Consider the following 72,089-nt stretch of genomic DNA (forward strand, 5'->3'; position numbering starts at 1 on the left):
TAAAGAAATTTATTTAACCATTTATTAAGAGGCTATTTGAAAACCTAGTTCACAAGGCCAGTCCCTGACGAGTTGGCTGTTTGTGAGAACATTTGAGTTCTGACATTTATAACTGAACAATTTTACCTTGGGAGACATTTAAAAATAGCTATGGTTGGTTTGCTTGAATGGTAAAGTATCACCTTCTTTTGCAAGGCTCATCAGAGTCTTGGGCTGTTTAGTGTCTAATAGCATCTTTAAGGTGAGAACGTAGAGCAAGATAATAGGAACACCTCTAATCTCACTTTGGCAATAAAAATGGTGACTGCAAAATGTTGTTTTGTACAGTGCCTGCTGATACTCATAAGAATATAAGTAGTTAGAAAATACTGTTAAATACTGCATGGTTATAAATTTACAACAAAGTTGAGCATGATACAAAACAATACTTTGAAAGGTTCATTGGAGGATTCCTAGGAAATAAAAGTAAAAGACTTTGTTTACTCGCAGGGATAACAAAAGGGTAAATGGAAAAGTATGTATGTTTTATGAATTTTAAAGTTTTATGAAATTTAAAGACAGGTGCTTTATAATTACAAGGCTAAGGACAAGTATTTACCTATAGGCATTTTGATATGGATTAGGATTATAACATTGACGGTAACTTTTTTAAATTTTAGGTGAAATAGTTAAAAAAGACCCTAAAGTTTCTGCTGTAACAAGCAGTCTATTGAAATGATTGTATGTCCAGTTACATTTCAAGTTTCTATTTGAAGTTAATAAAAAAAGAATGTTGTGCTATAATTTACATTTTAATTGAGTCACAATATTAACCTTATAATATAAATTTCAGAGTAAAATGATAATTGTGTGATTTAAATATTAAACTACTTTATATGGCAATCAATTTAGATAGTAGTCACATGCTTAACAGATAAAAGTGCATTTGGCAAAATTTTTAGTAGAATATGAATATCGTATTTTGGAAAACAAAAGATATATAACCTTGTAATAAATGTTGCAATAGAGAATTAAAGCTAAAATTTTAAGATAAACTATCTTGGTGTTCATTGTTTCTTGTATTTGAAAATAATGTCTGAATACAACATATACTATAAAGTAATATTGTATTTTCTGATATTATTTTTAACAATATATTTTTCTGAATTATATAAAATAAAAAGATTTACTATATAATAATTATATCCTTAAGGTTGAAATAAGACATTACATTTTTTTTTTAAATAAAAATTTTCTGAGTCCTGTTCAATACTGCACCCATTTTGTAGGGTCTCTGTTCTCATGGAACTTAAATCATAATCAAGAGAGAGGCAACTAACACATAAAATAACTAATAAATAAGATAACTTCAGTACTGGGAAGTAGTATTGTGAAAATAAAGCATTGTAACAAGGTAGACAGTAGATGGCAAGAGTAGACAGAGAAGGCCTATATGGCGGTTACCATTAATCTAAGACAAAGTGGTCAATAAAAATCATAACCGAAGTGGTCAATAAAATCAGAAAGGCATATAAAATCTCTGAATGGCATCCAACATACAGGAAACTGAGATATAAAGGTTCTGAGAGCAAGGAGTTGAGCATGGAAGAGAAGCAGAAGGAAGAGATCATGAAAAAGAAGAGATAAGACTCATGCAAGTATAGAAGTGATGATAATAATGATAATTCTTTTATCAAACATTAAATATGTGCCAGCTATTGTTTTAGTGTTTAACATGCAGATTCTGTTGCACCTTATTTGTAAGGAAAGACATCTAGTTTTTATTCAAAAAGAGAAGTCTTTAAGGAATACCCCTTAATGTTATCTCTCATGAAATAAAATTTGCTATAAAAAGAGGAAATAGAAAAAAATAACATGGTTTAGGGGAGTGATTCCTTTTAAAAAGATGGTTTATCTTAAGGTGTGTTTGCAAGACAATGGGGGAAAATCTAGTGAAGAAAAGTAGTGACTCAGTTTCTTCATCATTAGACTGGGGAAACTAAAACCATTTGTTGTAATAATTGAATACAATTTGTGTGCTACTAAGATGATGAGGAGGAGGATGATGATAAAGGAGGGGGAGGTATAGCAGAGGATGAAAAGGAAGAAATTACCATCACAAATCCTTGGGTAAGAATGAGAATACAATTTATTGTCAACATACATCTTTAGTCTGAATAGAAAGGAAGGCAAATATGGATAAAATATCATGAATTTGATTAATTTGATAATGTAAAGTTAAGTTAGTGCTCACCTACATATATTTTTCTAATGAAAGTGCAATTACTATAGCAACAAGAAAAATAAAGTATACAGAAATAAATTTAACCAAGGAGGTTAAAGACCTGTACTTGGAAAACTATAGAACACTGAGGAAGAAAATTGAGGAAGATATAAATAAATGGAAGGATATACTGTGTTCATATATTGGAAAAATTAACAAAATTAAAATATCCATACTATCCAAAGCAATCTATAGATTCAATGGAATTCCCATTAAAATAACAATGCCATATCTCACAGATCTAGAGCAAATATTTCCAAATTTTATATGGAACCAAAAAGACCTGAATATCCTCAGCAATCTTGAGAAAAAAGAACAAAGTTGGAGAGATCACAAACCTGATATAAACTATGCTATAAGGGCACTATAATCAGAATTTCTGGTACTGGCATAAGAACATACATATAGATCAATGGAGCTATAAAGAAAGCACAGAAATAAACCCATGTCTCTATGGTCAGTTAATTTTTCACAAAGGAGGTAAGAGCATACAGCAGAGTAATGATAGCCTCTTTAATAAATGGTATTGGGAGAACTGGAATGGTCCACACAAAAAAATGAAATTAGACCACCAACTCATACCATACATTAGAATAAACTCAAAATGAATAAAAGGCTTAAATATATAAGTCATGCTACCATAAAACCCCTAGCTGAAAACATAGGCAGTAAAATTTCAGATATCCCACTTAACAATATTTTTGCCAATGTGTCTCCTAGAGGGAGGGGAATAAAAGAAAAAAATAAACAAATGGGACTACATCAAATTGAAAAGCTTCTGCACAGCTAAAAAAAAAAAATCATCAAAATGAAAAGGGAACCAACTATATGGGAGAACATACTTGCCAATGATACATTGGACTAGGGTTTAATGTCCAAAATATGTAAAGAACACATATGACTCAACACCAGAGGAAAGCAAACAATCCAATTAAAAAATGGGCAAAGGACCTGAACAGACACTTCTCCAAGGAGGACATACACAATGGCCCATAGACATACGAAAAAATGCTCAACATCACTAGCCATCAGAGAAATGCAAATTAAGATCACAATGAGATATCACCTCACACCTGTCAGAATAGCTCTTGTTAATGAATTAACAAACAACAATTTCTGGCAAAGACATGGAGGAAAGGGAACCCTAGTGCACTGTTGGCAGGGATACAGACTGGTGCAGACATTGTGGAAAACAGTATGGAGTTTACTAAAAAATTTAAAATGGAACTGTCTTGACCCAGCAATTCCATTGCTGGGTTATACTCTGAGAATCCTGAAACACCAATTCAAAAGAACTTATGCACCCCAATGTTCATAGCAGTGCTATTTGTAATAGCCAAGAGTTGGAAACAGCCTAAGTGTCCATCAGTAGATGAATGGATTAAAAAAAAATGGTATATTTATGCAATGGAACACTATACAACAGAAAGAAAGAAGGGATTCCTACCTTTTGTGATAGCATGGATGGAACCAGAGATTTCTGCTCAGTGAAATAAGCCAGTCAGTGAGAGACCACATGATCTCACTTATAATAGGAATCTAATGAAGAAAATAAACTAATGAGCAAAACAGAACCAGAGACATGGAAACTTGGAACAGATGGACAACTGCCAGACAGAAGGGGTATGGGGAGAAATGGTGATAAGAAGGGGAAGGGATTAGTCAAAGAACATGTATAAATGACCCATGGACATGGGCAAGAGTGTGAGGATTGACTGTGGGAGTTGGGGGGAGGGGTGGGCTGGAGGGAGGAGGACAAAAGGGGAAAAATTGGGAAAACTGTAACAATAAACAATAATAAAAATTTTTTAAATGGGCAAAAGAAAATGTAATTTTTAGATTCAAAGACCCTATTGAATGATAGAATGGGATGTCTGAAATAGAAAAAGACAGGAGAATGTTGAACTAAGCATGTAACACTGTGGAAAATTGATGTACTAGGAAACTAAGGCAAGATTGCCTAGCTATAGTGAACTCTTTTATGACATTATTATTAAAATATTTAAGTCTTATGCCTCTCTTTGGGAAAACTAAATGGTTAGATATAATGACTTACATTTTCTAAAGGGGCCACAGATATTTAAAAGAATCCTTTGTTAGGGTTTCAAAAAGAATAAACAATCAGTGAAAAGAAAAGATAATTAAAAGGACAAATTGTCAAAATTAGTCAGATAACATTAAAAATTTTTCCGGTTAATTTTTCTCAGTGTTTACTTTATATTAACATAACACTCTCTGTTACACACCTATAGTATAAAAGCACAAGCATCTCTTTTGTAGTCTTAATAAAACACATTTTCCCAGACCAAAAATATCTCCATTGACTCTATACCTGTCAGCTGTCACAAACAGCATATAGATAGAATGTACTCCTGACTACTTCAATAACATGAAACTGTAAAAATAAAAATAGAAAAACTCAATCATTATTATGTAGTAATATCATTTCTAAATTAAATTGCAAGTACAAAATATTTGGTATTGTGAGTTCCCAATATTCCTGACCTAAAAATATAATCACACATTGTGAAATGAATATCATCAGAGCTGCAAGCAAAAGAGGTCCTAGGGTTTAAACTATATGAAGAACTTGGCCCTACTAAGAGAACTGCCTTAAAAAAAAATCACATAAGACAGACAGTAATTACTTCCAACTGATCTAAGAAACAGATTAATTTAATGAACAAGTAAAGCAGTTTTGAAATAGTCATGGCTCACTCAAATTTGATTTGTGGTTTTGCAATATATGAATTATTATAAGTAATATGCAGAGGTGTAAGCCATTAAAATTCAGCTCTCAATAATTTTTAGAAAATTTGAATAATACATTTATCAAATAACTTATAAAAGATTTTTGCTGAAGTAAATATGCAAACATATAGTGGGAGCTTGGGGAACTGACAATTAGAAATAAGAAATAAGAGACTATTGCCAATACCCTTCTTCTAAGAGTAAGTTGGACAAACCACAGAAGAACCTTAAAAATAATAGGTTCCTCTTGTCTACTATCTATCTTTTTGGTCATTACTATTTCTCTAATGTGACCTCTTTTTCAGGTGTTCTGCTGTGTATAGGTTTTTCTAAACCAGAATACTGCAGCTAGATTTGGAGACAGAGGTAAACCTAAGGCTATCTTCTTGCAGCTATTTCTTCTAGAAAACGAGATTATGGAGAAGTGGAGGTGGGGTGGCCAGACTCTGTGTTCCCATTATGGGTAACAGACTCATCGTGTCAAGAGGCAGTTGTGGCAAGAACAGGATGAGTGACCGTTGCAGTATCAGTGCTAGTGGTATGTGGAGCCTGGTCCCTCCAGCACCAATGAATTTCTTCCCTAGCGCTTCCAAAAAATGTGGAAGCATTTCAATATCCTGTGTTAAATTTCTTTCTGCTCAAAATAGTGTGCAATGACTGCAATGCACTCTAATATAACTGCTTTCCATTTTTACCATGCTTTTTTTAAATCAGTCACCTTGTTTTGTCGTAATGCCATGAAGTGTATGACACAGATGAAGAAAATGAGGCTCAATTTAAAAACTAGTTTGTATTCAACAGAACTTGTTAAACACAAACCATTCAGAGAAAATTCAGCTAAGTGATATATCTTTATTATCCTTAATACACATGACAATCCACGTTGTTTGTTATTACTGCTGCCCTTTCACTGATATGGAAAAAGGCTACAAAATAGTTAAGTCATTTCTCCTAAAGTCACATAGCTCGTAAGCGACATACATGAAATTTGACCTCGGGTTTGCCTGGTACTAAAAGCCATGCTTTTATCAACTTGCTGTGCAGACTTCAGGGGAGGCACGATGATGGAGGTGGGCAAAGAAGGGCATCGGGGGCAAGGGTAGAAGGGATATGACATAGCATAAAAGCCTCTTTCAAACGTCCCCACCCAGACTCTAGTTCCAATATTTTCTACCTCTGTTATTTAGGTAAGTTTCATATTAACGCAGTTTCCACATCTAAAAAGAAGGGCAAAATATTCCTATAGAATTACTACATCTTAAAAAGAAGGAAATAAATATTTCTTTTTTCTTTTTTTTTGTAAAACTGGACCATTTTAATGTTCTGTACAATAAAATAGTTCTCCTGATGGCTGCAGGCATGTAAGCTGTTGTCATTGTAGTATGCAGAAACATCACAGTCACATTTTCCTGATTGGTGCATAGTCTTCAATAATTATGAGCTACTTGTATAAAACTGCTGTCACATCAGTAAGACTGCATTTATACATCCATCATTTTCAGGATTATTGGTAACCTGGGCATACTTTCCCCAAATAACCTTGCCTCGTGTCACAAGGCCCAACTGGCTTACATTCACTTCAATGACAGTACCTTTCATAATAACACCCAAAGTTGTGTAAAGTGGGGATGAGGGATTTTTTTTGACCCAAGTATTGGCAGGCAAAAGGTGGCTTTCAGTTCAGGATGTGCTACATGGACTTTCTTGAAATGTAAGCCCATTGGCCTAATGAATCTTTCATATTTAGGTGGTTTTCGAGTAAACCCATCTCCAACAAAGCAGACTTTAGTAACCATTCTCTTCCATGCTTTTTTCTTTCTCTTTCCTGTTCAAATAACTTAATACCTCTGTTTCTCCCTGGGCACGAACTTTGTGCAGAGGGACTTCCCATTTTCCCACTTTCACTTTTCATTTTTGTTTAATCATATTGGAAAGTACTTTAGCTTGGGACTGTCCCTCCCTGTCCAGTAGATATGCAGGTACTGCCCCTTGTGGAGTCTTTTCATCATTCTTTTGTTTGGTGTTTCTCTTTTCATACATCTTGATGGTCTTTTTCATTTGTATTTTCTCAGCACGGCGCTGTTTGTTGTAGAGCTTAGCCTTCAGACCAATCATCTTTTTTGCCTTCTTTGAACGTTCAGGAGCCTTTCGACCTTCCTCCTTTCTCTTTTTCTCATGGTAATCCAAACGGTATTCGTAACTCACAATAGGTGGAGCGGCCGGGTGCAGTCCCAGGAGCGGGAAGAAGCTTCCAACTCTCGGGTCTCAAAGAACTCCATGCAACCTGCGACAGGAAAGGAACACTTCTCGGAAATAAATATTTCTATAGCCTATTTCCACATCTAAAAAGAAGGGAATAAATATTTCTACAGGAATTAGCAAACATGTATTTCCTAGGTCAGAGAAGGGACACATTTTGGTTCCTTTTCCATCTTTCCATTGCTCAAGATCACGCATTAGTAAATCACTGTCATTTTTAGCAATATAGTGTGTGTGTGTACACACGCATATATGGCACATCATTGTGTAACTTGTTAAACATGTTTTTATTAAACTTTCATTTGATGTTTCTTTTTTATCTTTCTTTCAGTCACCTTAATGCTTATTAACTTAACAAAGTAATGCTCCAAATTTGATTAAGTCATCAGATTGCAAAATATATTTATTGCCAAAATAAATATAGTGGTGGTGGAGGGGATATAAATAAAGGCATTTTTAATTTATCAAAACAAATGTAGTTATAAAAAAAGCAAAGTCTAAATAGCAATCCCTTATGACCCAGTGATTCCACTTCAGGGAATTTATCCAGAGAAATCTGAAACAATAATTCAAGCTAATGTGTGACCACTTTATTCACTGTAGCATTATTTACAATAACCAAGATGTGTAAGTAGCACAAACACTATCAGTAGATGAGTGGGTAAAAAAACTGTGGTACATTTATACAATGGAATATTACTTTGCTATAAAAAAAGAAGGAAATCTTGCCCTCTGGGACTGCATGGATGGACCCAGAGAACATTATGCTAACTGAAATAAGCCAGTCAGAGAAAGACAAGTTTCACATGACTTCACTCATATGTGGAATCTAATGAACAAAATGAACTAACGAGCAAAATAGTGACAGACTCAGAGAAAGCAGGCTGACAGGTCTTGTGAGCAATGGAGGGGGGGTGTGGCTGGGTGAGGACGGGCGCAAGGATTGAGCGAAAAAGAGAAAAAACAGACAGAGACAACAGTGTGGTGATTGCCGGGGAGAGAAGGGGAGGGAGGAAAGTAGAATAGGGTATAGGGGGGTAAATGGTGATAGAAGCTTGACTTGGGGCGGTAAACACAGAATACAGTGTACAGATGTGATGCTGTATAACTGCACACTTGAAACTATAATTTTGTTAACCAGTGTCACCCAAATAAATTCAATAAAAAGGAAAAATAAACTCTAATCATATTAATTTCACTGCACATGCATTAGCATGACTGATATATAGCATTAGATATATTATAAATTAAGACATGATGTTATGCTTTAATAATGAATAATCATAGACACTGAAATTAAAAAATGAAAAACAAATGTATTCTCACTCTAATTTCTAATAAAATGTATAGATTATAAATTATATAATCTATAGAGTATAATGACAATGGTAATAATTTTATGTCCATCAATCCATTTTCTGTGTCCATCTGTCAGGTGACTCTGAAATTTGGCTGGAAAGCTCAATAATACATTTGTAGAGCAGGGTTATTTTATATATGATTAATATACTTCCATTAAAAATAGACCTAATGACATAAAAAGAATGTAAGTTGAGATATAGGAAACTGTAGTCCCTTCTAATGTAACTCTGTGATCCTAAATGAGGTACCTAATCTCTCTAGATCTCACTTCTTTCACCTATACATTAAACCTACTAGACTGCATATTATGCAATGGACCTAGCAACATCATATTTATTTTAAATACTATACAACTACCCAACTGGTATATTTCAAATAAATATAATCCCACTGTACTATTCAAGAATGCAAGAATACATAAATGCTATAACCAATTTTTTCTATGATTGAAACTGCATATATGTGATGAATCCTCTATAATATTTTAATAGGATATATTTAACCATTCCTTCAAGATACTTTCTGCTTTTCAAAATCCACATAATATAAGTCAGCTGGTGAGCTTTGGGAATAAGAGAAAAACAAAGAGATGGAATGGCACTGATCTGAAAAGAACAAGTGGATGTCTTGACTTCATGAATTACTGTCCCCAGCACACGCCACTTTGTGACAGTGACAAATAAGTTGTAATTAAGAAATGATCTCTAAGAGAAAAATGTATTGAATCCAGAATGCATTTTGTTTAGTCAGTCTAAATGAAAGGGCATTTGGATATCATTTCTAAAGCAGGCAAGTAGGCACACCACTTCTGATTACCAAACTAGTGGAACCTTAATTTAAAAAATCTGTCTAGATAGAGTGAACATGGTAAATATTTAGTAAGATAACCCTTTTTCCAAATAATTTCAATAGAAAGTAAAACAGTGTAAAATTAAGATATATGTTGCTGATGTAAGAGTTAATAAAGACATAGAATCCACTAGCAGAATTAATATTCAAGTGGCTACATTGTCTCCAGGCACTTGAATATCAAAAAGGAAGAGAAGATTTTATTGATCTGGGAAATGGTAGCAGGTTATGCTTATTGTATATAATAAAGACTATTGATTTTGTTAAGCAGAAAAATGGCACTTTAAAAAGCCCATTTCATATCAACTGCAACTGAATGGTACTTTCCACCAGTCTAGAAGTTTTCAGAATCATTTTTAATGGAGCAAAAAGTATAATTTGTCAGGAACATCCTTTATACCAACAGAATAAGAGTTCATTGCTATAATGAAGGTTTTTCTCTAATATCTAAATTGAAATTGCAATCTATTCAACTAAGTTAAAATTATAGGCAATGTTCTCCCTGCAATAAAATTACTTCATATTAAGAATAATTTCTTCAGCTTACACCACCTAAGGAGTTTGGGAGGGAAAAGATTTCTTCCTGAAAAGACAATGAATATGTTCAAAATTTGACAATGACACTTGAACAGAGACAATACACATTATTTCAGTAAGTTGTAATTATTTGCATGAGTAATAAGACCTAAACTTGCTCTAGGCTCACTAGAAGTTCCTGCAATCTACCACTGAATCTCTTATTATTGATATATTATAATATGCTAATGGATGTAACAGGGTTTGCTATGACTTTTATAAAATAACTTGAAATAAGACTAATAATTTTCTAGTATTTCTATGAACTTAGTAAAAGGGTACTCAATATTATCACAATATCACTAGGAGGTAAATATTTTGCTTTTGTGTTTTATAATTGACAGATTTATTATGAAACAAGTTGTTGGTAGACAGGTTAGAATCCTAGTTTCACTTGATTGGCCAGTTATGTGAGTATGTCTGCAAATGATCTCAAATTCTTTCAGGGGACACAGCTAGACAATTTTTCTGACTCCTTGGTGAAGTATGGCCACGTAGCTAAAATCTAGCTAATAAAATATAAGAAGCGATATGTGCCGTTCCCATTACTGGGCCACCAAACACTTCCCCATGTGCTTACCCATGCTCTTTTCTTAGCTGGCTGCAATGGTGATGGCAAAAGTGAAAGACAAATGCAGAAGATGGTATAACATTTACCTTTCTGAATCCCTGACTGATATCATGCAGGAGAGCTTCCCTTCCCTGCTGTCTACTTTTGCTCACTCAGAACTATTATATCAGCAAGAAGTAAACTCAGCATATTTGAGTTATTTATATTTGACCCATTATTTGTAAGAATAGCTAGCATTGTCTTGACTAATATAGAATTTTGTAGCTTAAATAGGATAATGCTCTAAAGACAGTCCTAAATTATGAATGTTGGCTTGTGTTACACTCTGGAAGGCAGGCAGTAGACAGCACAGAAACATACAGTAGTCTTGAGAGCTTCGGGGGTTTACTATAGCCTTGCATAATATTTTGGTAAAACTGCTGCTAGCAACAATTTTAAAAGAAAAATGCTTACCAGGCCTGGGGGTTGAGAGGAACGTGTTGGAAATTTAGTAGCATATTACAAGAAAGAGAAGACTCAAAAAAGGAGTTGGCCAGGTTGCAAACAAAAATAGAAAGGGATGGGTAACATTCACAAAACTGGCAACTCCCAGGGTTGGAAAAGGGAGTAGCTTCTATATCCTAAATAGTAGGATAGAGGCCCAGAAAAGTTTTAGATCAAAAAATCACTTTAAGCCTAAAAACAAAAACAAACAGAAGATCCAGGCTTGAGCAAAGATCAGGTGCTTAGTGAAAAGGTGGTACCTTCCCCCACAAAGCCTATTGTTACCAAAGCTTCAAGAGGATCAGATGAAGCAAAGAAACTACGAAAAAAACTAAGTAGGACAAATAAAAAGCACTGGGTCTGTTTATGGGCCCTAGAATTGACTTGAAGCAAATAGATCAGAAGCATTCCAACTCTTAGAGAAATTTTTTTTCCTTGATCTGTCTTGAAAAAGCCTATATGAATAAAACAATCTGGAGAGTCCCAAAGTCTCTTCAGAAGAAAGTAGATCATGTAAATACTTCAGCCCTCAGGGAGAACACAGTTCCAGTGCCTACCTGAGGTGTGGCCACCAGAAGGAATGGATGAGATAGGACTGTCTAGTGAGTGGAACTAGGGGGCAAAAGAGGAAAAATTGGTTTGAGAATTTATTCTAGAGGCAGAGTCTGGGTATAATAAAGGAGTTTTCTTTGGGCAGGAATGAGGGACTTCATAGTACCTCTCCAGGAGGACTCTATTATGGCTATGGACCAGTAATGGTTTTGTCTCTTATTCTTCCCTATTTTTTTTTTCAATTGAACACATCTAGTTTAGTGTGTGTGCATGTGCAGTTCTGTACCTGTTCCTCTATTGCATATTGGCAGGGAAGTAGTGGCAGTTACTTATCTATTGGGTTGGCCAAAAAATCCATATAGGTTTTTTCATAAAATAAAAGACAGATTTTTCATTTTTACCAATAACTTTATTGATGTGGATATTTTGAGTATGTCGGCTATTTCCCGTTTGGTACATCATTGATTATTCTCAGTTAATGTCTTGATTTGACTGCTATCAACTTCAACTAGTCTACCCAACCATGGAGCATTGTCCAGTGAGAAATCTCCAGCATGAAACTTCACAAACCACTTTTGACATGTTTGATCAGTCACAGCACCTTCTCCATACACTGCACTAATCATTTTTTGCATTTCAATTGTGTTTTTGTCTTTTGAAATAATAAAGCATAATTTGCTGAAAATGTTGCACATTTTCTTCCATCTTCAATATTAAAATAGCTACACAAAAATTCACCAATTTTGATTTTTTGAATACATGCTGATATGACAGCTGTCACAATCAATCTGAAAAAAATTGTTTTGCATGAAATTAAAGACAACTAAGCACTATGAGAGCCATCTTATGGAAAAATAAATGAAATTTTTTGCCAACCCCATACTAGTTTATACTAGAAGGTTAAATAGTTCCATATAAACAAGAAGTTTTGGCTGTGGACAGGCAGTTCAGTTGGTTAGAGCATCATTCTGATATGTCAAGGTTGTGGGTTCAATTCTCAGTCAGGGCACATAAAAGAATCAACCAATAAATGTATAAACAAGTGGAACAAATTAAAGCTTCTCTCATCTTTTTCTTTCCCTTTCTCTTATTCTTCCTTTCCCTCTCTAAAAACCAGTTTTAAAAAGTTTATATAGTTTATATATTCCTTCAAACCATGAAAAGTTATGGAAATCCTGGACTTTGAGCTGTATGCAATTACTGGGTAAGTCACTTTTGATTAATTGTCTCAGAGAATAGGTGACTGCCTTTCTTTGTTCAACTGGGCACACATTATGTTTTTCAGGCACACATGGGCTCAGGTATGGACATATGACTGATTTTTACCTTAAATAACATGAACACAAGTAATTGTACCATAAACACTCTAACATACCCTCTTATAGACTTTCTTCTGTCTGGTAGCTTGAGCACTGATAGGTGACTATTATGATTTGGAAGTCATCATTAGAGATGGCAGAGCATCTCTTATCCTAGGACTCTGCATCATGTTGTGGAAAAGAGACTCTCTTTTGACCTCTACATCTGACCAGGATGTTACATGAACAAGATAAACTTCTAATATTTCTTTTTTTCCTATACTATTCTTAACCCCTCTCTGCCAATTTTGTACCTACTATTTATGCTGCTATTCCCTGTACCTTTTCCCCCATTCTTCCCCCTCCTCCTCCCCTCTGATCTCCATTTCTGTGATTCTGTTCCTGTTCTAGTTGTTTGCTTAGTTTGTTTTTGTTTTTTAGGTGTTCATAGTTGTAGGTTTGTTGTCATTTTACTGTTCATAGTTTTTGATCTTCTTTTTCTTAGATAAGTCCCTTTAACATTTTATGTAATAGGGGTTTAGTAATGATGATCTACTTTAACTTGACCTTATCTGGGAAGCACTTTATCTGCCCTCCCATTCTAAATGATAGCTTTGCTGGATAGAGTAACTTTGGATGTAGGTTCTTGCCTTTCATGACTTTGAATACTTTCTACCAACCCCTTCTTGCCTGCAATGTTTCTTTTGAGAAATCAGCTAATAGTCTTATGAGAACTCCTTTGTAGGTTACTATCTCTTTTTCTCTTGCTGCTTTTAAGAGTCTCTTCTTATCTTTAATCTTGGATAATATAACTATGATGTGCCTTGGTGTGTGCTTCCTTGGGTCCAACTTCTTTGGGACCCTGAGCTTCCTGGATCTCTTGGAAGTCTATTTCCTTGGCCAGATGAGGGAAGTTCTCCTTCATTACTTTTTCAAATAACTTTTCAATTTCTTGCTTTTCCTCTTCTCCTTCTGGCACCCCTATGATTCGGATATTGAAATATTTAAAGTTGTCTCAGTGGTTCCTAAGCCTCTCCTCATTTTTTGGAACTCCTGTTTCTTCATTCTGCTCTGGTTGAATGTTCATCTCTTCCTTCTGCTCCCAATCTTTCATTTGAGTCCTGGTTTCCTTCCCTTTACTGTTGATTTCCTGTATATTTTTTTTTATTTCACTTTGTGTAACCTTCACTTTTTCCTCCATTTTGTGACCACACTCAAAACAATTCAGTTAGCATCCAAATTACCAGTGTTTTGAACTGTGTATCTCATAGGTTGGCTGTCTGTTCATCACTTAGTTCTATTTTTTGAACTTTGATCTGTTCTTTCATTTGGGCAATATTTCTTTGTCTCAGTGTGCCTGTTAAGTTGAGAGGGGTGGTGCCTTAGGTCAAACTTCTAATATTTTTAAACATTAAAGATTCATGGATCAACATTTTTTGGCACTTAACATTAATGTTTTCCTCATGTTCTTTAGCTCTCCCTCTATTAAAAATACTATAACATAAAGATAGAAACAAAATTTTAAAGAAAGATAACAGGAATCTATGTATAAAGCATTTTCTGAGGATTAAATTTCCACTTCAACTAAGAAAAACAATAATAGGAAAAAAACTGATAAAAGTACTGAAATATACTGTAAAAATGCCAAAATTTTTATTTGTAGACATACCTATGATTTAAAATTTGTGTGAAATACTGAATAAAATATAATGGATAAAAATATTTACATTTTGGCTTCCTTTAAGTTCTAATATTTATGTTTGCTTCTATAATACATGAGCAGATTTTCTCCCCCAAATTTTAAATTAAATTTTTGCTGTTAGTCTGTTACTCCTAATTGAAGCTGTAGTATGGTATCTTTGCAATTTTATGGAAACTTCACCTCAGAATCAGCTTTATTGCATTCATAGAAAGTTACAAATATCATTACTTGCTAAAATACATTTCTTCCTATAGCCCAGTTTAAATAGATGAGCTCCATGACCATGCCAGTGAGCTGATTTATGTTATTCTGACCTTCCATGGCAATTTGTAACTTAATAGTACTTTGTACTTTCTGCCGTATATTATAGTTACTTTTAGAGAGCTCTTTATTAATATTATAAAAAACTTTTTGAATGTTATCAGTCTTTGTTCATCCCTTGTCTTGTATCTTCAAACCTCTACAATATATTAAAATTTGAAATTTTGTTTTCCCCAATAAAATAATATGCTAAAGAACACTTTTATATCTGTAGATGTCTTTCAGTTTCAGCACTGTACCAGAATTAGACTGAAGCTGAAATCTTTAAGAATATATTACAGAACAAATCTCAAAAGAGAACTTCCGTGTCATGGTGGCCGCACGACAGTCATCAGCATGGCTTGCTTTCCGAGTTTCCCATCTAACGAAAGTTTGCATCTCTTTTGGAACCCACGGTTCCCATTTCATAGGTGTGGCAACCACCAGCTGCTTGTGGCTCTGTTCAGTCTGGATGTGCGCTTCACTAAATGTAATATGTAGAAGGAAAGTGCCCTTCTATTTCCTAAAGGTCAGAACCAGTTACCTTTAGTAAAGTAATACAAACAACTTAAAATAATATTCATGTGCATAGATCATGAGCAGAAAATAATGTAATACATTTGTTTTCCCTATTTCTAACAAATTTGATATTAGGTTGATCTTAGAGGTAACAAGTGCAGTTCTCAAGGAATTACATAGCTTGAACATGAAAACAAACAAACAAACAAACAAACAAAACCCCTAAGTCTTTCCAGAAAAGAAGCATTGAAAATAAACCAAGGAGACAAAAATAGCTCTTTTTTTTTTCTTAGAAGATGCACTTGGAGTTAAATAAAGTGGGATATAATAAAAAAGAAAATTAAATTCTCTGAGGAAAGAGAGAATATGAAAATCTGTCCCAGATGATCTTATGATATTTTGGGCTATGAAAAACATAATTTATGTCTATAATATAGTATATAAACTTTATATAATATAGATACAATTTATGAGTTAAATGTATATCTATATATAGTTTTTTCAGACAAATATCAGTAGAATCTATGAGCATATATTTGTTAGGTTCAGAGAAATAAAAAAATATATTTTCTTTTTTTTAATACCTCAACATTTGACAAGTATAAATTTAAAAGGCAATAGCTATTTTTCTCCTAAAATCCTTTCTAAAATTAAGAAATAGCTATGAATGGTTCTCTTCTTAAAAAGAAAACTGATGAGGGAAGGAGATAAAATAACAGAAATAAAGAAGAAACTGGGGGTTATGAAGCTGCATTCCTCACTCTGGCGTCAATATTATGGGACGGAAGCAGCTGATCCCTTTCTAGGTTGCCGGAGAAAGAACATACTGTGCAATTAGGTCCCATGCTGAATATATTGTTGGCATTCAACCAATTAATAATAACAAGAAAACAACTCTGTCTGTGATAAGAATAAGACTTCCAATATTAGTCACAGTCTGCTTAGCTTTGGGTTGGCTTAGATAAATGTAGTAAAGACAAGAAAACCCTCCACTCCATAGTTTTTGGCTAATTTAATATCTTTGCTAAGTGCTTAGGTAGTAGGGTGACAGACACAAAGAAAAATGCATGGATTGATTGCACTGATAGATAAATAGAGTCCATTTTAGCACAAAGAAAAAACCTTATAATTAGATGTGAATACCTGGTTTCTTGCCATCCATCACATATGCAAGTTGAAGAAAGTATTTTTGTAATAAATTAGAAATGAGTAATATTTCATAATACGATGCATTATACACATCCTGCCTTAAGTGGCTCAGTCCGTACTGACAATCATAAGATTCAGAAATGGTTCAACTCTTTTTCCAAAACCTTTCCACGTGCTTCTCTGCCAAAAATTTTTGAACTTAGCATTTTTAAAACACTTGAGTCATCTACATTTATAAATGTTTTGTAAAACTTTCCTGAAGCAACTATTAAAGTCCTACATAAGTTTTTAGCAAATTGAAATCCAATAATAGGTCCATAAATTGAGAAGGTACATACCACAGATTAATGTTTAGTGGCTCTGTTGTAACCAAATAATACCACTAAGAATGTAAACTAATATAGAAACGTGCATTTTAAATATTTAGTGAATAAAGCAATGTAGTTTAGTTTATACCTAGAACCTGACATTGAACCAAGGGAAGAATCAAAATAGTTATACACTGTAATCTGTAACTTTACAAGACAAGGAAAACAAACATAAGGATCCAGAGGAGATGAAGGGAATGAGGAGAATGGGGAGGCGGGAATGGGCGTGAAGGAGAGACTAAGAATGTATTGAGATAGTTAGTTCTAGCTGGATTTAGTTAGCATGAGAACACTGATGAGATACACCAGGCATTCCAAAGAGTAAGATGATGACTGGAATAAATAAGAAACAGCCTATAGCCTAAAAAGAAAGCTTGAAATTTTATATTATTCTGGAGTAGGAAGTAATTAGCTTTAAAATTGTGACATAAACATAATAATCTCTGAGTTTATATAGAATATAGGATTGGCTGTCTTTTCTAGGTCAGTGGTAGCCTCTCCCTACAAAATAAGGGAAAGCAGAGAGTAATTTTACCAAAAAGATTTGTGTTTACCATTTAAAATTCTTACCCAAAGTTCCAAAGTAAATGAAGCTAAATCTCAACAACTATGATGATGAAAAGTAAAAAACAAATACAGCAGAGTATTTCTAAGAAAGTATACCTAATATAAATAAGAAAATTTACTTAATATAAATGTGTTCATTTACTGTATTTTCCCATAAGCTTCTGGCTACCATAAGGGCAGTAAGGCAGATTTCTTAAAGTCCTATTTTTAAATGTTCATTTATATTTTTCCAATAAATGTTCATTGCTTATAAAGAACAAATAGGGGAATTTGCTTATTTTAATTCAATTTCACAAGGCCTTGGAGAAACTTTAAAAAGGTAGTTTAAAAAGATTTTTATGTATAAATTTCTCTTCATTTTTAGAAACTACTAAAATGACAAGAAAAATAATTAATGATCTGGTGCATATAATTATTAATGATTCTGAATTGCCCCAGATCCTTAACTCCTTGCCTCAGGTAAAATTTTGACAATAAAAATGAATAAAATACATTTGAACAATTAGAAAATAATGAAAAACATTCAAGAATGACATTTGACAAAGGCAGATAAGGGGACATTGTACTTGAAAAAATGAAAATATATAGATCAGCTGCCGCTGATGTGATATATCATAGATTATTAAGAAAATTGTACACCAGTATATTGAGTCACTTTCAATTAATTTGGGGGCAAAAGGAAAATGGACTATACCTAATTAATAATGACAATGAAAGATGTTGATTCAATGTAAGATGTTTACAAATTATAGAACATAAAACTAAGGAAATGGGTCTACATTTGTGATACACATAAAAACCTAACAAAAAAAAGCCATTACAGGAAAAAAACTATAGAAAAAATATACATTGAACAACAAAGAGAAACAAAAAAAAAATCATATAGCATAAAATGAGCTATGAAGAAGACATGAAAACCGTGTGTCACTGAGTTGTAAAAAGGATAGTCTCAATAACTGTAGCCATGGCCTTTGGAAAAATATAGAGCTGAGTTTAGAATCCCAACTTGTTAGATAATAGCAGCAGTACTTTGGGCAAGCTGCTTAATTTTTAAGCTTTAGTTTCTTTACCTGATACCAAGATCTGCATGTGTTGATATAATAATGTATTTAAAAGACTTAGCTCATTAATGTATTAGCAAGTAGAAACTGCTGTATGCATTCAATGTGAACCTAAAGTGAGTTAGACTAACTTCTACTTTACACATGATTCTTGGAATGGTTTTACCCTTGTTACAATGATTTTTTTCTCTGAGTTTCTCAAATGCCATGCTTCTGAAACATATCCGCTTAGATTAAACAGTGCATGCACATTAAAAGGTGGGGGTGGGGGGCGGGTTAAACAAAGCCCAATAATTATCTTAATTATTATAGTGAATTATAACTACTATAACAATTTTAAGTGTTATCTAAAATTGTAAAACTTAAATGAGGAAGCCTAGAGAAGGTAATTTACATAACATTACAAATAACCTTCAAAATATTTTTATAAAATTTGTCTTTTTTATACCTACATCTTAAAGGCTATTTCTTACAATGAAAATATGATTTATTTTTCATTAATTTTTCTTGATATTAAAAAAACACTTTGAATTTAATGGACAATACACTTTTAATCCTTTTCTAAGCACAAAAATTAGCCTTTATCAAATGATTATTTTCTTCCTTTTCAATGCATATTATCTGGTTTCAAAAATAATTTGGTAATTTGCTTTAGGTTATAATTTTTAGGAATAATATATCTAAAAAGTTCTTTGTGAAAAATTTATAGGGAATAAAAAAAAGCATCACATTATTTTTGTTTTGCTTATAATAACATTGCATTAATCAAAGCTTCGTTTGGATAAATTGAAACTGGTTCAATTTCCTCTTGTCAAGGAGAAGAATATAAATGTGGCACAATTGTATAATTGATTTTGTGATTCAGAAGGGGCTGTTTGGTAGAGATAATTTATCAAGGTTGATGAAAGTGGTAAATGAGTATTTCCTTGGAATTTGGAGAATTTTCTTATTGAAATGTTGAATTTAGAAATGTACAATATTACCATAATCAGATTTTTCTCACAAAAGGTGTTCCTTAAAGCTTTCCTCATATTTATAATTTTTAATTCAATTTAATTATTCAACTTTATCTCATTTTGTTTATTTTGTTAAAAAAATCTATGAAGGAAAAACATTGGTATGTATATATTAGAGAGAACATTATTAATAAATTAATCTTTACTATTAACCTTCCCAAACATATACACCTTGTACATTTTGGTTGTAACTTAAACATTTTTTATCAAAAGAATAATTGATGTCAAAAAATTGAAATAATAACATTCCAGAATTTTATTTATGGGTCAAATACCTTATTAGAATAATATATTAATCAAAATTATATATATATATGTGCTTTCTTTTAGTTTATCATGCTCATTTTGTTTGTAGCTACATATAGTTTCACTGTATTTATAATAATAATATTGGGGAAATAATAACCTTCAAGGCATCAGATCAAGTCTCTGGTGATGTCACATTCACTCTGACATTTATACTGACTTCATTTATGACAGACTGAAGGTGATGAACAGGTCCAAGCAAGAGGTCACCTTGTGTCAAGACTGGTATACAATCTGTCAAATGCAGTGACTGTGAGTCTACTAATGAGGAATTAACTAGACAAAATGTTGCTATCTGACTGTTTTCATGCACTCCAAACCTGTTAAACAATGCTAATCAGCTGTTTATTAAGTGAAACCATTATGCCTAACGTGCTGCAAACCTCACCATATGTCAGAAAGGTTGCAACACATTATTCATCCATTTTTAAAGCTAGATTAATAAGAGCCATTCACTGAACTTTTCTTTTCTTAGCCTTTGGCTGTGCCTTGGAATCAAGGTTATACTTTTATTTTAATTTTTATTTAAATGGACACACTTAATTCTACAAAACTATTTTAATTTAGACCATGCCTCTTGGTGAAAAGCTCTTTTCATTAATTTTATATTGAAAATCAACTATATTAATAAGGATAGTAAAAAGAAAATTTCAATTTAAGCAAAACTGATCAAACCAGGAATGTTTTTAATAACAGAATAAAATAACTTAAAATTATTATTTTACAGAGTTATACATTTTAGGCTAGAATTGGGCACATTAGTTTTTAGGGACTTCACTTTACAAATTAATCAGGAATAAGCAGATAGTTGCAAATATATCCTGAACTGGGTAAAATTGTTCTTGAGATGTCTAAGGACTTTTTATGTTATAATATATTATGAGGTAACATTTCCTTTGAATAAAAGGGCATTATTTATGAGCTCCCCTGTAATGATAAAAATATAAAATTTCCCACTCTAACTAGATAGTATCTTCCTTTTTTCTAAGAACAGAATCAGTATTTACTTATTCCATTTGAACTTTCTAGATGTTACAACAGTTATTTGTGTACTCTCTATTTTAATATTATATTTTCATTTGATGAGAAAGAATGTAGCTTTAAAGTTACAATATCTCAGTTTGTATCTAGAAGCATCAACCTTCAAACCATATGATCTTGAACAATTACATAATCTATCATTTTTTAAATTTGGAGTGAAATATTTTCCCTGCATGATTTTTCAGAGAACCAAATTAGAGTGGTATACAGGGTCTGGCACAAATAATGCCCCTGTTTAATTACAAAGTCATAAGCATGTGATTCTGTAACATAACAATATCCCACTCAAGCACACCATATGACATTTTTAGGTGAAATGTTCAAATTAAAACTATACATTATTATACCATATTATTACCCTACCAACCACACTCAAGCGTGCCTTACTTCTGCTAGACTCTGTATAATACATATTTTAATTTTAAAGTACTTTAAAATGAGATGCAAAAGTCTACATTAGTATCTAACAAATATTTAAAAATCTATGAAAGCATTTTATAACCCCATGTGTCCACACGGTTTCTGACACCACCCCTCTCCTCTGTCACGATCCTCATCATCTCACACATTCCACGTGTTTAGATATTTCTATCTCTAGATCTCAACCTGTAGAAACTAAATCTTTAACATCTTTAAAAGGTAGTCTTTCTATTAACCATCATCTAAAATAATAATGTCTTATTTACAAAAGTCAGTAAATGACAATTTATTGGTTGCCTGCACATAGAGCAAATTTAGTGTCTAGTTTAGCAGCCTCGGCTTCATTTTTCTCAGGCTGTTGAAATTCCCGGAAGAAAATTCACAATTTCTTGTAAATTTGCAAAGACTCTTTCAGTTTCAAAATTGGAATTAAATTCCTTTCTGCGGATTCTTATAACGGTGTACTCCTTTAATCAGAATATTATCTATATTGCATAAAATATAAGTTCTATGAGGGTAGAGAATATGATATGTATATGTATATATGGAGTGGACAATGTAGACCTACAGTTGTGAGTATGCGGAACAGAGTTTAATCTTGCATTATTATTTATTAGTTGTGTTTATTATTTGTATTATTTTCCTTATTATCATTATTAGTATTGTTATGTTGTATTCTTATGATTTGTCTTTTAGGTATTGATAGCTGGTAATTTAACCTATTATTGCCCATCCCTGAATACGTATGTGTGTATATGTGAGTGTGTATGTATGTGTGTGTATGTATGTATGTATATCTCACACACATACAGTGTGTATATGTATATATATACACATATATGATATGTGATACACACATATATATACACACATTTAGAAATATAATAACTATATATTTTACTAATAAATATAAAATAAATAATATATAATAATTAGCCTAGAACAAGAGCTGGCTCATAGTATGTGTTTAATACAAATATTTTTTAATCGTAGCTGATATAGTGGAGGAATGCCCTGTTTTTACAGCTGTTGGAAGAAAAGCGGTATTTAGATTGAAAACATCAAGGCAAGAATGTGGCAAGGGCTTCCTTTTGGGTGAGCATATGAGACTTTCTCTGCCTGATTGGTTAGCCAGAGGCACTCCTGCCAGATGTCTTCACTTTCTCCAAAAATGTGGACATTGAAGCAAACTGCAGATAATGTAAATGATCAGATAAGAAAGAAAAAACATCGAAATCATTTCTTTCAGAATGTATATTTTTAGAGAGACATGGGGTTTTAAAGGCAAATAAAAATGAGTGTTTATCTAGTCCAGCCTTTACACTGCACAAGGGGGGACCCTAAAACACCCAGAATTATCTTCTGAGGGCAGCCCCTTGGAGCACGAAGCACCCCTGCTGGGTGAGTGTTCTAGAGACCCACCTGTATCAGTGCACCAGCTGGCGTTGTTGTGAGAGGTGATGTCCAGCTTCAGTGAGTTTTTCTCAAGACACTTTTAATTGCCCATTTCATGACGGATGGTTTATGAGCACACCTGCCCACACCATGCTGAGTGTTCAGCAGTTTTTGACCACAGTCTCAGCGTGACCCCTGTGCCCCGCTCTCCCTATTCACCAGATCCCATCCTGAGTGATTTTTTTGTGTGTTTGTTTGTTTCCCCAGATGAAAAATAGTCCTCAAAGGGAAACATTTTACCAATATGGAAGAGGTGAAACAAAAAACAGCAGAAGCACTAAAAGGCACCAAAATCAATGAGTTCAAAAACTATTGTGAGCAGTGGAAAAAACATCTCAGTAGGTGTATTGCACCAAATGGAGAGTACTTTGAAGGTGACTAAAGTTTAAAAATGTAGAATAAATACACAGTTTTTTAATAAATAAATTATGGTGTTTTTTTGGGTCCCCCTCATATTACAGTTATTAATTCTATGAAAAAAAACGCTACAAGTAGATGCCCATTTTCTGTGTGAATATTTCTAGTACTAACACACTCATTCTTTGGAAAATCATGCATTTCTAATTTTTAATATTTAGAAAATAGTTTTGTTTTAACCTTAATTATATTCCAAATAATTTTAAGCATAAGTTCTTCTTGCTATCTGCAGCAGTAAGAATTGTAATTGCTCACAAAAGTGCTTCCCTGCTCGATCAGAGCCAGCCTTGTCAACCTGCTCTCTCAAAACTGTGACTTTATCATTGCACTGTACACACTTTTAAATCCTTCCTGCATCACTATACCACATATCCTAAGCAATAGTCCTATTTCTTCCTATTGTTAATCTTGATATACTTTATGAATATAAATACTGTTGACTTAGAATCACAATATTCCTGCTACTATGAGCCTAAGGTTATTTTATAAAGTGTATGTTATTCTTTTGAATTCATGTAAATTCTATGCTCCCCCTTCCATCTTTAGAATTATTTCCAAAATATGATTTTATTAAATGTGAGAGCACTCCAATATTTAATATGCAATAAGCCTTTACTATGGGCTAGCTCTTTTGCTTTAAAAATCTCATTTATTTCTCAGTACAAGCCTTCAAAGAAGGTAGTGTTTCCTCAAATTAGCACAATTCAGGGTAGTCAATTTACACGAGGAGCCATGTTACACCCAAACGAAAAAACAAACCAACCACCGAAACACAAAACCTAAACCTGCAAACCCAACGTTTTGGTCCTCAGCATGACTATCCTCAGGGAGTCACAGAGAATATTAGACTCTGAGAGGGGAGAGGAAAGATCCTCCCATATTTTATCTTCATTATGAGACATGTACTCATGAAAACTGTTTTATTTGTTGCTGGATGTTCTCTTTTGCTTGGTTTATGTGACTTTTGCTAAAAAGATGTTGCATAGTCGAATCCCTTGGGTCAAATGCACCTATAAGGAAAAGGCTATTGCACCTATGTCTCTCCCCACCATTTTATAAATAAGTTGAAATGCAAAAAAGAAGAAAAAAACAACTAAGTCACATGACTAGATTTACATTAGTCAATAAACTCCAACTAATATGTGGACTTCTTGAGAGAGAAAACTGACTTATGCACCTTAGAGAATGAACATATACCTACAAAAAGACAATTTTAATCAATGAAGAAACAAATGAACCCAGGGAAACTGAATAAATTTGTGAAGGTAGAGCATAGATTTGAAAATTAAGTGAACGCCTGGAGGAACCAATAATATCTTCAATTTGTTATTGGCCTTCAAATTCCTAGGCTCTTTTCATACACATATTTTACATTATTCATAACAAAAGAAAACTAAGCAAGTTATGACATCATCTCAACTTTTCAGATGAGGAAACTTTGGTTTAGGATATTCACACAATCATGAGGTGATTCAGCCAGATTTGAAACCAATACTCTTTGACTCTAAAGCCTTAGCCCTTTCTCTATATTCCAGTATCTTGCTCCTTTGAAAAACTGATAAACAGTGTATTTTAGAATTTGTTCCACAGTAGGTACAGCAATTGAATGTTTTAGACCCAACAGGGTTTTGGCCTCTCTGGGCCACACTGGAAGAAGAGCTGTCTTGGGCCACACATTACACACACTGTGACACATAATCACACACACAAAAAAATTATAATTTTTTAAGTAAATTTATGATTTTGTGTTGGACTGCATTCATAGCCTTTCTGGGACATATGTGGCCTGCAGGCCATGGGTTGGACACCCCTTTTAGAATAAGCTAATTGACTGGGCTATTACAACATTTATAAATTTCATATTTTAGTACATGAAAATCCCTTATAGATAGTATCTGTATGGTCAAAGCCTGTTATTATTAATACACGTGACCACAGAGATAGTAGTTATTTTATATTTCTAAGTGTTTTCCATGAATTTACATTAATGCACATGCTCTATTCATATATGATATATATCTTTAATAAATATAAATATTAAATCTGTCATAACAAAATAAACTCTTCCATTGCTATATTTTAGTGCTGAACCATTCTATCAGTTTCTAGCCATAATTTAATAAAAAATATATCTAATTTATTTGGGTTAATATCTATGTTTTTATTTTGGATTCAGGCCATGGTAAACCCCGAACATTTTTATGAACCTCCTTCTTATTACATCATTTAAAAATAAAATTTGTGGCCTTCATTATATTCAGCTTGTTTTGCCTGAATTTTGTTTTTCTATTTGAATCAAGTCTCACTGTAAAGACTTCATGGCCTCGTGAGCATGCCTCACGTTTTCTTTGTTTCACCTCTCTACGTCCTTTGTGAGTGCATTGCACATGTACATATGTGTGTGTGCACAACAAAAAGATAAGTCTCTTAATATTCTTTAAGTTTTCATATATGTTATTTATTCTTCTATGGATAATACCTTTAACATGAATCAGTTGTTAAAACATGATATATGAAAAGAAAAATTTTAATTGCTACTCAAAATCTCAGTTGGTGATAAAGCCTATGTGTTATTGTGTATGAGGGAATCAAGCAACTACATGCATACGCACTCACTTTCTAGCACTGCTATAAGATTTTGTACTAAAAATGCAGGGGTTGAGGTACGTTTTATTTTATGGGATTCTAACTCCCCAAAAATTGAAATGAAAATGAATTACATCAACATATTTTCACAAATTTTATAAAATACATAATTATGTGAATATAGAAGCTGTAACAGTCTTAAGAGCCCAGGCAATTGAAAGTTACTGATGATTAAGCTTCATAAATTAATAGCAAATAAGTCTTAGGACATGTTAAAGCTTTCTCCTTCTGTTAACATTATGGTATTATAACGTATTGAAAAATATATGGGATTTGGAATCAGATATACTTAAGTTCAAATTGCAGTCCTTATATTTGCAAAGTGTATGAAGTTATATTTTTCAAATCCTGTTCCCCCATTATAAAATGTGTCCAGTAATACTCATCTAATATAATCTTGTTGAAAACTAATTGAAATAATATAGATAAATCTCATAGTTCATAGTAATTATCAAATTTATATCATTTTCTTTCACCTTCAAATCTTGTCAGTTCCACAGAGTTTTCCCATTATAAATAAAAGGTTAAACTATCTCTAACAAAATGTCTGTAACAATGTGGAGACTTGTACATTATGGAAGATTATAGTTAAATATTAGAGTCATTCTATTATTTTCTCTTCCCACTTATCTCTTAAGTCAGGTGAAGTTAAATCACTGCTGTCTAATTAACCTAATTTTTTTCACATATTTGAGGGTTATTCTTTTATTTCCCTGAATATTTCACAAGTGTAAATATGTTGCTTACACTATAGGCCTCTTTATTATTTATCGTGCATCTGTTACAAAGTGATGTATAAACAAGGCACCCTCTTGAAAGTTAGCAGAAACTTAGTGACCATATGGACATTCTGGGTATAGAACAAGAAGAAAAAGAGGCATTTGATTGTTAGAAGAGAAAAAATTATAAAAATTTAGATGACCCAAACTTAAAATATATTGGAGTTTTATATCTAAAAACAAAAATATTTAAAATATTTCCCTTTACACATATTAATCATCTCAGTAAAATGGTAAAGCACATTAACTATACAGACAGTCTTTATTTTGACTTACAGCTTTATTTCCTTAGCTGCTATTTTAGTTTAATGTTGAGTTTTTCTTTTTTCTTTTCAATTGTATAAACAAATGCTGAGAACTTTTGTGGGAGTAAAAATGTAGCCAGCTGCTTATCATCTAACTTATAGCTTTTTAGAGGAATTAAAATTGATATTGACACATTATGACCTTAATGCTTCCAAAATTGAATATTTTTATAGCAGAATTGGAGATACAATTTTTTTTTAAATTTTGATACATGACATTGAGTATTTTACAACTTAGATAGTCGAGTTTCACACTAAGTTATCAGTTTTTTCTATCTGCATTTGAAAATTTTATCAGTGACACAAACTTATTAACTAACATTTAAACGGAAAAAGGTGCACAGTATAATTTGTTTTAGCTATCAATATGAAAAAATTACTATTTAAATTATTAATGTACATTCATTATGCAGAATGAGATCTTGACACAAAAATATTAACATTAGCTGTAAGCTACATGTAAAATCAAAAATAATTTTAAAATATTTTAATAGTTTACATTCATTAAATTTTATATTTATACCAATATGATTAAGAAATTACTGAGGGACATATTAACTCAGAGGGGGAAAAAAAGCACCAATTTATAAAATTACACTTTCTGCTGCAAACATATCTGCTTGAATAGTTTCCATTTGCAATTTTCTGAAAAAGCTCTAGTAATGTAGTTATCAATGCAAATAATAAATGTTAAAAAATTGGACGAAAGCCAAATCCATCAAATACTCCTCTAAAAGATAACTTCCCACAGTCCATCCCAGATGACAGTGCCTTGAACATCTTTAACTTTTCCATCAGAACCATTTAGCATTACTGTGCTTCTGCGCAGCTGGAACATCACTACCATTGTCAGAACCAGGCAAACAAATTTATGATGATGTTCCTGGGAATATGGAAGTAATGCAAAGGGGATTTCTCTGTAGTTCTTCATTAACATTTTATTCATTACAACAAGGGAGTTTTAAGAGTTTCCTTTTAAGCAAATTAGGTCACTGTATAAAAAACACACAGCATGGAAACACAGTGTATTGCTACATAGAACAAAAGATGTGGTTAATAAATTATGATAATGGGATTAGTCATTTGCTAAAGTTGAAAGGCACATTTAAATACTTTGGAATTAACTTATAGAGAGAATAATTTTTTTATGTATTTATATGTTCCTTGTGTTATATTTTCATGTATTTCTTTTTTATGACTTTTTTTTTGTCATTTTGTCCTCTGAGTATGTGTAGAGCTCTTTAGATACTTTGAATCATTTAGGTAGACAGAGGTTACCAATTTTAATACTTAACTAAGAATAATCAAAAGGCTGGGGGAAAACAATAAAAGCAGATCAAGAAACAGAACCTGGGAGACTGCCTTTCTCGTGAGAAGTATTTTTCTTTTCCACATGCATATTAAAAGATCAATTAAAGATTTTTTTTTCCAAAATACAACCATGCCAGTTCTCTCTCTCTTCTAATCCAGATGTAGTTTTTAGTTTTTCATCATTTATAAATATGCTTTGAAATGTTGAACATTCTCGGCGAGAGCACTGACACATTTTTTCAAATTGCTTTCATGTATTCAAAAATGTTCTGCCCTCTCCAAAGTTGTTTCAGTATCCACTTAACAAGTAGGGTATAAGGCTTAGGAGAAAATAGGGGGGAATGAGGGATGCTACGTCACATAAGTCACTGTCTTAGGCTGAAGACCTTGGCATCAGACCCTGAGATAAGGGGTAAGGAGCATGTGATTTTTCAGAGCATGCTGTCCGGAGAGCAGAAGTGAAGGAAGCAGGATGTCGCAGGTTGAGCTGAGCAAGGGTACGATCACCACATGTGAACTGCATCTGAGCTCTCCCTAGAAGCAAGGACACCTTGCATTTCACACCACTTTGTCCATCAGTTACTGCATGCAGAATGGGGCAAGGCATGGCGCCTCTGTTTCCATGAGGAACTGTTCCTGTTCAGCCTGAGGGAAAATTTGCAGAGACAGGAACAAGGCAAAGCTGCCATTAACAGCCAGCATTCACAGCAGCTGGGGCATGGAACACTGGCCATCTGACACCGTGTGGATTTGAACAGGACACCAGCAATGCTGCCACTGCAACGACCACTGAAATCTGAAAGCAAAATATCTGGTCGTGTTAAATATCTCAAATGCTTTATAATTTATAAGGTACTTTTATGTTCATTACATTATTATACACTGATAAGAACCCTACATGTATGGTATATACTATTACTATACTTATAGATGAATATGCTATAGTTCAGAGAGATGAATTCACTTGCCTCAGTTACATGACACTGAATTTGTAACAAGACTCAACCATGTCATTATTTTATTGTCTGTTAGGTTTGGCACGGCAATGTCTTTCATTGACTTTTAAGGGTGATGAGGTTGAGACATTATGAATTCAAAGAACTTGTCCAATATAGGAGAGGTAACAAAACTAAGGCTTCCTACCAATTACTGTTGAAACATAATGCCATTCCAATAATTAACAGTTGTTCATTATTGTAGGTTTTATACTTTAGATATAGTATTAGAAATCACATATTTCAGAAAGAAAATGTTAAGCACACTGTGTTTCAATAGGTTTTCTTTTTAGTAAAATATTCAATAATGTATAACAAAATGCCAGTTACACAAAGAAATTGATGTCTCTGGTACAAAGGGAGCATAGACAATGGCTATACTACCCAGCCCAGGAGAGGGAAGGCAAACACTTAGGAGAGCCTCCCTTGGTCAAATGTTGCAAGAAAAACAAGCACTTGCTAAGAAAAATTTTGGAGGGGAAGAGAAGAGTAGGCATTCCTAGTCACTTATATTGTGCCCAACACATAGAAGGCCTTCAAGGTGTTTTTGAACCACTAATTTTAGACAAGCATACAGCACAACCAAAACTCAGATGCCAAATACTGTGCAATATGTAGGGTGAAGGAGTAAGAGTGAGAGGTAGGATGCTGAGATGAGAATGAAGAGATAGGTAGGAGTCAGACCATGACAGATTTGTGAGTTTTAAGGAGTTTCTCTGTATTTTGAGATGATGGAGAGGCAGCAGATTTCTCTCTGGGAGGGAGTACCATTTTAGGGCTTTGCTATATATTGACCAACCTGTCTGATTTCTGGAAATTAACATAGAGGGACAATGGGACTGGAGTCAAGGATATCAATGAAGATGCTACCACAATTCTGGTACAGATGACCTAATGAAGGCAATGGGAATTGAGTTAGAAGTATAGAGATATAATTGATAAATATTTGGAATCCAAATGACAAATTTTAATTTAAATGCAAACTGTCATTGAGAGGGCCAGGATGTTGATTGATTAGTGACCTGAGTCTTTGGCAGCATGGCATCTATACCTCTGTGGGTCTTGATTTAGAGGTTACATAAATGTGCTTCAGCAATTACTGTAATGGGAGAGTCATGGAATTTGAGGAGTCAAGCATGATGATCTAGGTTTATGAGTTATACTCAGATGCATGCCTACAGTTTGAATTAAAACATACATTTTTACTTATGCTTATATATATTTATTTATGTTTGTGTGTGTATATATATGATGAAAAGATGTAAGGATGATGATTCCAGATTTGAAAGTCAAAAACATGAAATACCTCTGAGAACACTTATGAAATCACAAGTACTGCGGAAAGAATTGAATATGCATGTGAACATAGGCTAAGTGCTGAGTAAAATTAAAATAATTTTAAAATATGAAGAAATAAACAATTTATAATGCCTGTTTGTCCAGACAGGGGATAGAAAGCATTTGGCCCAGGGCTATACATCTCTCAAATACTACGAAGTTAATCACAGCTCTATCCCACTTTACCCTAACAAAGCCTCACACTCTCTCAATTCAAGGTTTTAGAAAACTGCTAACAGTCATTTCTTCCTGGTCTGTTACTGATTTTAAACTAGTCGGCATCCCTGGTCTTTGCTACCTCAAATTATGTAACAACTAAGGAAAACAATCATTTAATACTATTTTTGATCAAATCTAACAATGCACAGTTTTTATTACCATAGGTATGGATGTATGTGTGTGTATACATACTGTCTATACAAAAAAAATTCCGTTTTTAAGTGTGTGTATGCATACACATAAATATATACACATATAATATGCACGTACATAGACATAAATACATATATATGTATATACCTACACACAGAAAAATGAAAATTTTTTGCTGCACTAATATATATACACATATATATGTATATTCATATACATGAAAACACTCTTTAAAAATAAATAATATCCATGCTTAGAATACCCCAATGCAGAATCACTTCATAATGAAACCAGAGACCTTGTACAACGAATAAGACAGAAATTAGTTTGGCAACAATCCAGGACTAATAATTCCATTGGGATTACATATTTCTTCAACAAACTCCTCCTTTTCTCCCATCTCCCCTGCTGTTTTCCTGACCCCAATCATTTCAAACACAGGGAAAAACAGCCACTCAGAGGGGAGAAATCCTACAAAATCATGCAAGCATACAAAACAGAGAGCGTGCCCACAGGCCCCATCAATTACACTCTTCCTGTCTCTTAAATAAATCCACCTCACTTTTAGGTGAGCCGACTTTTGTGAAAAAAGTCCCTTGAACGCAGTCTCTTTTTGACAAGTAGAGCAAATAAAATTTAGAATATTACTAAGATAACAAAAGCTAACACCGCTTTCAGTATCTCAATTTTCTACTTTCATGTAAATGTGCTTTTCATTCTAATTGTCTGGACTGACACACTTGAAGACAAAGAACCAACCCTACAGACCGAGCTCCTATCAGCTTTATTAGAAAATGGACTTCATTGTACAACACACAAAAAAAGATTTGTTGGAGAAAAAGGGGGGAACAAAAGTACCCAACAGAGTAAGATAAAGTCACATCCCTAAAAAGTTACACAGCTTTATCATCAAGAGAATGAGCCACCTAAGAAACAGAAATACAGACACACCCTATTTGGAAGATTTGATCATCAGAAACTAAACACTTTCCCTTTTCATATGGTGCCTTTTTCCTTGTTTCACACAGTAAATTTAATTGTTTGCCTGGTTCTTTCTTCAACCTTTATGTTGTTTAAAAGATAAGTGGCCTGTACTAAGTTTAAATAACTAAATCCTCAGCTAAATTATAGTCATACTTATGAAAACAGTTTCTATTGATAATACACAAAAATTCAAAAATACAGGATAATAAAATAAAAATTATAAATGTGTTTATTTTAAACAAATGATTATACTTGGTATCAAGAGGAAAAAATAATCCTCAAATTCATATCTAAATACAGATCTTTAACCTTTTAAATATTTACAAAAATTTCTTTCAACTCATAAATTGGTTATTAGGTATTTTAATATTCATTGGATGTTAGAATTTCCCTCTTTATTACATTTTTATGTACAGTTAAACAAGTTTCAAGCAACTTATCATCTCAAGTAAGGGAAGTGTTTATATACTTTAAAAAATGAAGAGCTATGGATTTGGAGCCTTAACTGATAATATGCATTCTTTTTTTCCTCCACTCCCCTTCTCCTCCTCTCTTCCCTTCCACCTCTTTTCCCCACTCTCCGTTGCTTGGTTCTCCTTTCTCCATGCTGACTTAACTCTGAGAGAGGCTTATCAATATGTTGACCCACAGAAGATATACCAGCAATGTAAGAGCTTCCCTCTTCCCTTCAGAAAGTATACAGGCTTAGCTAAGATTGAGACATGTGTCCATACCTAAACCAATCACTTTGGCAAAATGAATATAATTGATGAATTAATCAGGCCCAGAGTCTGTGCCAGCTCCTAGAACCAAGCATAGAATGAGCTCCATTCAACTTTCATGGCCAGAAACTGGGAAATTAGAGGTTTCCCATGGCATATCTGAGAGAAACCAGAATACTGGACAGCTAGGCAAATAGCATATCTCCTACAAGGGTCAGGAAAGTTGGAATATAGTGGAAAGTATTTTGCACACCATAAAAAACATATTCAAAGTCATGATAATAAGAAAGCGTGAAAAATTAGGAAAAATAAAGTGATAAGTCAAACACGATGGATAAATAATTGACTATGATGCACAGAAACTCTGAGAAAGCGATTTAACTACAAAGACTGAAAAAAGTGTAAGTTAGGCCATGTTGTAGAGGTCCATGAATTCCAGGTTAAATATTTGGGAGAGTGTGAAAACATTCAAGCTTTGTAGGAAGGGAGAGTTCACCCAAACTTTCCTTTAGGGAAGTTAATTTTCAGCAGTAACCCAGATGGACTACACTTGGAACTACTAGGAACAAGGATGTTAATGAAGTGATATTAGGCTAAAGTAATTGGAGAGCAGGGATGGTAGCTGTAAATGGTCATGAAAAATGCAGTAAATATAAATATTTCTAGTAACAGAATGATTATGGAGATTAAAACACAACAGAAATAGGGAACTCAAATGTGATCAAAGATTTAAAACTTGGTCATTGGGATTACAGTGAAAATTACTCTAAAATAGATAAATACAAGGAGAACTGATATGAGGATATAAAATGATGGTATTGAGTTTTCATAACCAAATGGAAATTCCTAGCAGGTAAAGTTTCTATGACCGAATTTTGGCATCTGATTCATAATTGGACTTTAAATTTCACTAAGTCATTAAGTCTTAAGTTTATAAACCTATAAAATTATCTTGTCATTTGATGAAGTTAACTGTAAAAATAAAAGATAAATTTGTATAGAAGGCAAGAGCCCCAAAGGGGAGGGAATATGTTCAGAAATAATAATATTAATAATAAGAAGAATTTATAAGAACACCAGACATTGTACTAGCCAATATATGTAAAATAATATATGTATTATAATAATAGACACATGACAATGAGGTAATTAGTAATTTACTGTCATTTTTAAAGATTTGGAAACTGGCTATCCTTTAGAAAACACATTAGGAAACAGAGTGGTCAACATAATTGCCCCAGTGCATAGTGCTGAGAAGTGTTGGGATCCAGATTGAAATGCAGAGTCTGGCTCCAGAGCTTGAACTCTGAAACAATACCAAAAAAATATTGAAAGTGATTATATTTATGGCTGGAACATCAAAGGGTCATAACAGACAAGAGACAAGGAGTGGTCAGAGAGAGACAGAAGAGTGCTCCTTCACACAAGTTAGGATGTTCTAGAAGACATTGCTGATCACCTAAAACAGAGGTAAAAAATCATTCAAAGCCAGGGGGCGAAAGACAAATACCATATGATCTCACCTATAAGCGGAACCTAACCAATAATACAAAGATGCAAGGAAAATATGACCAGCAACACTGAAAGGAAAAGAAATCAACAGAGACAAGAGGGAAGGAGGCGGGGGCAGGGAATGGGAAGGGAAGGGGAAAGTCAAGGAACATATAGCAAGGACTCATGGACAAAACCAAAGGGGAAGAGCTGAGGGAGGGAGGGAGGGAGGGAGGGGGCAAGGGAAAGTGGTGGGGGGGAGGCAGAGACAAATGTATTTAAAAAATAAATAAATAAATAAATAAATGCTTGAAAAGGAAAAAAAATCATTCAGTGAATCCCTGTTATCAGTTAGCACCCCATTATGTGCACGATAGCCTGTAGATTACTTTTCTTTCAAATTTACTTAAGATAAATCAAAGAATTAATAGTTAACTTTGTTAACTACCCAACTATAACTGGTGAAACTAGCTCTAAGAAAATATTGAGGGTTTTAAGTCCATAAAGGTTATCTATGATGAGTCATAGGCACTCCTGTTACAATTTTTTAGTAATCAATTTTTTTGAAAAAAGTTAATCCCCTGCTAACAAAGTGTGGGTACATCTGTGAATACTCATCAATGGGCCTACCAAGTTTTATATAATCATCAATAATAATGGATTTAAATAGCAAAGGAGATAAAAATCCTATTCAAAATCAACAGAATAAGTAATGATGTATGCAACAGAATATAGAGCATGTTGGCCTTCAAAGCTACTTACAAGGAACTTATTCTTCTTAGTCAATTCAGTAAAACATCATAATGTAGAAAATATATAGACATCTGTAACCCTAATATTACTATTCCTACTACATGAACTTCATTCCATCAAGGCAGTCTTCTGAAGTCATAAACCACCTTTAATATTGAATTATAGTCTCTCTAGCTTATTGAAGCAGTGTGAATTTTAAATTTTACATGTGTGCAATTATGTTGCTCAATAAAAATTTGATGTTTTTAAAATTCACATTTAAATAAAAATGAAAGAATTGACTAGCAAAATAAAGACATTTTTCTTTCTCCTCCTCCCTTGAAATCTATTAAAAACAGCAAAAGAACCACATAACAAATATGTGATTGCACAAACATATCCCATGCATGATGTTAATAAGATCAATAAAGTATCTAGGAATAAATCAAATAAGAAAGATCTAAGACTTCTATGGCAAAAACTATGCATCTTTAATGACAGACATGCAAAGAGGTTTCAACAAATCATAAGCTATTCCCTGACTATGGATGAGAAAATACAAAATTATATAAAATAGAAATGCTTGGCTAATTAACCTACTAAGGTAGTGTCACCCCAGTTCACATCTAGTACCGTTACATATATAAATCTACAGCATAACTTTCAAAATTTTATTTGAAAGTACATTTGAAAAATTTAAATAAAATAAAAACAAATTTTTACCATATTTCAAACAAATTAAATGTGTGGTATTTAAAATATGATAATTTTGTAACAAGAGACAATGCTAAAATAAGAAACATAAGGGTATAGACACTGATGTATGAGAATTTGGAATATGATAAAGGCCTTGTTTCAAACCGGATATAAAACACAACACAATGAATGAGATTGATTGGATATTTATTTAAGAAAATAAATAATAATCTTAACCTTTACCTAATATTTCCCTAATAAATTCTAAATGCGTTAAAAATAAAAGGTTTAAAAACCAAAATTGTAGATGTTTTAGAAAAGCAGGATATGGCAAAAGTAGGTTTATAGTTGTTTGTGTGGAAAATAATAAAGTAATTAATAAATAATAATACAAGAATAAACTCTGTGTTTCACAAACTCACAATTATAAACCTGCTTTGACCCCACCCTTCATAGACTAAAATATATGCGTACCTTCAAGGTTGTTGGATGCCTTTTTAAGTGTACTTGACCGTCCTACCACCCAAACAAAGCAAAACACTTAAAGGAAAATAGATACATACATACATACATTCAAAATAACTAATAGAATAAAAAAAAGGTAGGAGTAACATGTTATTTTTGGCCTTGTTGCTGTCTCTCCTACCAAGTGTGCTGTAGCCAGGACATCTGTACTTCCTGTACTCCAATTCTAGAGCTCTGTTCCCTTAGACTTTTGTAAAGCTAACTTTCTTCTTTTAATTTTTTCTCTGCTCTAAGTTCACCTCCATAGGAAAATCTTCTCTGATTACCCTTTCTAAAATATCCTTGTCTTTTTTTAAATTCATCACTCAATTTTCTCTTTTCTGAATAGAACTGAACTATATTTGAATTATTATATACTATTTTCTTGATACCTTCCATATTAGAATGCAAAGTTCACTAAAGCATGAGTATTTTGTTTTCCACAACTGTATCTTTAGATGCTAGAATTCCTGCATAGGGTAGTCATTTTGAATATTTACTGAATGAATAAAAAAGGAAACGTCTCAAATATAACATCTGAAAATACCTGACAAAATTGCGTGTATAATTCTGTGCTTACTAAATAATATTTCCTTCCCTTTTAAATCTCAGTTTAATGGTTAAGCTGAGAAAAAGTTAAAACTAAACCTTTTCTAACTTCATAATTTACATAAGTTTTAATATTTTTGTTAACTTTGAGTTTATATGCATCTCAATAAAAATATGGAAACCTTGGGAATGAGAAGTAAACTCTCTTCTTAAATTCAATGTGCCATTAGCAGGTATCATACAATCACACATGTTCTAGACAAGAAACTTAAAAGGATAACTGTTCACAAATGAATCTTTATTTTATTAATTAATAAACACCATGCTGGGAGTAACTGGTGATGATGCACTAATAAGAAAAATCAATAAATTTACACTGTGGGTCAAAGTAATTGGTGGTGTAGAACAGAAAATGATGTATTGTTCATTGATCCTTTAGCAATTTTCTAACTATAAAGAAGAAAAGAGAAAGCTAATTACTTTAGCAGGTATCTGAAAATGATAAGATTAAAACAAGCTAATTACATGTTCTTGAATAATGACTTACTTTGATGAAAGTAAGTTGAGGAAAGTCATGCTGTGATTCAGGCAAAGAAATATTAGATTTTACTAATTAGAACATAATCCGGATCCATTTAACTGTCCTTAACCCATTCTAAAGAAGCTTACATGGAAACAGCAAACATTTTTAAACAGGAATATATAGCACATTTCCCCATACTATACAAGATAATCTGAAATCCAAAGGTGTTTACATATGTGAGATTGAAATTTCAAATTTACCAAGTACAAAAGGAAAAAAAGTTGACCTTTTTCTAATAGAAATAACTTAAAAGTAGTTATGCATTATAATGTTTACTTCAAACAACACTAGAGAAATAAAACATCACAAGCTAGTAAAATCTTGAAGACGCATATATGTAAATATTATTTCAGCTTTAGTTTTACAGACATATCACATAATCTGGAAATATTTAGTTTTTTATCATAACACATTTAACTTGCATTTTCTCTCATATGAATATTTTAGAATGAATAATAAAAGCTATACAACTATAGAATTTGACCTGGCTTTGTTGGTTTGAAAGCCTTTGTTCTTTCCATTAATACTTGACTGTCTATATTTTTTTTCTTCCATCACAATTCAATACATGGATACAAAAAGCAAACCAAAGCAAGCAAAATTTGATTTTACTGTGATATACTATACATTTTTTGGCATTATAAAAGTAAAAAGCAATTCAAGTCTGTGTTCATTCCTCTCATCTGTAACATTCAATAATAATACTAACACTACTACTAATAGAAATACCTTATATTCAGGTTCATTAAATGGATTTGTGTGTGTGTGTGTGTGTGTGTGTGTGTGTGTGTGTGTGTGAGTGTGTGTGTGTGTGTGAGTGTGTGTGTGTGTATGACCTCTGGCACACAAAAGGGGCTTATAAACTCTGTTTGGTGTGAAACTGTTAGAATTACTAACTTTTAAAGTTACATACCTTCTTTGCTTCTTATGAACACTTGGTCTTTTTCTCCCAGGAACAGAATGTGCAGTGAAGGTGGAAGACTTAATTCACGAAGGATCTCACTTGAAACTTTTCACAGGCTCCCAACTTCTTTATAGCTGAGTAAATACCTGAATGGATCACAAGAACAGGAAATGGGCTAAGTAAGGGCAACATACAAATCCTCTCTTCCTGTATAGTTGGGCAGAAAGTTCATTACCAAATCAAGTAAAATGAAAGGAAAAAACACAGAGTCCTATAAGAAGTTTCCATAGCACAAGAAAGGAATGTTGCTGAAAAAAATCAGACTCAATGTATGCCCTGAAAAAATTATTCACTAATCACAGTAGATTAGAACTCATAACTCCCCTTAAAGAAGAGGAAGGATGAAAAAAATAGAGGAAATGGTGAGATGAAAAAAAAAATTGAATGAAAACAAAATTAACCACCACCACCTCAGAGGGAAATGATCAATTCAGATAAAAAAATGAAGAAAAAAGTAAAACAAACAAACAACAAAAAATAACAAACTCCTGTATAAAGAAACATATTTGCAAAATTGATAATGCAAAAAACATGACTGTGCAGCTCTTACTTGAGATATGCTAATAGAATTAAAATAATCCAGATAAAAGACATGGATATAGAAACTGGGACTCATAGAGAACAGGCCGGTAGCTGAAGGTTGGGGCTGGGGAGTGGAGGGATGGAGCAATGAAAGAGCTCATGGACACAGACAACGGTGCGGTGATTTCCGGGGGGAGGAGGAAGGCAGAGGCAGGAGACAGTATAAGGGGGATAACTGGTAATGGAAAAAATACCAAAAAAAAACTATTAAAAATAAAATTTTTAAGAAACTATGAGGAAAAATTCAATCTAGATAAAAATAAAGAGCCTGTCCAGGTAAAATAATATTTGTGATGAAAAAATAGAACATATAGATGAAAAGCAGTATCTGTACCATAAAATATTCCAGAGCTGAAAAGAGTCCCAAGTATTCAGAAAAAATAGTCCCCCATCAACTTTCTCAGGGAATGAAAGGAATTCACATCTAGAAACTACTAAGAAACTATGGGATTCTAACAACAAGAAATAAAAAACAAAAGATCAAATTTTAAAAATACCTGAAAAGAAACAAACATAAACCAACTTCATATTTCTATCAAAATGGAATTCTACAAAAAAAAACATAACTTTATGATTCAAGATGTATACATCTAAATGTTCTTGGATAAATATTCTCTGGTTCAGAGAATATGACAAAAAACCTTACTGCTACTGGAGATATTTTTTCTGCTCTCTGTGCAACCAACTTCACCAGCTTTAATTTTATGGCAATTTTTACTAAATCACATGATATCATACTTAGATCTTGGGTATTACTATAAAATTTATGCAATCAAAATTAAATGTTCTTGATCATTTATTTAATGACTTTATTATATGTTCATCTAAGCTTTGACATTTTTAAAAGGCCCATGCAATGTTTTGATTTTGCAGCTCAGCAAGACAAGCTAAGTGTCACACTCTCTGCAATACCATTTATTTTAGGAGAACTACGTAATAAAACTTCCCATTACCTATTACATGATGTGAACTTAAGGTCCAGGGGAAAGATAATCTACATAACTGCATTGTGAGTTCTTACCAGGATAACCTGCCAGGAGTTCAACTTGCATAAGGAGAAAATTTTTCTCTTGGCAAAAATTAAAAGAAGTTTATTATTAATGAGTTGAAACTGGAATTATTTCTACCAAAAAAGAGGTGAAATGCAGGTAGCTTCAGTTCTGCATAGGGAAGGAGCTTCTGTTCATGATATTCAACAAGCACTTACTGAGTACTCGTTGACACAGTGGCAACAGCAAAATAAGAAGCATCATTTTTTTGTTTTCTGTGAGTTTATTCTCCAGTGGTGATGACAGACAATAGACAGAAAATTAAAATGTTGGGTGGAGAGTGTGTCACAACAGTTATTCACAGATTATTATGTAAGCCAATAAGTGGCATCCAACCTAAGAGAGAGGGTCCCTGAAGATGATAGATACTACAGAAGCTGGCTTACCCCTTCTCTTCAATTGAACTCTATGCTGTTAATTTTTGTATGTTGAGGTACATAAACTGAGTCAGAAAATCCGACTGTGGAGCAGAGAAAGTTAGAAAAAAATATTTTATCTCTCTTTTCCTGGGCTGTTACTCATTTATGTGCTCATTCGTTGTCTTTTGAAAATATCATTTTGCCTGGCCTGTGTGGCTCAGGGATTGAGCACCGGACTGTGAAGCAAAGGGTTGCGGGATCAATTCCCAGTCAGGGCACATGCCCGTGTTGCGGGCTAGGTCCCCAGTAGGGGGCAGGTGAGAGGCAACCACACATTGATGTTTCTGTTCCTCTTCCTCCCTCCCTTCCCCTCTCTTAAAATAAAAAAATAAATAAAATATTTTAAAAAATCTTGCCTTTAAAAATATCATTTTGAACCCGGCTGGTATGGCTCAGTGGATTGAACACTGGCCTGAGAACCAAAGGGTCGCCAGTTTGATTCCCAATCAGGGCACGTGCCTGCCTGGGTTGCAGCCAGGACTCCAGTGCTGAGCACATAAGAGGCAACCACACGATGTTTCTCTCCCTCTCTTTCTTCCTCCCTTCCCTTCTCTCTAAATATAAGTAAATAAAATCTTTAAAAAAAAGATACGCTTTAAAAAATTATATCATTTTGTAAGGCATGATTGGCATACAAAAAGCTGTAAAATTCAATGCATACAGCTTAATAAGTTTGGAGTTAATATACAACCATGAAACCATCATCATAATCTATGTCATACATATGTCTATCACCTCCAAAAGATCCTTTCCATCATTGTTGTTATTATTATTATTTTTATTATTATTATTATTAGCAGCATCTTTGGGTGAAAGTTGAATTTGGGTTCTACACAGTAACTTACAGAATGCATTTCTGTACAATGCATGCTATTTTTCTCAATTTATATCAATTTTTAAAATATATATTCAACTGAAAGTTATGTTATATTTTAAGTATATTAAAGAATGAGACAGGCAATATACAGTTGACCTTGATCAATGTAGACATGAGGGGCACTGCCCCCTCCTGCCCAGCAAAAATTCTTCATGTAACTTTTCATACCTCAAAACTGTAATTAAAGTCATCCTCAGTATCATTGGGGACTGGTCCCCCCGTCCCCTGCTGATTCCTCTTCAGGATGACTCAGGTGGACACTGTCCTGGTTTATCGGCATGCGCCTGAGTGATTCTGGAGCAGGTTGTCCACAGGGCACAAAAGGGCACTGAAAGGGATGCTAGGAAGAGCAGCAACGACCATGTGAGGGCGCTTTTATTTTCCTCACTTACTTCATTCGACAGTGAACTGAGAAAGAAAGCTTTATACCAATTAGGTATTGGAATCTAAAGTTCTAAATATGATGATTACAGTCCACATGAGCCAATTATTATTCAGCATGGCTTAGAGTTGACACTTAGATCTTATATTTTATAGAGAGTCTTTTGGAACCAAACACTTGTTCATACCTTTCAAGATGATTTACAAACTCTTTTACCATAGAATAATAGTATTTTTTTGTGTGTCAGTTGCTTTTAGCTTTGTTTTATTTTCACTAACCTTTATGATCAATGGTATCTTACCTATAGTCAGCATGGGCCAGCAAATCTACACAGAATCAGTATATATACACATATATGATCATAACTGATCTACTGACATCACTAGATTGCGAGTATTTTAACTTACTGCTGCAATACAACATGGGTTACTCTCTTCATCTGCTTATATTTCTCAGCTTCTGTAATAACAATCAGGGTTTTTTTGCATGTGGAAATGCCTTTTAGTTTGCATAATTCTGCACTATAATATTGCACTATATTCAAATATATGAAACTTTTATTTAAGATGAATAGGTGATAAAAGGTTTTACAAGGTTTTATTTTGTATTGCTGCCATAATGCTTTGTTACAAAACAAACAATAAAAGACATCATCATTAACACTAAAAAAGCACCATAAGGTTAACATGTTTGCTTTTCCTGTGATATACTGTACATGATTTGACATTATAACAGTAAAAAGCAAATGAAAACTAAAGTAATGAAGAGTTTTCTCCAGTTGCACTGAGAACCAAACAAAACAAAACAAAGTTGCATAACACCTTTGCTAAAATTGCTTACTTTGTTGTCAAATTAATAAGCTTTGAAAATGACTAAAAAGATAAAATATATAGACTTTCATTATGCTTCTCTAATGCCTTTGTTTTCATAAAAAGCAAAGATGAGAAAGTATTTATTCACATTTTCCAATCTATATCATAGAGTTCTGTTTTTTTTTCATAATATATATAGTTATTAATTTTCAGAAACATGAGCTTTTGTCCCCAAGGTAAAAGAGAACAAGACAGTCAAATATGAATCTGGCAATAAATATTTCTGATATAATAAAGATAATTCAGGTAAACAAACTTTTCAAATAAATGAATGGCTGACTAGACAATAACCGCTGGAAGTTAGTGAATTTAATGCCATAGGGCCTTTATTTACCTTGTGCAATAGCTGTGAGACTCATGTCTTACATGTTGTCAGAGTTCCCATGGGATTAAACTCCAAGGAATTTCAATAAGAACTTGCTTGACAGCACACACTTTATTTGTTCTCATATCTTCCCTGTTCAATTTTCCCACTTCCCTACCATTTCTTCCTAAACCTCACCTCGAATCTGCTTCTAGAAAACACAAACTGAGACAATGTATGAGAAGCATAGAAGTTGAAAGGATAAAGAAGGTTTGAAAGCTATATGTCTGTGCAAAGGCATGGAGTTGGGAAAAAAAAAGATTCACACAAATTCAAGTAACCCAGCATAACTGGAAACTAAGAGGCGGCTTGTGGTGACATATGAAGGTAAAGAACTTAGGTGGAGACGCTTCATATTTCATACTAAGAAATTTGGATTTCATGGGAAGGGATTATTAATTTTAATAAGAGATGCCCATATTTATTTTACAAATTATAAAAAACATGTTGTATTTTGGAGTGTCAAAACTGAGAACATGCATTCAAATTCCCTTCTCCTACTACAAATCCTTATTTTCTACTAATCAAGAGCACAATACAATGGTTTCTTTCCTTTTTTCTGCTTGCCCTCTCTGCTACATTATGACCTTAGTCTCAGTGCTGAGTCGGTCAATATACTTGTCTATGGTTCAACGCAGTCAATATAGAAAGATATAGCGCATTTATCCATAGTTTGAGGAGCACTCGTTTTTATTTTTGAATAGCATGCCACTTAACATATCCAAAAACTTGGGAACTTCCTACATATTCTACCTTAGTTGTATCATATTTAGAAACATATTAAGCCAAGAAACATGATGAAGTTGAGAGAAAACACAATTCCGAAAGAGACTATTATAATTCCTTGATTTTAGGAAGGAAAAAAAAATCCTTTAAAGTGATCTATTTAATTCATACATATGTAAAAGCACTGAAGTTGAAAAAAATGAATAAAATGTGATCATAGTTTTCTAAGATTTCACAACTGTGTGGGTTGGGGGAAGGGTAATATAAAATGGAAGAGAAAAGATTTCACTGTGAGAGGAGTGAAGTGAAATCATAGTTATTGGTTGTACAGAAATGATGAGATGAAATTTTCTGAACTACTAAGATGCTATAAATCTGTGCAAGAGGCAACAAGTGAGGAGCACCTGCTGTTTTTGCTTTTGTTTGAGGGTAGCACCTGCCTATCCTTCATTCAAAAACTCTGAGTTGTGAACTGACTCAATTATATAAAATTGAAAAAAGGGCCATGAATCTCTCATATTTTATCTGAAGCCTTCTGCTTGCCCAAACTAGAAGGTACATTTAATTACTTATTTTATTTTAGTTGTTAATATAAATCAAATGAGTCCTTAGTACTTTGCCTGTCTGATTCATTCTTGGGAATCCCATAATCTATTGACCAAAATCCAGTTTTAGTTCATTCCCTGAGATGAGGTTGTTAAACCTGTCCTGCCGCAACTATACCCCTTAGACTATGACAGCCAGCTTGTCCACTAACAATAAACAAACCGTGTCAGTTCTAGTTTATCAGGCGAGTTCCCCCTGGCAAGCAAGAACCACAAGAAGCTATTCTCAAAAGTTCTTTCTCCAGCCTAGGTCTCGCCGAGAATTTATTTCGATCCAAAAGCCTGATAATTGAAAAAAAAAAAAATCAAGTCTCTGAACAAGTCGTCAGCTTTAGAGCCTATATTCTGGAGCCTATACAGATAGGTGGAGAAAGAAATATTCTAAATAAGCATAAATGAAAATAGCATATTTAGTTCTTAAATTATTTAAAAAGGCAGGGTGAGGTAGAGCTATGCACAGATTCTTGGGCGGCGGCTAATGTGCAATGATTGGTGTTAACGGAGATGGGGAGTGGACACGCTGATGGACACCTTGGAATGGCCCAGAGTCAAGGGGTGCTCATTTCTGTTGCAAATTCTCACCTAAAGGTATGCGCCAGGAATTACATGCGTATGTGTGTGCATGTATATAATATATAATATATGCGCACATACATACATCAATACATACTATTTAATATATGTTATATGTTATATATAACATATAATGATATACTAGTATAATACTACTACTAATTAATAACATATTAATATAAAATATGTTATAATAACATGTAATAATATGTATAATATATATGCACACACATATATATGTAATTTTTAGTTTTTAAATAATAAAATTGTTAGGAAAACCTACACTAAGTATGTTTGGTATTTGCCTTTTCTATCATCCTGGTGATACCAAAAAATGGGTTCAAACACAAAATGTTCATGGACACAGGGATCATAATATTAATTCAATAAATATTTATTGAGTTCCTATCATGTGCCAGACCCTTCTCCAGGCTCTATGGTGCAGCAATGAAAGTACTAAAAAAGATAAAGCAACCAAGATGCAAATTATCATGAAAATTGTGCTAGTGGCTAAGGATATTTATAGTTGGAAAAACGCAAACATTCCCTGACAAAGAGCAAGCTCCCTAGACTCACCCCCAAGTTTCCACCACAGCGCTACAGTGCTCAACTTCAGCAGGCTGATTATACACGTCCCTTCCCTCAGGGGAGGGCACAGTTAGCAATATTCCCTCATTATAATAGACATTCACACTTTCTTAATTTTTAAAAAGGTTTTCAATTACAGTTCATGTATGGTATTATTAATTTCAGGTATACAAATAGTAATTAGACATTTACATAACTTAGGAAGTGATCACCCCACTGGCATTTATTTTTGATTTGGATTTCTTTGTCTTGCCCTGGTCCTGCATTGAATGGTATCTTGCAAACCACAGTATCAAAATTTACTTCCTGGTGTGAAATAATGGGGTAATTCCTTTGCCATTCACAAGTCTGAGCATGCACTTGCTTATTTAATGCTGGACCGATTGTCTTGTAGAAGAGTAGAAAGGCCTATTGAAAACAGCTGTTGCTGAAGCAGGAAAGAATATATCTTGTGAGGTTAGGGTGCTTTCTTGTGACCTGCAGTATCTGCTTTGTGACAGAGTGTAAGTGTATGATGTGTACAGATAATAGGGGGCAAAAGTGTGGGTGATGTCTCTCATGATTATATCTAGTAACAAGCTTTGAGACTTATTTTAGTGCCCAAAGGAAGAAGAATTTGGTGGCTCCAATATTGATTCCACTGAACTGGGGAGGGTGGTCTCCTGAGACTGGCCTAAGGTCAATCTATACTCCTCCTGTCACTGGGAAATGAAACAAAAAATGGAGTCATTATAGTGGCTCAGAAAGATTCTATCATAGGAAAATCATGTTAATGTTTACACAGTAAATTTCAGAAAGATTTTGGATGTCAACTAAGGTTGTCTTTGGAATATTTCACCTTATAATCATGAAAGCAGAAGTGGTCTACCATATTCAGTTACCTCCAATTGATCAAACATTATAATTTGCACATTTGGACTCTCACTAATTCATATAATGGCTCTATTCAGTCAGAAATACCTTGTCCACCACAATTTTGCCATTACACAATTTCTCTTGCATTCGTTCATTTGCCCATTACACAAATATCTCTTAGTACTGATTACCAAGCAAAGGTAAGTGTTAATTTATAAAAAGATACAAAGGCAAATTCCTGCCCTCAATAAACTTACAAAGTTTAGTGGTAAGAATGATAAATTAGAAAACTTAAAATTTGGGGCTAGTGGACACTCTGATAGGTAGCAGTCAGGGATGGAAAAATACCATCATGAAGTGATCTTAAATTATACTGAAAAATTGGTTCAAGTTCAGGCGCAAGACTTGCTGCAGAGAACATCACAAGCATACTGTGGCTAGAGTGAAGGATATAGACAGATAATATACTTACGAATACACATTCTTGTACATATGACACAGTGCTCAGAAAATAATATGTGGACTAAAGAAAAGGCAAATATGAAGACCCTGAAGATGAGCTTTCTATCTTTGGTGTTCTTTTGAATGCATGCCATGTCTTCAGGAAAACTCTCTATGATAGAGAAATATTACATATAAAAAACATTAATATATGAACAGTCCCTCAAAATTAACATTGCACATTTATCAAATTACCTCTCACACAGGAAAATGCAGGGTTCTGAAGGAAAGAGACACACAGCAGATAGTCTGATTGGAGGGAGAGAAAGGAAAACATTAAGAATGTTCTAGTGAATGAAGTATACATATTTCAAGAAGGTCAGTGAGAATGGAGTGCTGCCTAAATGGGTAGCAATGGATTTTGGGTGGTTACAAATTGGTGATGAATAATGGAATAAATAAAAATAATTGTGTTTTTATTACTGGATTGAAGCCTGCTCTAACTAGTCCCAAAAATAAATGTTTGATTTAGTAGTTTATTTTCACAGAGCTATTGTGACAAAACTCATCTATAGTGTCATGAAAAGCAAAGAGAGAATTTGTACTAATTGAGGAGAAAAATACTTTACAATGCAAGGCTTTCTAATTGTCTATAACTTTGCAATTATTTTATACAAATATTTAATTTTTGTTCAAATGGTTTTACCAACATTTTGATGTTATAATTCTTAACTCAAGAAATGAACAGACCCATAAATTTGAATTTCAAGTTGAAAATATCATGAGTTTCCAGGTTTAAATTTGTCATTTTCTCTCAAAGGACCAGTGATTAATCAATGCATACTTATCACTTTTATTAACTCATTTCAGATTCTCTTTTAGGAAGAGAGCTTTTAATTGTAGGTAGTAATTGTTTTTCTTTTTAAAAACCACACAACATCCTTGAATAAATTAGATTACAATCTTTTTCAATTCCCACGTTATTTTTAAATGCCAGCAGAATCCGTCACAGTATTAATGTTCCTGCTCCATCCTAGTAACGCTGCAATATTCCCATATAGGAAACACTTTCTCCTTCCTGCAACATGGCCTTAGTCACAAACTGATATTGTTTCAACAATGTATACGATTAGCTTGAGAAATGCTAGTTCCTGTAACAAATATACCCCAAAACTATGTCTCAGAAACAGTAGTTAATTTTTTTTTCCTGTAACAATTCAAAGGACAAGCAAGGATCTTTCCTACATATGTGATTCATGGACCTTTGTCTCTAGGACTCTCAGGAAATTATTATACGCATAGAGAGGTAATCAAAGAAATTTGGCCAGCAGAAAATGTACCTTTCAATGCCTGTCCAGAAGCATTTTGTGATTGTTAACAGACAGTGACCTCTTGGGTCTCACAATTTCCCTTTTCCCAAACAAAAGTTTTAATCATATTTTGTTGTCCCTGGTTGACAACTATACATTGACTACTTTAGAGTATAGTGGGGACTGAGGGTATAAGGGTGGGAGCAAATGACATGTTTTTTAGACTAGCTCAAGAGCACCAGAGCGCCAGTTCAGACCTGATGGTGAAAACTGTGACACTTGGCACTGAACTGGATTCATGGACTCAGAGGAATTTCAGATTCTGAACTTAGGATAGAGAGAGGGTATTTTCTCTGTATGGAGAGTATAGTTTGCACAGATATATGTGAGAAACTGTGACAGAGATTGCTAAATCCCTACCAAGATTAAAGTTTCTCTCTCTTTCTTGGGTACACAGCTAGATGACAGTTCCCATTCCCCCTGTGTTAAGTGTATCCATGATATTGTCACTGAAACACAAATGAAAGAAACATGTGCCTGTTCCATTGGCCAAAGCTTTTGTCATTGGAAGAGTCACAAAACTAAAGAACTCTAGTTTCCTAAAAAATTATGTGGAGGAAGGCCTTCCACCTTTAGCGACACCAATTTCAACTAAGTGACTAAATAAAATGAAGTTACATTATTGTATTAAGGCGCTCAGATTGTGTAAATTACCTAAAGTGATGTATAGCAATAGCAAACATGGAGACAAGACTCTAAGAAGTTGTAAAAGGTATTACCAGTAACATGGGTTAGGAATTAGGGTCCAAGTTTACACAGAAAGAGAAATCATAACCCCTTTTAGCATTTCTCAGCAAGTTTTATAAAGTTGTCTAACAATACTTTAACGAGGCCATTGAAGCTTTCCTGATTTGACCCCTGCTTAACTGTACAGCCCACTCCTACCTCACATTCTTATTATAATATGACCATACTGGATTTTTTCAATTCCATGAATGTGACATGTCTCCCCTCAAATCACAACCTTAATAGTTATTTTCTCTGCCTGAAATGCAATATTCTTAATTTTCCCAATCACTATTCAAATGTCAGGTCCTCACATAACATCCCTTTCCCCAGGAATGTGGTAATGAGGCCCTGGTTATTAGGCTAGAGCAGACCTCTGTAAGATACCACAACACCAGATCTATATTCTTTCATTTAAAAAAGTTACTCTCTCCTACATACCAGTCATAGTGTTTGGAGTTGGGGATACTTGGGGGTATGATGTTATAGATATGGTGCCTACTTCCTGGAATTTAAATCAATGAAGATGGTAAGGAATGGTTAAGAGTCACACTAAGGATATTAATTTTAGACAGACATTTTGATCTGAAAGAAAGCTCAGTGAGAACTTGTAAAGTATATTGTTTTTAAAAGATGTTTTAACAGAGGAAATATTAGTGGAGATAAGATTAGGATGAGGAGGAATAATTAAGAAATGTGCTAAACTGTGCATGGTAGTACACTTCCTTCTGACACGTCTGTTTTGCTTGCCCAGCACCTGTGCTCCAGAGTTGGGATTAACAAAAAATACATGACATAAAACAGATTTAATCGAACACCAATTTATTATGCTTTAAGAGAGGTAATAGGGTAGACAGGAACACAAAGTTCATGACAAAGACATCGTAGTGACATCATAACTTTCAGAAACATTGGAGGCACCTACAGAGCCAAGGCATAAGAACAGGTTGGTGCAAACCACCTCATGACAGGAAATCAGTAAACTGTGAGTCCCTTTGGATTTTATATTTTACTGGTCCTGTACCACTCAGGGATATGTGACTGGAATCCATCTCTAGTGCAGCTGCTCATCATTAATATCAGTTACTCATTACTCAATAAATTACTTTGGCAATGAGGTACAGGTGTTTGCTTCTGTGCCCAGTATTCTCAGAACCTCACTTATCTTGGATCCTGTATCTTGTCTACAGATTCCTTGATTGCATATTGTAATGAGGGTTAGCTCAAGGGTCATAGCCTCAGGCTTCCATGAAGCTAAAGTAATGGGCACACATGCAATTGTTAGCATTTGACTTCTACCCTGTCAAAGTAAACATCCTCGTATAGCACGAGAAAACCTTAGTGTTGCTGAGGTGTTTGAAGCAGACATAATATATAATCCTAGTGACCAGAAGGAATCCCTAAAGCTCAGAGGGCAAAGAGCAACAACGCAAAGTGGCAAAAGAGGAAACTGAAGAAGTGGACACAATTACAGTCACAAAAAGCCTTCTGTATTAAAGAACTTATTCTATGAAAAAATGGGAATTCAGTAAATGGCTTCAGTGTGTCTGTGGGTTCAATGATAAAATTTGATTTTGAAAATATAAGTCCAGCTGCAACATAGCTGCTTAGAAATAAGGAAAAAATGCCAGCCTAATGTTATTGTTAGGCAAGGCTAGGGTAATGACTGCAGTGACGGACATGTATAGATTTAGGAGATATTTAAATGGTAAAATTGATAGGACTTGTTGAGAGATTGTATATTGCATAGGATGGAGTTAGTTCCAAAAGAATATTTTGTGTTATCACTCACTGTTTTAGAGAACACCAGAAAATCGGTGTTGGCATGAAAATCACATTTTCTTTCTGTTTGTTTTGTTTTGGATTTGTTAAGTTTGAAATGTCTTTGAGAAGCAGAAATATCTGGTAGAGGGAAGATATGTATTTCTGGGGTTCAGAGGAGAAGTGTAGGGTGGGGCTATGGCTTTGGAAGCCATGAACCTGTAGGTAGTAATGGAAGCCATGGGCATGGATCACATTGCCTAGACAGAGTCTAGAAGAGAGAAAAATATGGACTAGAATCAAGTCTTGTGCATCTCCTCTGTTTACTGGACAAAAGAATGAAGTTTTAAAGTAATGTGGAATATAGTGGCCAAGAAGAATTAGGAAAACCTGGAAAGTGTAGTGTCAAAGTAATGAAGAAAAGAAGCGTTTTACAAAGAGAAGTTGAAGCCTGAGTAATGTACATTGGATTTGGAGTTATGGAAATAATTGGTGGCCCTTAGCGAGCACTGATTCATTGGAGTGATATGGTGGAAGTCAGTTTTGTTGAGAGACTGGGTGAGTGAAAGTGACCGTCAGCGTAGCAAACTCTTCAGAGAAGTTTGGCTCTGAAGGCAAGAACACAGAAAGGTGGAAGAATAGTAAAGGACAACATATAATTACTTTTAATAATAAAGATAATTGATGATGTGAAGTTCTTGAACAGGCACAAAAAAAATATAAACTAAAAGAACAGTTAATGTTCATTTAAAAACAAAGTTTCTATTTGATTAGAAACAATTCTGGGTGACCATGGAACCAGTTTCTTTCTTCCTTTGGTTTTGTAGCAGGGAACTGGCTCAGTTGGACTAAACCAGTCTGCAGAGAGATAAGGCCTTGGGTTGATTTCGTCATTCCTGGCAGGAAAATAAGAGCCCTGAATATGTAAAATCCTTGGTATAGTTTCTGAGGATGGAGACCCTTGATGATATGTTTCTTTTACTCATGTGTCTCCTAACCGCACAGGCTAACTTATGAATATATAAGCAATGATGTGGGGGCTGTGCTGGTGGGGTTCTTGCTCCCTCTTGGAGTGTCTCTCCCCCCATCAGATGTCCCATCTCCAGCTCACTGGCTAAGGAAGGCCTCCTCTGCTCGAACTCTGGCCATGACTCATGTAGAATATCTATGTCTGGCCTATGCTCTGGAACGACGGACAGCATGTGTGCTGCTACTTCTCTGCTTATAAGTTTTTCCCTCTAATAAATCCTTCCCCCCACCAATAAATTTTATGTTCTCTCTTTGGATTCAGTTACATATCTGTGACTCCCTGGTATGACCCTATTTCAGAATTTAACAGTAGCAAATAAAATGGCCAAATCTTCTGCATTATGGACCAGTTAGAGCGGTTACAGTTGTTCTACATTCTGTTATATTTTAATAGACACCCATGAAATATCTCAAGAACAGTACACGTTACAACCACACACAACTAATTCTGAAAGTCTTCAGGTCTTCCTGAAAAATAAGAAAATGAAAAATTCTTACATTTTTAACCAAGAAACAACAAAAAAATTCAATCAAAAATTCAATCAAGCAAAGTCTGTTCTGTCTCTTGGGGCTTACAAATTACCCACGGTGGTGGTGGGCGGGGGGCGGGGGGAATCCCAAGAGATCCTGCGGCTGCTTAATTGCATCACCAACACAAGTTATGCATCTTCACAAAGTCTTATGTAATAAAAGGCCACATCTACTTTAAGTTTCTCTTTCTTCTGGGTCAGTGAAATTATCTTAGTTACTTTTAGATTTGCCTTTCTAATGATAATAGCAAACACACAGAAGAAATCATGCAGGATGCATTAAAATTTAGAAAAACATAATTTGGACCTTTCTCCTATTTTATCAGAAGCTCTAGAAAGGGGCATTATAACACGTGCTTGGAGCAATGTATGATGTCGGTGTGCACCAGAGCAAGACTTGTAGCCATTGCGCGTTTCCACTGCATTGAGTGGGTAACGTGAATTTCCTTAATATGTCACAAATATTAAAGTATCAGCCATCGAATATGTTCCCTTTGATCACATGCCAACCACATATTTTGGGATTTGTTATGAAAGCTGTTAATTGGTATATGATCAGACAGAACTTGCTTTTAAAATAATCTCTGACATTCCTGTCATATATCACCATGTCACATTCAGCCCTATCATGGTTGTTTATAAGAAGACAACATAAACATGACACAATTTGTCAATAAACTCCATTACAGTAGAGTACCATATGAAATGCCACAAGATTGAAGAAAAAAGTCAACAAACTTAGAATTTGAGGCTGATGGCCAATTGCCATAAGAACCTAACCTGACTTTACTGTGACAATAGCTAAAATACTCTTAATGCTCAATTAAACACCAACAGACTTTACTAAATATTTAAATTCCTTTCATAGACTAAATAGAATATTTTTTCTCTCTCCCTAAACTAAGGAAATTCAAACACACATATCTTATAAATAAAAATATTATAAGCTATACATAAAGAATAAAGTGTTTACAAAAGAAAAATGTTTCATGCAAGATACCTGAGAAAAATGTTCCTCAAGGAAATTTTGATTTCATTTAATTTTATAGGCATGCTCACAGGGAGGTAGGTAAGACAACTTATCAAATAAAATTACGGAAAGAACTGTTTCAATTCTTTCATAGAATGCAAAATACTGTATGTATTATCTTTTCATTTGGCTTTAATGGATATATTATTCTGTCTCTTTCTGGTTTACATGAAGAGCTAACCCCAAATGGTGTAGAGAATACTAGATCATGAGTGTACCAGATGTTTGATGCAATATGTAAAACCTGTCACATGAAAAGTTATTTTTAAAGGAATATTTGAGTATATAACTTCTATTTATATGCTTTTTTCTAGACTATCTACAGACTTTTATATAAATTATAAAAGGTGGTTTCATAGATGAAAGCTGTTTGTAATGTGTGGAGACCATTTTCTTGTCAACTTGGTAGTCTCTCTCATAGCTGTTTCATTATTAGGCAAACCAATTAAGTGTGCTCAGAGTAAGCTGCATATGCTAAGTACACAATTTGTATAAAATTCTAATCTGTTCATTACCTTTATACCAGAGGTTTTTTTTCCCCCTGACTTGGAGTAGTGGGTTCATTTTTTAAATAAGAACTTTGTGTTAAAAATGGCATGTTGAAATGCCTGACATGAGAATTCTCAAACTGTCTTAACTAGATTTTGGCATTTAATAAGCTGTAAACTGCTGAAGCTATTTGCAGATGAAGTCTCATTTTTGTCCATCAGCAGGGGGCTGGAAGCATAATTAATTGAGTGAAAGTTAAAAGACGGACAGCACGGTTACATTTATGCAAATATTGCAGCGGAACATCTAACGGAAATAAAATAGCTTGCAACCAATTGGTTTGGTTTTGGACCAAAATCCACAGGGTCCATTTAAACATTGCAGACTGTGCATCTCACAATTAAGACTTATAGTGTTTTTTTAATACTAGCTGTGATGGTAGGAATAGTAGTCAAAAAGTCGCAATCCAGAGAGACAATTCTATTTTTGCTCTCATCTTTTCTACCTCTCATGAATGTTAAAATATCCTTGTAAAAAATCAAAAATCAAATGATGCATGTGTGTGCAACCATATGCCGGGCTCCGCTGTTTGTTTCTTTTATTCATATCCCCGGCATATGTACCCTTGCACACCAAAGGTTCCATTTAATTAAAGTTAGTTAAAAGCTTAGACCGCAGAGATCAGGACAGCTGCTTGAGATATTAACCTGGGTGCTGTTTGGGGACGGCATAAAAGCCTTAGCTGGAATTTTATCTCCTATTGCATATTTTGGTGGGCTTTTTCCCAGGAGCTGTTTGCTTCAAAAGACAAGTGAATTTTTCCTTAAATAGTTGGGGAACAGCTTCTCCAATGATCACAGGAAATTTCGAATTGAAATTTTGCATATTCCTCCTTTGTTTGTTTCCCTCCTAACTGTAAGAATCTGCACGATTACCTTAGTGATTGATTTTTGACTTGTCCCGTTGTGTGTGTGTGTGTGTGTGTGTGTTTTGATTAGTTGGCTGTTCAGCAAGACACTGCTTCCCACAGAAACATTTCTTAAGTCCTCTGTGTTTTATCTTTTCATTCATCTGCTCTTAGGGAAGATCTAGTGGGGATTTAATTCTATCTTTTTCAGAAAATGTTTCAGTAGAAGTGAGATTTATTAGTAAAACAAAAGTGAATTCTGTGTGTGTGTCATAGAATTGTCTCTCTTTGGAAAATTGGAAAAACACAGCTTCTAGAAACTTTTAGAAATAGCCTTAATTGTGATTAGAAACATAACTAACCAGGAGTGTCCAACCCGCGGACCGCGGGCCGCACGTGGTCCAGGAGGGCTATGAATGCAGCCCCACACAAAATTGTAAATTTGCTTAAAACATAATGAGGTTTTCTGTTTGTTTGTTTGTTTGTTTTCTTTAGTGTCTGTGTATTTAACGTGTGGCCCAAGACAACTCTTCTTCCAGTGTGGCCCAGAGATGCCAAAAGTTCGGACACCCCTGCCAGAGCCCAGCAGAAGCAACGCCTGCTTGAGTGTGGTTGGCAGGGTAATAATATGGATGTAATAATTTATAGTTTTAACTTGAACATTCTACCTCAAATGTCATATGGTGTGCTTGAGTGTGATATTGTTATACTACAGAATTACATGCTTATGATTTTGTAATAGAAGATTTTATAATTAAAAAAGGGGGAATTATTTATTCTGGATCCTTTATGTGAAATCTTATGAAACAAAGTTTCGTAAATAAAACATGAATAAAGTAATGCCTGCTAGGAGATGGTGTAAATTTTTAAAATGAATCAAAACCAAAACAACAACAAAATGTTCATGGCATGTTGTCAGTGAATGATTGTAAAATATTTTGCAAATATTCTAAACTCAAAGATATATAAACATTAAAATATCAGAGGGTAGAAAACTAACTTAAATAACTAATTAACTCGAATTCACATGGACGCTTTTCAGATTTAATTGAACTTCCCATATAATTTCTATTTCATGAAATTCTACTCCTTATTGTAAAATATATTTCTACATAAGTATTTTCTTCATTCAAACCAGGACATGAAGCCCACGGGAAAAAATATTTTATATATTGCTATAAACTTTAATAAATAATTGTAATGAACATTAATTTACTCTCAAGTGTAGAAGATGATTATATATTTCCCAATATTATCACTTTATATTTTTAAAAATGTATGTTTTTCTATAAGGTATAGTTACTGTATACATTGCTTTTTGCAGTCTAAACACTGAAAATATTTTAGGATTAATAGTATAAAGAATGTTATTAAACAATTTTTGATCAATAATCCCTTTAGGAAGTTAAGTAATCTGTTGTAAATTTTAATATGAACACACTTAGCAATATCAAGTACACTACATATATAAAAATAGGCCATGTATATAATTTATATTTGTATATGTATATACAACTATATGTAAAATAGATCCAATCCAGAGAAATTTTCATTTGCTTTATTTCATTAAGTGGAGACTCACTTAATGAAATGTTTCTAAAATAACCCCATTTTAAGGCAAAAATTTGCCCAAACTAAAAGAATTTTCCACTTATTCAAGTTATTGTCAAGCTTTTCTATGCATTTTGTAAGTGAGGTTTTCTTAAAAGGAAGCACTTTTGTTTATTGTTATTTTAGGCTTTTACTTTAATAATAATTTTATTTTTATTCTTATAAATTAAAGCAGCATTAGATTTATTGAGACACTCCTGAATTTAACATAATTCCAAAATATTTAAGCCATTTAATAATTTAGAATAACTCTTTACATATGAGTTTAAAAGACAATTTCCATTTAAAAGAGTAAATTAAAATTTTTAATTAAATGAATTCAGAGAATATTTGACTTAAAAATATAAAAATAAGTATGTGAAGAGTAAAAAAATTATTCTATCTGCTACCTAGTTCCAAAGATAATATATTTTATGGTAACTGAATTAATGAGCTATGCCTCTTGTTTTTAAGTATCATAGAATTTAAAGAGATAAAGCTTTTTTTAAAAAAAGGTGTATAGTTTTAGAATCGTTGAGTAGTAATTACCCAGCATATATGTTACTCTTGAGTAATAAATAGCAAATTTTCCATCCCAAGGAAAACAAAAGAAAAGAAAAAAGAATCAACCAACATCTGCCTTTTAGTGTATATCCCTCGGGGTTAAGCATTGGTTAAGACTGCTAAAAAAGAATGGCAATAAAATTTCTGCTCGTTGTGAGTTAGTCAAGCTTGTAACCCCTCTTTTCTAGGAAAGTTCATGAAAAAGAAACATGATAAACACAAAACCACTTCTAAAAAAATGTGTTGCCAAATTTCCATTATCAAGGTAGAATATGAGATGTTATAGACAGCATGTTATGGTGGAATTAAATATTATGCTTATGGGAACAATTAGATTTCTGCTAGTATTTACTTTGAAAATAGAGTGTTTCCAGAAGTAAATCTGAATACAAGAATAAGAACTGAGATTTCTTCTTGCTATTCTACTTAAGTTATTCAAACATCCCTAATTAATTGGGTCAAACTAATTGACATTAATAGGAGATAGACTATAATACTTAAGCATAAAAATATAGGTATATATGGTCACATAAAATATGGATATGTGGGTCTCCAAATTTACTTTCCAGGAAGACAAAGAGTATAGATGTGGTAATTCATTTCATAATAATGCCTTAGGTATAGAAAGAATTGCCTATACTATAGAATAAATAAACCCTCTTTATTAGAATATGTGAGTCAGTGACTATAAAAATATAACGTTCCTTCCTTCTGGTAGAAATGTGTAATGGTATGAGAGAAGGGCAAACACATTTACATATTGGTCAGTTTTTTTTTCATATGGAAAAAATTTAAGTCTCAAAATAATGATAATAAGATAAAGTTCTTATACATTTAACATCATATGTCATGTTTTATATTAATTTTCTCATTTAATATTAATTTTATAAATGAGAAAACTGGGGTATAAAATAGGTGATTAGTTTAAGGTAATGTAACTAAGAGAAGGAGGAGGTAGGATTTTAACATATATATATTATTGGAGCTCAAAGTTCAAGCTCTTAAATATATTGAGTTATTAAAGGCATGCTTCAAATGGAAAATTAAACACTCATTTTGTTGATGTGGGCAATATCCTATGTTTTAGATATTTGTAAAACTTTCTAATTTTTTTCCTGACTGACAGATGTTATGTAGAGAATATCAGTCAACGGAGTTTTGTTTGAATTCTGGCCGTGACACTTATTAGCTGAATGGTATTGAATAAATGATTCATATTTGCCTTTCATAGAGGTTATGCCGTTTTAGAAAACTATAGCGCCAATATTTATTGATTAGATTCTCTCAATATACAAGCATGTTTTACTCTTCTAGGTGTTCAGTGTAAGACGGGCAGACAGAAATACAGGATGTATACCTACATTGAGCTTGTAATCTAATAAGAAAGTTGGAAGGGGTATTCAAACCTAAGCATCCAAAGACAGGAACCTAAATCCAGAAGAAAATATGCCAGAACTGCAGGCCGAAACATATTACTATTTATGTAATTATATTCTTTCTACCAATATGCGACTGTGCTCTCAAGGAACTGACTGAAGAATGGAAGCATTCAAAATACATAAATACTGAAATTTCAGACAAGCAAGTAATGCAGAAATCATGTAGGCACGTTACAGGAGAACACAAAAACAAAAGCATTAACAGCAAGAGCTCACGTTAGCCATCTGAGCGAAAGACATTGACTGTTTTCTAGTTGATGGCTGAAAAGTTAAATATCATCTCCAAGAAATTTGCTGTTTTTTTCTTTAACTAGAAAGCAATTTTGGCTCTGAGCCTCTAGAGCTGAGAAAAGATAAAAGCAAACAGGTCCAAGTGGTCAAAAAGAAAATGGAAAATATTTAAACAAGAAGTACATCTTGATCCAGCTATAGTAACTAAAATTTTTTTTCCTTCCATGGGAAAAAAAATGTTATCTGGATTTATTATTTGTAAAACTTAATTAGAAAAGATATCATGAGCAACAGTAATATTATATGACTATCACAATCCTGGATCAAATCCTATTGGAATTTGAAATCTAACTCTGGATTATCATTACATTCATACTGTATGATATTGGCAAGTTTACTACTGTAAGAATGAAGTAACTTAAGGTCATTCAGGATAGATATAACCCACACTAACTTAATTTCAATATTGTCATATCTTATCAAAAAAATAAATCCATGCCCTGGCTGGTGTGGCTCAGTGGACAGAGCTCTGGCCTGCAAACCAAGAGGTCACCAGTTCAATTCCCACTTGGGACAAGCACCAGAGTTTCAGGCCAGGTCCCCAGTTGAGGGTGAATGAGAGACAACCCATCCATGTCTCTCTTGCATATTGATGTTTCTTTCCCTCTCTCCCTCCCTTCCTCTCTCTCTAAAGTAAATAAATAAATTTTTATAAAAATAAAAATACTTAAAAAAACAGAGGGGAAAACATTTTCTCATAAATAAATATAATGAATATTTAAATGACTGACAAATACAAAGAGTTTAATCTGTTCCATCTGCATGTATACTGGTTACTCTTGGTAGATGTTAGTTGAAAACAAAAATGCAAGCCAGAATTTCACTAATGCATTGCAACTCAGTCTACATTTTTCCACTTAAAGAAAAATGGTTACTGTTCTGTGAGGAGTTCCTCAATTTTTGGTCCTCTTCATTTCTATCTGTATTTCATAAGAAAATCCGTCTCCAAAAGTCCCATTTCCAAACTGTCTCCCAGTGAAGAAACTGTTCAATTGTGATATACTAGCATGAGCGAATAAGTTGAAAAAAAGTATCACATGGTCACATATTAACATTTCTAGAAGAAATCTTGGATGAGGAAACTGAGACCATAAATGGCCTAGAGAGTAAGCTCTGGACCTCAACCCCCTGTCTCCTTATTGCCAGACCAAGGCTCTCTTGTGGGATCCTAAGTGGAGCGAAAGAAAGCAACATGTTCAGCTTAACTCTGAGGAAGTCAGAAGTGATTCTGACATATCAAGCAAATAAAAAGAAAAAGAAGCAGTATAAATAGATAATAAACATGTTTTTTAATTGGATCAATAGAATTAGGAGATATTTAATTAAAGTGAGAGTGTGTGTATAATATATATATGTTTGTATGTAGTTATGAAGAAGGTGTCATACCACAGAAGACTGAACATGCTTTCTGGAAATGTCTTTCAGTTTTAATGACTGGTCGTTGAGTCAGATTGTGCTGTGAAGAATGCAAAGCAGAAGGCCTCCTAAACTGGGGCTTCGTATACAGCTTGCTGGAATTTCAGGCCCTGCTCCTTAGGCACTACGTTAAACGTGGCAGAATGATTCAAACCGCAGTGTTTAATGCTCCAGCTGAACAAGGTTAGTTTTCTAGACTTACTCTTTCTTTATAGATAAATATGTCCTAGGTTGCCAAATAATTCAGCAGAATTTAACACTGTTAATGAAATAAAAGCAAATGCTTCACCTAGTTTCTACGATTAGAGTGGTATGCTTTTGAACAAAATAAAAAATTGCACTCAGTCCATTCATAGACACCCAATCTACCATTGCTCTTTGCAAAGCAGTAAAAGGTTCAACGGGAAAAGAATGACACATCTGGTGCTAAGCTCTAATGTCTAACTGGGTATGCAAGAACTTATACCAGGGAAATATGCTGTACCTTCATGTCCTGGTAAGTGCACTATATTGAGGCCACTGGTGTAAAAGGCTCAGTAGGTGTGTGATTAAGATGACTTCAAGTACACTCTGAAGTTGTTTGTTTAGAAATCCCTCACCTACTTTCTACAACTTCTGTTGAATAGCCTGGAGACCAACTAATAATTCCATGATACTGTAATACTAGTTTCAATTTTCTGACTGGCTTATTCTCGCTTAAGTGCTCTCCATGGGTTTACATATGAATGACATTGTTCAGACTCCAAAAGGGGCTGAAATAAAAAGATTCTCTTCCTCACAGAACTTGTTCATGTCTCCCAAAGTAGTAAAAAGATAAAATAAAGCAGAACAGAGGATATGATATTATAATAAATTTATAAGTCATTTAAGATATAATCTAACAGAACTACTGATTAATACAAGAGATGTTTTTATAACTAACATTGACTAAATACACTAGATAACTAACCTTGTGCTACATGCTTTATATGGATTATATTTGGATTATATTATGTAATCTTAATAATCCTAGAAGGATGTATTATCAGTCTCATTTTGTAGGAAATTGAAAATAAGTTTTGATTAGCAAATTACCAAGATTTTACGTATTATAAAAAGAAGACCAAACTTAGATACTGCACTAATGTATGTTAAATTATATTGATACCCTACACAATTTTATATATATATACTTTTTTCAATATGAGACATGAAATGGTGGACTTAGAAATTATACTGAAGTACATACATTGAAGAGATGGATGTGAATAGTCTAGAAGTGCTGTCCATGAAAAATTTCTGCAAGTAATGAAAAAGTTTCGCACTGTCTGATATGGTAGCCAATAGTCACAAGTGGCTACCAAGATCTTAAAGTATTTTAAGACTGAGAACATTTTACATTTAATTATAAATAGCTGCATGTGTTATATTGGATGGCACTTATCTATAGCGGTAAAATTTGGGCTCTATACCATTTAAATAAGTAAAATGGTCATAAATATTCTCAATAGAATATTTATTGCCCTGCCAACCTTAAAAACAGAAAATTTAGTAAGAGAACTATGCATTATTTATTGTAGTAAAATACTCTATTGACATTTCAAGATGACATGGATTATATAGAAGTATTAACTTTCCACTGACAAATTAAAATTGTCATTTTTCACACTATCATTTTTCTCTTACTAAATATATTAAAATTTTGTAAAAACTAAAGCATTCCCATGCAAATAACATAGCTCCATTTTAAAGTTCCTTTAGAAAGGGGATCCTATTTAAAATTTAAAGTTTGTATTTCATAATGGGAATCTAGGAGTGAATAAATTCAAAAGTCCAAAGAATCGCATCACTTATATGACACAGTTGGTACGTATGTTCATGTAACTAGTTTATGACCATACACTGAGCTTAAAAAATAGCAACTTCAAAAGGGAAAAAAGAAACTTTACATATTAGGCACACATTACTTCAATATTTGACTATACTACATTTAGGCTGTCCAAATTTTTTTTTCAAAAAATTAAAGAAAGAAACCTTTTGTTTCTATATACTTCACTTATTATTAGCTACAATAACCACTTCATGTGTAGTATCATATAATTCTGTCCTGTTTATGTTCTGTGTGGAAATGACTCATGGAGATGTTACACAATATCTTATTGTATCATAGAAAATAAAAAAAATTATCTGTATCACCTTTTATCCATGACAAATAACATGAGTCATTTTCCTCTATTAATAATCTTACTTGGTGCCTTAGTTTTTGGTAGTTTAATTTGGTTGTTATATTTTATTTAATTTCTAGTATTTAAATTAGATATAACATATCTAAAGAGAAATAGTTAATACAGTTTGTCAGTGCACAGTTTTGTTATCATATTAGCTCATACCTGAATATTAAAATTATGAATAATAGTAGAATGAAAGACATATGTCCCAATGGCAACATTTAATCTGTCCCCAAGTGAACATGATTTTTGGTGACTAGAAGAATATCATACACATATTCATATTTTCCAGATGGTTTTTTCGTATTTTTGGGCTAGACTTTGTATTTTCTGAACTGTTTTTCTTTAGGAATTAGATAACTTGGACCCACACTGCTGAACAAAAACGTTGCATTACTCACTCATAACAATTGTGATAGAGAGAATTAAAAATTTAAAAGCAACAGAAAAAACATCCATTCTTCTTTTCCTATGAACAAAACGTGTTCTAAAACCATATCTACAAAATTCAAACAAGATTAAAATGATGAAACAAATCTAAAAACAAAGCAAAATCATCAAAAAACAAAGTATCTGAAAATATTAAAATATACTAGCTCCAATTAGAATATTCTGACAACTTTCTTTCCTCATTTTCATGAAAAATTGGGAGAATCAGGAGAAACTATAAACACTTAAAATCTTGACTCTCAATATAAAGGCATACAAAATTTATGTAAACATTTTATGAAAAAAATTAAAGCACAGAAGAAAAAATAACAGTTATACTTTGTTGATACTTATGAGGATACATGTATAAGTCTTCCAAATTCAAACTTAGCAAACTGCCAACAAGGCACAGGTGCATAAAACAATAGCAGGTGAAAGAAATAAAATGTTATTGTAAACAAAATATTCTTTTGTCCATTATGCCTTTACCTTAGAACATATTAGAGCATCTGTTATATATTTACTAGAAGTGTAGTTTTATATGAACATTTTATTAAGTTATAATTCCAAATCTGTATATATTTTATCCTCCAACATATGTATATTGCACTGAAGTTATAATGTCTGAGTTTTGGCAATAAATACATTCTAATGAACTCCACTGAAAATTTTATTAGGAATGTGATTCTACTATGACATCATTCTAAGGTTTTTATTTTATTTTATTTTTATTGTTTACAGTATTACAGATGTCCCCATTATCTCCCCCATTTGCTTAAACCCCACTCTTGTCCCCAAATTAAGTTGCATATTTAGACTTTGATGGTGTTGAACTGTTGTCATATTGTTATTTTGCTTTTCGCTCTGCCGACTGACAGCCTTTCTAACTGATTTTTACAAGCCCTAAGGAGGGGTGCTGTGTGGGCAACCAGGACACAGGCCATGGGGTGCGCAGCAAACCTTGAAAACAGCTAGCAATGAGATCTAAGTTTTAAAAGGTAAGACCGTATTTTATTTACTCTGTTTAAAAATGCATATCAGTTCTTATCCTCAAGTACCCAACAACTTCATTTTTGGGGAAAAAATAGATACAATGGCAAAATTAATAGAAATGTTCATTATTTATATGGTAGAATTGAAAAGGGGCTAGAATTTGAATCTAAGGTAATATTTTCATTACTGATTTTGTCACCTTTGGGCTTCTTGACCTTGAGAAAGTCATTTAACATTTTCACTTACAGCTTTGAATTAGTTGATTTCTAAGAACCACTCCACCTGTAACAACCTATATAAATATATATAACATATATAAATACACATAATTTTATATTTGCAATTTTATATTTTAATTTAATTTTAATTAATATTTCTTCTTACAATAAAGTGTCTTTACTGAAGAAAATTTGGTTAATATAGACATAAGCAAAAATAAATTTTAAATAAAACCACTTGAAAAATGATTTCACATATATTAGTCATGTTTCTGCACAGTACGCAAACATATATCTTTTAAAAATTATATCACTATGTCAGTAATTAAGGAGACCGAATCAGTAAACAAAAATCTTCCAGCAAATAAAAGTTTAGGATCAGATGCTTCACTGACAAATTTTACCAAACAGTCAAAGAAGAATTAATTCCAAACTTTTTCAAACTGTTCAAAAAAACAAAAGAGAAAGGAAAACTTTCAAATTCATTGTACAAGGGCAGATCACCCTGATACTCAAAATAGACAAGGATACCACAAGAAAAGAAAATTACAGTCCAATATCTCTGATGAATGTATTGGTTTACCAAAAAGTTAGTTTTTTTCAGTATGGTGGCTCTAGTAGTGCTTACTTGTCTTTAACTTCATTCAAAACAATTTTGTTAGATTGTGTTGTGGCAGCTGTCATATCAGTCTGCATTTTTAAAAAAGCTTATCAAAATTGGTTTCTGTGCAGCCATTTTAATATTGAAGCTGGAAGAGAATACACATTTTCAGCATATTATGCTTTATTAATTCAAGAAAGGTAAAAAACTAGAACACAAAAAAAGATTTGTGCAATGTATGGAGAAGGTGCTGTGACTGATCAAAAATGTTAAAAGTGGTTTGCAAAGTTTTGTGTTGGAGATTTCCTACTGGATGATGCTCCATTATTAGGCAGACCAGTTGATGTTGACAGTAATCAAATCAAAACATGAACTGAGAACAACCAAATTTATACCATGTGTGGGAGATAGACTACACACTTAAAATATCCAAATCAATAATGTTATTGGTGAAATGAAGAAATGTATTATTTATCTTATGGGAAAAAAACTAAACAAACTTTTGGTCAACCCAATAAATGCTTGAATACTTCATGGAATATTAGCAGACCAAATGCAACAATAAGGTTTCATACACCATGATCTAGCAGAATTTATTCCACAGATGCAAGGATGGTTCAACAACAGCAAATAAATCAGCTTGATGCACCACATTAACAAAGTGAAGAATATAAACATATGATCATCTTAATATATAAATAAAAAGCATCTGACAAAGTTAACATCTATTTATGATTTAAAATAAACCCTCAACAATGGGTATAGAGGGATTATATCTCACCATAATAAAGGCCATAGATGACAAGTCCATGGCTAACATCATACTCAACAGTAAAAATTTGAAAGCCTTTCCTCTAAGATCAGGAACAAGACAAGCATGCCTATTCTTACCTATTATACTCAACTTAGTATCGGAAGTCCTAGCTGGAGCAATTAGAAAAACAAACAAATAATAAGTAAATAAACGATGACCAAATTGAGAGAAATAAAACTGTCTCAATCTGCAGACGACATGGTATTATATATAGAAAACCCTATGAAATCCACAATAAAACTTAGAATAAACAAATTTAGTAAAGCTGCAGGATACAAAGTAAAGATATAAAAATGTGTTGCATTTCTATACACTAATAAACAATTACCAGAAAGAGAAATTAAGAAAACAACCTCACTTACAATTGCATCACAAAAATTTAGACATAATTTTAATGACATAAATTTAGCCAAGGAGGTGACAGACTTGTATAAGGAAAATTATGACATTGATGAAAGAAATAGAAGATGATACAAATAAATGAAAAGATATTTAATGTTCATGGATTGGAAAAGTTAATATTGTTAAAATGTCCATACTACCCCAAGCAGACAACATATATATGGGGGTGGCCCAAAGAAAACTAGAATTATCTTCTGGAGGACAACTCCTTGTAAGACAGGCTTCCCCCATTAGGTGAGTGTTCTTGGAATGCATCTGTATCAGTGCACCAGCTGGCGTTATTGTGAGAGGCTACATTCGGCTTCAGTGAATATTTTTTGAAGACTCTTATAAAGCATTTCCTGCTCTATGAAGGGTGATTTATGAACACACCTGCCCACACTGCAATGAGTGTTCAGCAGTTTTTGACCAAAAACAGCATGACCTCCCCCCATGCCCCACCCTCTCTATTCACCTGATCTCACCCCAAGTGACTTTTATTTTTTATTTCCCTGGATGAAAAAAGTCCTCAAAGGAAAATGTTTTGTTGATATGAAAGAGGTAAAACAAAAATATGGCAGAAGCTCTAAAAGGCATCAAAATCGACGAGTTCAAAAACTGCTATGAGCAGTGGAAAATATGTCTCAGTAGGTATATTACATCACATGGAGAGTACTTGGAAGGTGACCAAAGTTTAAACATGTAAGAATATGCAATTTTTAATAAATAAGTTCCATGTTTTGGGGTCTCCCCCCTCGTAATATAATCCATATCAAAATTCCATTGACGTTTTCCACAGCAATAGAACAAATGATTGTAAAGTTTGTACAGAAACACATAGAACCCAAAATAGCCAAAGCAATCTTGAGAAAGAAGGACAAAACCGGTGGCATCACCTTCCCTGATTTCAAAATATATTACAAAGCAACCCTGGCTGGATAGCTCAGATACACTGAGCATCATCCAGATACACCAAGGCTGTGGATTTGATCCCCAGTCAGGGCACCAGGGCACATATAAGAGTCAACCAATGAATATATAAATAAGTGGAACCAAAAAATCTCTCTCTCTTTCTTCCCCACCCACCTTTCTCCATCCCTCCCTCTTTTTCTCTCTCTCTAAAATCAATAACTTTAAATTTTTAAAAATATTACAAATCCATAGGAATCAAAGTAGTGTCCTTGTTAGCATAAAAACCAACACGTGTGTCAGTAGAACAGAACAGAGAACCTAGAAATAAACCCACACCTATATATTCAATTAACTTATAGCAAAGGAGCCAAGAATGTACAATGGAAAAGGACAGTCTCTTCAATAAATGGTATTGGGAAAACTGGATGGCCTCGTGCAAAAGAATGAAACTAGACTATTATACCACACACAAAAATTAATTCAAAATCAAAGATTTGAATATTGGACCTGAAACTATAAAACTCCTGGGATTTAACATAGGTAGTAACCCCTTTGATATTAGTCTTGAGATAACTTTTTATACCTGACTCTAAAATCCAAGACAACAAAAACAAAAATAAACAGGTGAGACTACATAAAACTCAAAAGTTTGTGCACAGCACACTAAATCATCAACAAAATGAAAATGCAACCTGCTAGAAGGGGGACATATTTGCAAATCATAAAACCCAACAGCAAAAATATAAGTTAAAAATGAGTAGAGTATCCGAATATACATTTTTCCAAGGAAGACATGCAAATGGACAACAGGTACATGAAAATGTGTTCAGCATCTCTAGTCATCAGAGAAAGGTGATTGAAACCACAGAAATTATCAATTCTCACCTGTTAGAATAGCTATCAAAGAGACAAGAAATAATAAATGTAGGCAAGAATGTGGAGAAAAAGAAAGACTCGTTCACTGTTGGCGGGAATATAAATGAACACTGCTACTATGAAAAAGAGAGTGGAGTATCCTCAAAAATTAAAAAAGAACTACTATATGATGCAACAATTCCACTGCTGGGTATTTATGCAAAGAAAAAAAACACTAATTTGAAAAGATAAATAAATCTTCATTCTCATTGCAGCATTATTTACAACAGCCTACATATATAGAAACAACCTAAATGTCCATCAATGGATGAATGGATAAAGAAGATATGATATATATGAATATACATAAATAGTATTCAGCCATAAAAAAATGAAATCTTGCATTTGCAAAAACATGGACAGATTTTGAGGGCATTATGCACATTATGCTAAGTAAAATAAATCAGAGAGAAAGGCAAATACTGTAGGATCTCACTTATATGCAGAGTTTATAAAGCAAATACAACAACAAAACAAGCTCATAGATACACAGAATAGAGGCAAGGGGTGGGCAAAATTAGAGAAGGATTTTAAAAGGTACAAACTTTCAGTTATAAAATAAAATCATGAGAACTTAATGTGCAAAAGGGTGGCCATAGCTTAACATTGTGGCATTGAATATCTGGAATTTTGAAATTTGCTAAGAGAGTAAATCAAAAAAGTTCTTATAATAATAAAAAAACATTTTGTAACTATGAGGTCATGGATATTAAGTAGATTTATTTGGGGTATTCACTTTGCAATATGTACAAATATCATTTTGTTTTACACCTGAAAGTTATATGTCAGTTATATTGATACCTCACTCAAAATTATTATATTCTACCATTTCTATTTTGTTCCAATTTCTAAGTCATTTCAACTTTCTATATCTTTACGCATTAATTTTTGTTAATGTTCATTTATTCCATCATGTGTGTTTAACCAATACTGATACCACATTGATTTAACCAATTCCTTATTATCTTCTGGTAGATAAATGGGAATTGCTTTCTTATCACACAACTTAGTTTGATTTTACTTCCCTCCAACCACCACTTTTCAGATGTTCTTGAACTAGTCACATTCTACACCCTTATATCTTCTTAATATTTTGCTTTTAGTGCTTATACCAGACCAAGCACTTTCCTGCCACATAAAGTAGTGATAATAACTACAAAAAAATTCCTAACCCAAAACTTAGCTACATTTATTTGGTTCATGCTTGAGTATCTGACCCAATGTGGGGCAATAAGCCCCCTCTTAAGCAGATTAGGTTCTGGACTGAGAAAGGACTACATTAGTATCACAGCAGAGAATCTCTGCAGCCAACACATACAAACCTCCCATGTTGCAGCAGCCAGGTTTCCTTAGGTGAGCACAAAATTTGTTTGTTTGGGAAAGGTAATGGAGGAGGGGAGATGAGGGGGAGGGAAAAGAGGAAGAGAGAGAGAACACACAGAGGGCATGGAAAGCAACTTTTAATGTCATGCAAGAGCTTGGCTTCAGATTTTATTGACCCTTAGCTATATTCCTGCTCTTGGTTGTGAAATATCTTTGTGCTTTTATTTCAGCTAGAATGTGGAAGGGTGGAGGAGTGAAGAGCAAGGAGATGGCAGAGTAACAGGGTGGTAGGCAAGGAAGAATGTGAAGAATTTGTGTGTGATAAAACATTCATGTGTATCTATGTGTGCTGTGTATGAGGCCTGTCCAGAATGTATCCAGCCATGGAATATAAAAAATACAGACATTTATTGAAGAAGATACAGGAAACATTGTACAGAGGACAATGAGGCCTCAGTCCCCTTCAAAGTAGGCATCTTGGGACCTCACACAGCTCTCCCAATTGCCATTAGATGTCTGTCTTTTTTTTTTCCTGAGTCTCTTTAATGAGTCTGAAGTATCCCCCCTTTCAAAGATTATTTTAGTTTTGTGAAAAGCATAAGTCTCAGGGATGTAGTGGGGCTGAGTGACCTGGGTGATTAGATGTTTTGCCAAAAAACTCTGCACAAAATGTGACACATGAGCTGGCATATTGCTCTGATGAAACTGTCAATTACCAGTTGCCCATAGCAGCAGCTTTCTGAATTATCCAAGTTATTTCCATGGAGAAATGTTCCAGCTTAATGCAAAATATGATACAGAATCATTGTTCTACTCGCTCAGTCATTTTGAATGCAATGGCCACACATTACACATGTTCATTCAACAGCATCTACCAACCCCACTGACTAGTACAGTGAGGTTGTCATTGTTCACATATGCACATTCCAGTCCTCTCTCCTTGGCTGCCAGGTTTCACTAATGTCGCACAAACCATTCTCATTATATTAATATTGGTTGGAATTTTTCCAGATAGACCTCATATATAGAAAACGGTATTGGCTAATTTTGGTCAAAATAGAAACATAATATATAATACTTAGGAGAAGAAGATGAATTTAGAACCCAGAATTTACAAAGTGAATTGCACCTAATATTTTAAATAGATTGTATAAATATTCTACTAGCAGAAGGTAGAACTAGAATGGAATCAAAATAATTCTTAATAGTACCAGCACATTATCTTCTATATGATAATTTCAGAAAACATCCCTTTAAGAAATTGATGGAAATTTCTCCACTTGGCAGAGAATTTTTCATTGGTAGGAGATTATTTCTGAACTGCAACGACTTTAAATAAATCATAGCTAAAGATAAAAACATGGAAATTCTACTTATGGAAGAAGCATTCTACAGAATAAGTTTGAAATATTTCCTCTTTTGTATTAATTTTAAAGTTTTGATATAGAAAAATATATAAAAATAAGGATACTTATATAATAAATACTTGTAGCTACATGCAAAATTACCAGAAACTACCAACTTTAAAGAAATTACAATTTTTAAATACTAAGCAAATCATGCAAAAACAGTAATTTATTTCCCACACATAGATTGATGAAAGAGGGCACACTGAAGTTTTAACATCATATTAAATCAGAAAGCTAGTAAAAGAATATTTTTGCAAAGTGTTCCAAAAAAATAAGACATCTCAAGAGAACAGAGACTATGCACTTATATATTTTTTCACTGCAATTCAGTTAATACAAGAAAAGTGTAATTTTTTTACAATTTTAGCATAAATCACTCTAAACATTGCCGTATACCCATGGTTCTATTTTTCTAAATATTAAATAAACATTTGCACAGAGCACATTTTGCTATATAGACTTAGCATTCCAATGAGATTGCAAATTTTAATAATAAAAATTTTAACTGTATTTCGGGGGGGCAAAAATATAATGAATATAAAAAATCAGATCTCATGGAAAATTTACCTGTCAGAGTGCCACCCAGGGCTCATCCCCATGCCCATATTAGACTTTGTCCATGGCCATATTTGAATGAATACACTTGGGCTGACATACAGCCAATGCTTAATTAACAAACTATTTTTCCATGCAACTTGGTATTTAGAATGCAGTGAAACTGAGTTACATCAAAAGAGTGCTTTGGAACATCAGACTTTTAAAGTTTTTGGCTGTGACTACAGTAAGAAACATATAACATAACAGATCTAGTACTCACAAGTATATATTAAGAAAAAAAAGAAGTTCACAAAACAATAATTGTTCTGTGTATTATATTTTCCTACTTTTTACTGTATTTTATCATTTTAAGTACTGATGGCCCACTAAGCAGAATTCGGCAGCCGTTAGTGGGAAAGGACCAACAACGCTACTTTAGAAAAAAGATCCAGGCATTCTTGTTGCTGAAGCACCAGCTCTTTCACTTCTCAGGTATTGGTTGTCAACTCTTTACATCCGTGAAATATTCCAGTATGTTTGCAACAAGTTTCACTTTTTATTTAATGTAATTAGAGACTCTTTTTTTTTTTTTTTTTGGCCAACAAAGCAGGTCACCCTAACTAATCTTAATCCTTCTCAAGGCTCATTATTTTCCTGCCCAGCAATCATTTCACTCTTGTCCATGTCCATGAGTCCTTTTTCCTTTTTGCTCAATCCCTCCACCCTCTACCTTCCCCTCTACCCTCCTACTAGCTGACATCTATTCCCCATCTATGAGTCTGTCTCTGTTACGTTAGTTCAGTTTGCTCATTAGATTCCACATATGAGTGAAATCATATGGTATTTGTCTTTCTCTGACTGGCTTACTTCACTTAGCATAATGTTCCCTCGGTCCAATCATACTGTTGCAAAGGGTAAAATTTTCTTCTTTTTTATAGCTGAGTAGAATTCCATTGTGTAAATGTCCCATAGCTGTTTTATGCACTCATCTGTTGATGGACACTTGGGCTGTTTCCATATCTTGGTGATTGTAAATAACGCTGCAATGAACATGGGTCGGGGGGAGGGGGGTTATGTTCTTTTGAATTAGAGTTTGGGGTTCCTTCAGATATATTCCTGGAAGTGGGATTGTTGGGTCAAAAGGCAGTTCCATTTTTAATGTTTAAGATGGGAAATTCAGATGAAAGTGAAGGAAGGTAATAGTAATTCCTCATTCTTTAAGGCTGACATGCTGTACCGTGTTAAGCATTTTGGCAGGCACAAGGCTTGTATCACTGAGATTCTACTCAGCTGTAAAGTTTCAAACTGAAATACACACTGTTAGGAATTTGTTTATTTCATCTGATTAACAATTAAGTTCCATAAGATGTTAAACTTCCAAATCTCGGAGCACAAAATCATCTTAGGTGTTAAAAACAGTTCGTGGCGAACTATGTACACCTGTTAACATCAACATTATTTTACGTCAGCGGTCCCCAACCATTTTAGCATGAGGGAATGTTTTGTGGAAGACAATTTTTCAACCGGGGATGGGGATGGTTTAGGAATGATTCAAGCAAATTACATTTATTGTGCACTTTATTTCTGTTATTATTACATTGTAATATATAATGAAATGA

The 72,089-nt window shown here is 33.5% G+C and overlaps 1 pseudogene; it reads right to left on the minus strand.

Annotated features, from left to right (window-relative positions):
- Positions 1 to 6,475: 6,475 nt before the first annotated feature.
- On the minus strand, positions 6,476 to 28,933 carry LOC129081061 (ribosome biogenesis protein NSA2 homolog; annotated as a pseudogene).
- Positions 28,934 to 72,089: the final 43,156 nt, after the last annotated feature.

This window comes from Pteronotus mesoamericanus, unplaced genomic scaffold (genome assembly GCF_021234165.1).
Source record: "Pteronotus mesoamericanus isolate MK-2021 breed Mesoamerican mustached bat unplaced genomic scaffold, CSHL_Meso_final contig_94, whole genome shotgun sequence".
NCBI classification, from domain to species: domain Eukaryota; kingdom Metazoa; phylum Chordata; class Mammalia; order Chiroptera; family Mormoopidae; genus Pteronotus; species Pteronotus mesoamericanus.